This window comes from Tripterygium wilfordii, chromosome 2 (genome assembly GCF_013401445.1).
Source record: "Tripterygium wilfordii isolate XIE 37 chromosome 2, ASM1340144v1, whole genome shotgun sequence".
Taxonomy (NCBI): Eukaryota; Viridiplantae; Streptophyta; class Magnoliopsida; order Celastrales; family Celastraceae; genus Tripterygium; species Tripterygium wilfordii.
The window spans coordinates 6,101,912-6,174,000 of NC_052233.1; the positions used below are offsets into that span (position 1 = coordinate 6,101,912).

Genomic DNA, 72,089 nt, shown 5'->3' on the forward strand with positions numbered 1-72,089 from the left:
AGAAGGTGTATTTAAGGGTATTTTAGTAAGTTGATAAATTTTATCATTTTTTCTAATGTTTTTCCCGTTTTGTCCTTCTTGGAATATAAAAGTTTCATATTGTCATTTTAACTAATTTCATCTTATTTATATCGGTTGGTTCGGTTTTAACTGAATAATTTTATATAAAAATAAAAAATAACCATATTTTTTAGAAAAATTATGAGAACCAGTCAAACGGTCGGATCAGTTTTTTCGAATTTTCTTCACAGCCCCTACCATTTTTTTTGATAAATCAGTGCTTTTTATTAATTTTCAATACATGCGAAGCCAGCTAGCTAGCTTCTTATTCAAAGTAAACAAAGTGTATCCATATCATATGTTATGTGCTGAACCATGGGCGGCTAAAGAATTAAATATTGTGCTTGTAGAAGTAGAATCTTTATCCAATAACAATGACTTATTCCTAAGATGCTTTGTCCCGCGCGATCAATTGATTAGTGAAAAAAAAGAAAGAATAAAAGAAATCAACTGCATGTATGTTGAGTTCTTCCATATACACCGTTAGATTAATCTTATGGGCCAAATAAGGAGCTAGGTCACCAATTCTATCAACATGAAACACACAGAATCCCTCCTTCGGAGTTTGAATTCTCTTTGTTCTCCATAGACAAACCTAAACAACCCAGATTCAAAGAAATGGTTCTCCTCAAATTTGTTTTGATGGTCTGAATTATTTCATTGATGTTTGTAAAAATAGAGTACCCAAACTTAGCAGGAAAACCCTAAATCTAGGTAATCAACCCAGAGAACTTCAAAGACCAGCAACTTCACCGCAAAGACCAACCTAACATTGGTTATTATCTTAGCTTACCTAGCCAAAAGGGACAAAACTCTCTTTTATAAATCAATCACTATAAAACATCCATAGATCTAATAAAAAATAACAAAAATTGATAAATCCAATTTGTAAGAACATGAAAGTGACAGGATTTTGCAAGAACAAATTAGTGGCGGTCTGCAAACGAAGATATTCGGTCAAAAATTCAATGATTTCGAATTTTGGTGAGACTCAGTTGTTAAGTGGGAGAGATTTCGAGACCAAGTTTTTGAGAGAGTTGCAAGAGTTTTGGGATTTTGCTAGGTGGTAGAGATTTCGAATCCGATGAGACCCAGTCGCCATCGAAAGAAATCTGACCAGAGGTGTTCAATGACGAGATGTAAATTGCTGAGATATGGCTTGGAGAAATGATTCTCTATGGTGCAATGGCATAATCTAATTTCTATTTTTTTATAAGGTGTAAGAATATATGACATTTGGATTGGATCAATGGTCTATATTGAAGAATTTGTGACTCTAGAATTCCATACGAATTCTAGAGCCCCAAATCCATATATAATAGCTAGGTACCAATCCATATTTTCATTATTTTATTTTTAATAAAAAAATTTGAACAACAAAAAAAAACCTAGATGAAACAAAGGAAAGATAGTCAACACCCGAGTCATTAGGAGTAGTTCAAGTAGTAAACCGCCGTCAAATGTTTCATTCCAATCGAAGAGATTAGATTCAATTTCCTCAGCAGAAGGGGTCGGATCTAGCATTTCTTCGATCTTGATACATTTTTTACATAGGGGCTCTTTATATAGAGAGCAGAGAATGAACAGAGATGGTTATCACAGGGATTAACCATGAATGGTTACCACAGCGATTAACCATGGTTCACTACAATTATTGAGCACACAACAAGACACACAGTAATTTACATCATTGTACAAAAGCTTTGCAAAAGCTCTGTTAGTACTTTCAGAGACAGGAGGAATTTAGGGAGGCCAGTGCTGTTCCTGGATACGACGTGTAGCCCAATCAGAACCGCCGTCAAATGTTTCATTCCAATCGAAGAGATTAGATTCAATTTCCTCAGCAAAAGTACTAACATAAGGCTGTCGCCAGACAGCAATGGGAATCTGTGCAGGACAATACCCATTAAGATCACACATGTGGGGCCAAAAACGTTGCATGTAATTATGATCTCTACAGCATGGAACATCAACAGTAATATCTTCTGTTGTGCCGACATCAATAGGCCAAGTGTCATAATCCATGATGGTAAACTGTGGAGAATAGGTGGCTAGATAGCCAGAGGAGTGAGGATCTATAGTAAGAGAAAGAGGACGATAGAAAGTAAAATAGATAAACCCAACTCTGTAGGAGTCAAGAAGAGTCATCCATTGAGACAAAGGTTGGAACCATGAGAGGAAGACGGACAAATTGGTTCAAGCAGGAATAGGAGGAAAGAAGGGGTAATGTGTCTGACAGAGATTAATGTAACAACGAAGAAGTCCAACAGAGAATTGGAAACCAATATGATACAGTTGAAGAAGGTAATTAAGACAAAGTATCATAGGGGTGGGAACATAATAATAATCTTTAAACTGCCAAAGATTGAGGAAAGGGAAAGAGGGATCATGTAAACACCCAGAGAGGGTATAACCATGATTACGAGTGGAGATTTTGAGGAAAGCTTGATAGGAAAGGATGGCATGGGGTTTAGTAACAAGAGAGAATATATGCAGAGCAACCTCAAAAGATAACTCAGAGAGAATAGCTTGAGGAGAAATATCAAAACAGGGATTAGTAGAAGACGAGGAAGATGGAGAAAACATTCCCACAAAAGGAAGGAGAGAAACAATAGAACAGAGAGCAGAATTTCTGGAGAAGATATCTACAAGAACATTGGTTTTACCCTTGATATGAACAACATCAAAAGTGAATTGGGCAAACCAAGAATTCCATCGAAGTAACTGAGAATGAGGAAGTTGCTTCCCTTTGAATTTGAGAATGTTAGGGAAAGCAGACATATCCATCTCGACCAGAAAATGATGTCCAAGCAAGTGGAATTGAAATTTTTCAATGCCTCGTTTCACAGCCAAAACTTCTTTGAAAGTAGAATGGTAGTGGAGTTCAGATTCTTTGAAAGGACCAGACTTGTAACCACAAACATGTCGAACAGAATGAGCATCTTCTTCAAAGAGAATAGCAGCCCAATATTCATCACTAGCATCAGTCTGAAGAACAGGTTTACCATTACCAGGAATTTTGAGAGTTGGAAGAGTCTGTGCCTGAAGTTTTATGGCTTGAATGGCCACTGAATGCTGAGAATTCCATGGAGGAGCATGCTTTTTGAGAAGTGGATGAAGCAAGCGCAAATGCTGAGCAATGCGAGGTAGAAAATCAGACATGTAGTTCACCAAACCAAGAAATTGTTGAAGTTCAGTCTTTGTGAAAGGACCATCGGAAAATTTGAGAAGTTGAGTGGCCAAATGTGGTTGAAACACATAGGAACCCTTTGTGAAGGTGAGACCCAGAAAGTCACATGATTCTTGAGCTAAAACCATTTTTCGTTCTGAGAGCATAATACCATGGTTGTTGACAATATTAAAGAAGTGTTGTAATAGAGCCGCATGTTCATCCTATCCTGTAGAAAACAACAAAATATCATCAATATAAACAAGAGCAGAGTCAGCCAATGGAGCGAAGATTTTTGTGAGAGTTTTCTGGAAGACAGAGGAAGCATTTTTGAGACCAAAGGGAAGAACAGTCCACTAAAAATGTTTATCAGGAATGCAGAAAGCAGTCTTGGGACGTTCAGAGGGAACAAGACCAAGTTGCCAAAAGCTAGCTTTGAGATTAAATTTAGAAAATAAGGTGGCTTGAGCAATCCTAGAGAACCAAAGCTGTTTATTCGGAAGAGGGAACTTATCATCAGCAAGGAAATGATTAAGGGGTTGATAATTAATGACAAGACGCATTTTTCCACGGACTTGTTCAGAATGATTATTTACATAAAAAGCTTCACATGCCCAAGGAGAAACAGTGGGTTCAATAAGACCTTAAGAGAGCAACTGATCAAGTTCAGTGAGGGCTAAAGCATAGTGTTCAGGAGACATTCCCCGATGACTAGCTTTAGTGGGATTGACATCTTCATTCCTTTTGAAGGGCAAAGAAATAAAGAAATCAGGATTTTTCCAAATAAGAAAAGGATGTTTTCGAGAGAATTCAGAATGACTAGTAGCATAGAGTTTTTGAATCAATTGATCTCGAAGAGGATGAAAAAGCTGGGCCAAGTAGAGATTGGGAATAGAAGACCAAGAAAGGAAGAAAGATTTGTAAGACAATCCAGTAGATCGCCAACGAACCTTTTGAAGCAATTGATGTAAAAGGTCAATACCAAGAAGACAATCTTTACTAGGAAGATTAGAACTAAGAAATTGGTGACGACGGGTAAGAGTAGGAAAGATACGAAGGAGAACAGGTTTACTAAGAAGAGTAATAGTAAATTGTTCACCATTAGAAGCAGTGAATGTCCTTGAACAAGGAGTCCAAAAAGACGTTGGAAGAAGTGAGGGGTTGAGAATGGAAACAGCAGCACCAGTATCAAAGAAGGCAATGAGTTTCGTGACTTCATTACCAAGAGGTTCTGGTAGTGAGTTGAGAAAGGCTTGCTTGAGATTTGTATCATCTACACCATTGAGAATGTAATATCGTCGAGAAATACGGTCATAATGTTTTTCAAGATCACAACGTTGGAAAGAGCAACACTTGAGTTTAAAAAACTCTTCGCGAGCTTGCTCAACATGATGTTCAAACGTGCCTGTGAATTCATTATAGATAGCAGTCATGAAGTGATCCAAAGAAAGACCTCTGGCTTGAAGTTATCGATATGGACCAAGGGAATTCCACCACTCACGGAGTCTACCCGTAAAACGAGCTGTAGCACGATTAATAACCGTACTATTATCTTCATGAGGAAGCTAGAGTTGAGTGACACACCAAGCAAAAAGTTCATCAAGACGTTCCTTCCATTTACAAAAGCAGAGAATGAACAGAGATGGTTATCACAGGGATTAACCATGAATAGAGATGGCTATCACAGGGATTAACCATGGTTCATTACAATTATTGAGCACACAACAAGACACACAGTACACACAGTAATTTACATCATTATACAAAAGCTTTGCAAAAGCTCTGCTGGTACTTTTAGAGATAGCTGGAATTTAGGGAGGCCAGCGCTGTTCCTGGATACGAAGTGTAGCCCAATCAGAACCGCCGTCAAATGTTTCATTCCAATCGGAGAGCTTAGATTCAATTTCATCAGCAAAAGTACTAACATAAGGTTGTCGCTAGACAGCAATGGGAATCTGTGCAGGACGATACCCATTAAGATCACACATGTGGGGCCGAAAACGTTGCATGTAATTATGATCTCTACAGCATGGAACATCAACAGTAATATCTTCTGTTGTGCCGACATCAATAGGCCAAGTGTCATAATCCATGATGGTAAACTGTGGAGAATAGGTGGCTAGATAGCCAGAGGAGTGAGGATATATAGTAAGAGAAAGAGGACAATAGAAAGTAAAATAGATAAACCCAACTCTGTAGGAGTCAAGAAGAGTCATCCATTGAGACAAAGGTTGGAACCATGAGAGGAAGGCAGACATATTGGTTCGAGCAGGAATAGGAGGAAAGAAAGGGTAATGTGTCTGACAGAGATTAATATAACAACGAAGAAGTCCAACAGAGAATTGGAAACCAATATGATACAGTTGAAGAAGGTAATTAAGACAGAGTATCATAGGGGTAGGAACATAATAATAATCTTTAAACTGCCAAAGATTGAGGAAAGGGAAAGAGGGATCATGTAAACACCCAGAGAGGGTATAACCATGATTACGAGTGGAGATTTTGAGAAAAGCCCGATAGGAAAGGAAGGCATGGGGTTTAGTAACAAGAGAGAATATATGCAGAGCAACCTCAAAAGATAACTTAGAGAGAATAGCTTGAGGAGAAATATCAAAACAGGGATTAGTAGAAGACGAGGAAGATGGAGAAAACATTCCCACAAAAGGAAGGAGAGAAACAATAGAACAGAGAGCAGGATTTCTGGAGAAGATATATGCAAGAACATTGGTTTTACCCTTGATATGAAGAACATCAAAAGTGAATTGGGCAAACCAAGAATTCCATCGAAGTAACTGAGAATGAGGAAGTTGCTTCCCTTTGAATTTGAGAATGTTAGGGAAAGCAGACATATCCATCTCGACCAGAAAATGATGTCCAAGCAAGTGGAATTGAAATTTTTCAATGCCTCATTTCACAGCCAAAACTTCTTTGAAAGTAGAATGGTAATGGAGTTCAAATTCTTTGAAAGGACCAGACTTGTAACCACAAACATGTCGAACAGAATGAGCATCTTTTTCAAAGAGAATAGCAGCCCAATATTCATCACTAGCATCAGTCTGAAGAACACGTTTACCATGAGCAGTAATTTTGAGAGCAGGAAGAGTTTGTGCCTGAAGTTTTATGGCTTGAATGGCCGCTGAATGCTGAGAATTCCATGGAGGAGCATGCTTTTTGAGAAATGGATGAAGTAAGTGCAAATGCTGAGCAATGTGAGGTAGAAAATCAGACATGTAGTTGACCAAACCAAGAAATTGTTAAAGTTCAGTCTTTGTGAAAGGACCATCTGAAAATTTGAGAAGTTGAGTAGCCAAATGTTGTTGAAGCACATAGGAACCCTTTGTGAAGGTGAGACCCAAAAAGTCACATGATTCTTGAGCTAAAACCATTTTTCGTTCTGAGAGCATAATACCAGGGCTGTTGACAATGTTAAAGAAGTATTGTAACAGAGCCGTATGTTCATCCTGTCCTGTAGAAAACAATAAAATATCATCAATATAAACAAGAGCACAGTCAGCCAGTGGAGTGAAGATTTTTGTGAGAGTTTTCTGGAAGACAGAGGGAGCATTTTTGAGACCAAAGGGAAGAACAGTCCACTGAAAATGTTTATCAGGAATGCAGAAAGCAGTTTTGGGACGTTCAGAGGGAACAAGTTGCCAAAAGCCAGCTTTGAGATCAAATTTAGAAAATAAGGTGGCTTGAGCAATCCTAGAGAACCAAAGTTGTTTATTCAGAAGAGGGAACTTATCATCAGCAAGGAAATTATTAAGGGGTTGATAATTGATGACAAGACGCATTTTTCCATGGACTTGTTCAGAATGATTATTTACATAAAAAGCTTCACATGCCCAAGGAGAAACAGTGGGTTCAATAAGACCTTCAGAGAGCAACTGATCAAGTTCAGTGAGGGCTAAAGCATAGTGTTCAGGAGACATTCCCCGATGACTAGCTTTAGTGGGATTGACATCTTCATTCCTTTTGAAGGGCAAAGAAATAAAGAAATCATGATTTTTCCAAATAGGAAAAGGATGTTTTCGAGAGAATTCAGAATGACTAGTAGTACAGAGTTTTTGAATCAATTGATCTCGAAGAGGATGAAAAAGCTGGGCCAAGTAGAGATTGGGAATAGAAAGCCAAGAAAGGAAGAAAGATTTGTAAGACAATCCAATAGATCGCCAACGAACCTTTTGAAGCAATTGATGTAAAAGGTCAATACCAAGAAGACAATCTTTACCAGGAAGATTAGAACCAAGAAATTGGTGACGAAGGGTAAGAGTAGGAAGGATACGAAGGACAACAGGTTTACTAAGAAGAGTAATAGTAAATTGTTCACCATTAGCAGCAGTGAATGTCCTTGAACAAGGAGTCCAAAAACACGTTGGAAGAAGTGAGGGGTTGAGAATGGAAACAGCAGCACCAGTATCAAAGAAGGCAATGAGTGGAATTGGGGTGGCATAGTTTTCAGGAATGAGGTGAATTTAAGCATAAGGAGGAGCAGTTGTGGGGGAAGAGGAGGAAGAAGTCTTGAACATGAAGAGATCTGATGCAAGAGAATAAGAGTCAGAGAGATCATCATCGAGGAGATCTTCAACATCTTCTTCATACTGAAGAGCAAGTTGGGCATCAGTAGGATCATCAACCAAGGAGTAGAGAGATTCCACATCATCATCATCAAGATTGTAATCAGCATAATGATAAGCGATTTGCTGAATAAGTTGAGCACGACGTTCCTTCTGAGGACAATTTCGAGCAAAAAGGCCAGGTCTTTTACAGACAAAGCATTTAGTGCTTTTAGTATAGCTAGTTGACTTCTGTCTGCGATGCAAAAACTTCCAGTGTCGATTAAAAGGTCGGGCAAACTTGTTGGAAGATCATAATAAAGATTTCCCTCGTCTGCGAAAACCTTTTTTAGGAAGAGCACATTGACAGTTGGATTTGCCGCATTTGATTTTGAGATCAACACGATCACAAGAGGATCCGAGCAGCATTTTGGTTTGTTTCAACTTCTTCAAAAAATACTGCTGATTGCAAAGCCTATCTAGGGCCATGAGAGTATGGCGCCAAAGTTCACCAAGAGAGAGACTAGCCAAGGAAGTCCTCTTTGTATCAATGAGTTTCGTGACTTCATTACCAAGAGGTTCTGGTAGTGAGTTGAGAAAGGCTTGTTTGAGATTTGTATCATCTACACCATTGAGGATGTAATGTCGTCGAGAAATACGGTCATAATGTTTTTCAAGATCACGACGTTGGAAAGAGCAACACTTGAGTTTAAAAAACTCTTCGTGAGCTTGCTCAACAGATGTTCAAACATGCCTGTGAATTCATTATAGATAGCAGTCATGAAGTGATCCATAGAAAGACCTCTGGCTTGAAGTTGCCGATATGGACCAAGGGAATTCCACCACTCACGGAGTCTACCCGTAAAACGAGTTGTAGCACGATTAATAACTGTACTATTATCTTCATGAGGAAGCTGGAGTTGAGTGACGCACCAAGCAAAAAGTTCATCAAGACGTTCCTTCCATTTACTGGGAGGGATATCAACAATAGAGAAAGGATGAGCTGGAAGAGGAGTAGGGGTAGAACTAAGAGGAGTCTGGTGGTAGGAAGAAGCAGAACTTTCAGGGTCTGACATATAAAGGTCTGGAGGAGGGTCAGGATTTTCTTGACGAATAGGTGGAGGTTGAGGTGGATTAGATGAAGAAGGATCATCAAGTTTAACCATAGAAAAATCAGAGGAAGGAGAGTGAATTAAGTTATCTAGAAGAGTGAGAATTGGATTGGATGAATTTGAGGGTTTTGGATCAAAAGGTGGAGGAGGGACAGATTTAGAAATAGATCTGGTTGGTGGCTTGGGAGGATGATGAGGTTTAGGAGGATAAAGATAAGAAGAACTATTGAAAGGTAGGGAGCTGGAGGTTGGAATTTCTAAGGGTTGTGGATGATAGTTTGGGGGCTTGAAAGCATTGATCGGCATAGAATGATGAGAGTCATGGAGGAGTTTTGAGTGAGCGTGTCTTTCCTTATCATGTAACTATGCTTCAAGAAAGTGTTTAGCTTTTTCTTTTTCTGACAAAACCAAGGAAGATCCAAGAAATCCTTGTGAAGCCATTTGCAAGAGTTCATGGTGGAGAGACTCAATCTGCCGTTTGAGGTGCTGAATAACAGATGAATGATGTTGGACTTTAGTATGAAGTGTTTGCTGAGTATCAGCAATCTTCAAAAGCAATTTATTCTGAGCAACAACATTATCAGATTGCCAATTAAGTGTGGCTTCAGCAGCAGTCAGAGGTTGCTTAAGAGAACCATCAGGTTTGAGAGTGGTGTCTTCTGGAATTTTCCAAGAGTGCTTTGCTCGATTAGCGGAGTGGTATACGATTCTAGAGCAGGAAAAGTGGCATCATACTGAGTAGTGCAGGGTCAAACATGTAGCACTGTGATGGTATATCATCTTCCAAAGTTGGAGATTTTCGAGGATATGTGACATAATAGTCAAAACCACCTGAGGATTCACCAAGAAGATCTACTTCAGGATCCCCATCAAGATAGCGTTGCTGCAACCGAGATTGAGAAGAAACTTGCTTATTCCTTTTCTTCTTCATTTTGGATCGCCGAGTCTTTATGAAATCATCATCGTCAAAGAGACAACTATCACATGTACAGTCTAGATCCCAATAACAGTGTTGAGTAATTGGGTCTTTGTAGGCATAAACTTGACGACCATGTCCATCAAAAGCAGCAATAAGAAGAGCTGGTTCAATAACTGCAATTGTAGGAAAGATCGGGGCAGGTTCAACCGTAGGAGGTGGAAAGGTAATTTCAACAGTACCATCCTTCTTTCTAATAAACTTGGGATCAGTAGATTGCAAAGGAACATCCGTCTGAAAGGAAGTTTCATAGTTGGTAGTCCAAGAGGTAGGCAAAAGCTCTTTAAGCTTTTCTCTGGTTAATTGTTTCGGAATGACAGTATTATTAGGAGCTCCCGAAGAATCAACAGTGATCAAGAGAGCGTCTTCAGTGGCTGTAGGAGTTTGCAGATCAAATGCATGATTTTGCATTCTATAAACCATTTGATAGTGAAGAGTGGCCACATAAGTAGAAGAAAGCAGGGGAGCACCAGTGACTTGGACTTGGACTTTAAGAGCACGTAGCAGCTCTGGATCTCGTAAAGGGATGTTATAGTTTGGAAAGAGTGTGACAAAGATAGTACCAACATTAAGAGTAGTTTGAACAGTTACTATACAAGCATGCTGATATTCTTTGAAACGAGCATCCAAAAGAGCTAATCAAGAAGTAACTGGTAAACCTTTTCTTCCATGAAAAAAAAGAGCAAGACGAACAACTCCAAAATGGATATGGGTATATCCTTGAGCCATCCATTGCTTAGGAAAATCCTCTGGGAGAGAAAGGTTAAACAGTTGTTCAGCTCCTGTTGCAGGAATATGACACTGATCAAACCAAGAGGCTTGAACATATTCTTTAATATGAGCTGAAGATTTTGAACGAAATAGTTGCTTGACTGAACGAGACAGTGTCTGGGATGGTTTTGCAAAAACAGTGTATGGATTTACAACAGGGAATTGAGTATTAGGGATCTAAGTTTCATCAGGAGAGTAGGTAATCTCATAAAGAGAATCACCAGTAAAAGAGTGTCGATTAAGGGAAGCTGAGGACAAAGCAGGGGATGTAGGCAAAGTGAGTGACATATTATGAGAACAGAGTACTGCCTTCAAATCAACCATACTATCTGTGCAAGATCAAAGAGAGAGAGAAACAGTATTTCAAAGTTTGACAGGAAAGTCCGAGCCAACTAAAGCCTCCCAGGGCAAAAATACTCAAGGACACGTCGCCAAACCAAGAAATCACAGAAGTTATGATATGGAGGATCCATGAAAACATGGCAACCATAGAGCATACTATTCTACAATTTCATCTCTTAATGAAAACACAAAGATAGTAGGAAAACTGAAGAATAGTACAAAAAGGTTTAGTGTGTAAACATGGCTTAGGCTCCGATACCAAAAGGGGTTACAACTATGAAACTATGAAACTTCCTTTCAGACGGATGTTCCTTTGCATTCTAATGATCCCAAGTTTATTCGAAAGAAGGATGGTACTGTTGAAATTACCTTTCCACCTCCTACGGTTGAACCTGCCCCGATCTTTCCTACAATTGCAGTTATTGAACCAGCTCTTCCTATTGCTGCTTTTGATGGACATGGTCGTCAAGTTTATGCCTACAAAGACCCAATTACTCAACACTGTTATTGGGATCTAGAATGTACATGTGATAGTTGTCTTTTTGACGATGATGATTTCATAAAGGCTCGGCGATTCAAAATGAAGAAGAAAAGAAATAAGCAAGTTTCTTCTCAATCTCGGTTGCAGCAATGCTATCTTGATGGGGATCTTGAAGTAGATCTTCTTGGTGAATCCTCAGGCGGTTTTGACTATTATGTCACATATCCTCGAAAATCTCCATCTTTGGAAGATGATATACCATCACAGTGCTACATGTTTGACCCTGGCACTACTCAGTATGATGCCACTTTTCCTGCTCTAGAATCATATACCACACCTGCTAATCGAGCAAAGCACTCTTGGAAAATTCCAGAAGACACCACTCTTAAGCATGATGGTTCTCTAAAGCAACCTCTGACTGCTACTGAAGCCACACTTAATTGGCAATCTGATAATGATGTTGCTCAGAATAAATTGCTTTTGAAGATTGCTGACACTCAGCAAACACTTCATACTAAAGTCCAACATCATTCATCTGTTATTCAGCACCTCAAACAGCAGATTGAGTCTCTCCACCATGAACTCTTGCAAATGGCTTCACAAGGATTTCTTGGATCTTCCTTGGTTCTGTCAGAAAAACAAAAAGCTAAACACTTTCTTGAAGCACAGTTACATGATATGGAAAGACAGGCTCACTCAAGACTCCTCCATGACTCTCATCATTCTATGCCGATCAATGCTTTCAAGCCCCCAAACTATCATCCACAACCTTTAGAAATTCCAACCTCCAGCTCCCTACCTTTCAATAGTTCTTCTTATCTTTATCCTCCTAAACCTCATCGTCCTCCCAAGCCACCAACCAGATCTATTCCTAAATTTGTCCCTCCTCCACCTTCTGATCCAAAACCCTCAGATTCATCCGATCCAATTCTCACTCTTTTAGATAACTTAATTCACTCTCCTTCCTCTGATTTTTCTATGGTTAAACCTGATGATCCTTCTTCATCTAATCCACCTCAACCTCCACCTATTCCTCAAGAAAATCCTGACCCTCCTCCAGACCCTTATATGTCAGACCCTGAAAGTTCTGCTTCTTCCTACCACCAGACTCCTCTTAGTTCTACCCCTACTCCTCTTCCAGCTCATCCTTTCTCTATTGATGATATCCCTCCCAGTAAATGGAAGGAACGTCTTGATGAACTTTTTGCTTGGTGTGTCACTCAACTCCAGCTTCCTCATGAAGATAATAGTACGGTTATTAATCGTGCTACAACTCTTTTTACGGGTAGACTCCGTGAGTGGTGGATTTCCCTTGGTCCATATTGGCAACTTCAAGCCAGAGGTCTTTCTTTGGATCACTTCATGACTGCTATCTATAATGAATTCACAGGCACCTTTGAACATCATGTTGAGCAAGCTCGCGAAAAAGTTTTTTAAACTCAAGTGTTGCTCTTTCCAACATCGTGATCTTGAAAAAAATTATGATCGTATTTCTTGATGATATTACATCCTCAATGGTGTAGATGATACAAATCTCAAGCAAGTCTTTCTCAACTCACTACCAGAACCTCTTGGTAATGAAGCCACGAAACTCATTGATACAAAGGGGACTTCGTTGGCTAGTCTCTCTCTTGGTGAACTTTGGTGCCATACTCTCATGGCCCTAAATAGGCTTTGCAACCAGCAGTATTTTTTGAAGAAGTTGAAACAAACCAAAATGCTGCTCGGATCCTCTTGTGATTGTGCTGATCTCAAAATCAAATGCGACAAATCCAACTGTCAATTTACTCTTCCTAAAAAAGGTTTTCACAGACGAGGGAAATCTTTATTCAGATCTTCCAACAAGTTTGCCCGACTTTTCAATCAACGTTGGAAGTTTTTTGCGTCGCAGACAAAAGCCAACTGGCTATACTAAAAGTACTAAATGCTTTGTCTGTAAAAGACCTGGCCATTTTGCTCAAAATTGCCCTCAGAAGGAACGTCGTGCTCAACTTATTCAGCAAATCACTTATCATTGTGCTGATTACAATCCTGATGATAATGATGTGGAATCTCTCTACTCCTTGGTTGATGATCCTACTGATGCCCAACTTGCTCTTCAGTATGAAGAAGATGTTGAAGATCTCCTCGATGATGATCTCTCTGACTCTTATTCTCTTGCATCGGATCTCTTCATGTTCAAGACTTCTTCCTCCTCTTCCCCCACAACTCCTTTTCCTTATGCTCAAATTCACCTCATTCCTGAAAACTATGCCACCCCAATTCCACTCATTGCCTTCTTTGATACTAGTGCTGCTGTTTTCTATTCTCAACCCCTCATTTCTTCCAACGTCTTTTTGGACTCCTTGTTCAAGGACATTCACTGCTGCTAATGGTGAACAATTTACTATTACTCTTCTTAGTAAACTTGTTCTCCTTCGTATCTTTCCTACTCTTACCCTTCGTCACCAATTTCTTGGTTTTAATCTTCCTGATAAAGATTGTCTTCTTGGTCTTCCATTCCCAATCTCTACTTGGCCCAGCTTTTTCATCCTCTTCGAGATCAATTGATTCAAAAACTTTGTGCTACTAGTCATTCTGAATTCTCTCGAAAACGTCATTTTCCTATTTGGAAAAATCTTGATTTCTTTATTTCCTTGCCCTTCAAAAGGAATGAAGATGTCACTACCACTAAAGCTAGTCATCGGGGAATGTCTCATGAACACTATGCTTTAGCCCTCACTGAACTTGATCAGTTGCTCTCTGAAGGTCTTATTGAACCCACTGTTTCTCCTTGGGCATGTGAAGCTTTTTATGTAAGTAATCATTCTGAACAAGTCCGTGGAAAAATGCGTCTTGTCATCAATTATCAACCCCTTAATCATTTCCTTGCTGATGATAAGTTCCCTCTTCCGAATAAACAACTTTGGTTCTCTAGGATTGCTCAAGCCACCTTATTTTCTAAATTTGATCTCAGAGCTGGCTTTTGGAAAACTTGGTCTCGTTCTCTCTGAACGTCCCAAAACTGCTTTATGCATTCCTGATAAACATTTTCAGTGGACTGTTCTTCCCTTTGGTCTCAAAAATGCTCCCTCTGTCTTCCAGAAAACTCTCACAAAAATCTTCGCTCCACTGGCTGACTCTGCTCTTGTTTATATTGATGTTATTTTGTTGTTTTCTACAGGACAGGATGAACATAAGGCTCTGTTACAACACTTCTTTAACATTGTTAACAGCCATGGTATTATTCTCTCAGAATGAAAAATGGTTTTAGCTCAAGAATCATGTGACTTTCTAGGTCTCACCTTCACAAAAGGTTCCTATGTCTGATTTTCTACCTCGCATTGCTCAGCATTTGCGCTTGCTTCATCCACTTCTCAAAAAGCATGCTCCTCTATAGAATTCTCAGCATTCAGCTGCCATTCAAGCCATAAAACTTCAGGCACAGACTCTTCCAGCTCTCAAAATTCCTGCTCATGGTAAACGTGTTCTTCAGACTGATGCTAGTGATGAATATTGGGCTGCTATTCTCTTTGAAGAAGATGCTCATTCTGTTCGGCATGTTTGTGGTTACAAGTCTGGTCCTTTCAAAGAATCTGAACTCCACTACCATTCTACTTTCAAAGAAGTTTTGGCTGTGAAACGAGGCATTGAAAAATTTCAATTCCACTTGCTTGGACATCATTTTCTGGTCGAGATGGATATGTCTGCTTTCCCTAACATTCTCAAATTCAAAGGGAAGCAACTTCCTCATTCTCAGTTACTTCGATGGAATTCTTGGTTTGCCCAATTCACTTTTGATGTTGTTCATATCAAGGGTAAAACCAATGTTCTTGTTGATATCTTCTCCAGAAATCTTGCTCTCTGTTCTATTGTTTATCTCCTTCCTTTCGTGGGAATGTTTTCTCCATCTTCCTCGTCTTCTACTAATTCCTGTTTTGATATTTCTCCTCAAGCTATTCTCTCTAAGTTATCTTTTGAGGTTGCTGTGCATATATTCTCTCTTGTTACTAAACCCCATGCCTTCCTTTCCTATCAGGCTTTTCTCAAAATCTCCACTTGTAATCATGGTTATACCCTCTCTGGGTGTTTACATGATCCCTCTTTCCCTTTCCTCAATCTTTGGCAGTTTAAAGATTATTATTATGTTTCTACCCCTATGATACTCTGTCTTAATTACCTTCTTCAACTGTATCATATTGGTTTCCAATTCTCTGTTGGACTTCTTCGTTGTTATATTAATCTCTGTCAGAGACATTACCCTTTCTTTCCTCCTATTCCTGCTCGAATCAATTTGTCCCTCTTCCTCTCCTGGTTCCAACCTTTGTCTCAATGGATGACTCTTCTTGACTCCTACAGAGTTGAGTTTATCCGTTTTACTTTCTATCGTCCTCTTTCTCTTACTATAGATCCTCACTCCTCTGGCTATCTAGCCACCTATTCTCCACAATTTACCATCATAGACTATGACACTTGGCCTACTGATGTCAGCACAACAGAAGATATTACTGTTGATGTTTCATGCTGTAGAGATCATAATTACATGCAACGTTTTCGGCCCCACATGTGTGATCTTAATGGGTATCGTCCTGCACAGATTCCCATTGCTGTCTGGCGGTAGCCTTATGTTAGTACTTTTGCTGAGGAAATTGAATCTAATCTCTTCGATTGGAATGAAACATTTGACGACGGTTCTGATTGGACTACACATCGTATCCAGGAACAGCGCTGACCTCCCTAAATTCATCCTGTCTGTGAAAGTAACATCAGAGCTTTTGCAAAGCTTTTGTATAATGATGTAAATTACTGTGTGTCTTGTTGTGTGCTCAATAATTGTAATGAACCATGGTTAATACTTGTGATAACCATCTCTATTCATTCTCTGCTCTCTATATAAAGAGCCCATATGTAAAAAGAATGTATCAAGATCGAGATAATATAATATGTATTATTTTGATGATCAGCATTCGAATCTGTTTTGTATTTAAAAAAAAGAATAGTCAAAACGGGAAAAAAATAGTCAAAAGCGGAGATAGATAATTAGATAGTGAAAAGCGGAGATGACACCTGGAAGATGGAAAGTGGAAACCAAAGGCGCCACTGGTTTGCGCAAAACAACGCAGCAGTAGCGATCACGAATCACGGCAATGACGCGTAGTAATGTTGTTAGTTCCAGAAAAACCATAAGTGGTAATCCCGTACATAAAACATTGGGTCTCTAATCTAATCTTGGGCATTATTTTTTCTCTCACTATAAATACACTAATTCTCTCCATCTTCTACACAATCAAACTTAAAACAATACTATTTCTCTTAAATCATCCAACCAAGCATGTCTAGCACCGCTGGTCAAGTCATACGCTGCAAAGGTAATCAATCTCAATCTCATCCTTCTTATTTTTTTTCTTTTTTTGTTTGCTGATTTAGTCTTGGTTTTTGGGTTGTCTGACTTTTGGGTTGTCCTGATCGTTTTGATTTCCTACTAGTTTATGAGGAGCTGATAAGTAATTGGGTATCCATGTATTGCATTTGCAGCTGCGGTGGCATGGGAAGCAGGGAAGCCACTAGTAATTGAGCAAGTGGAGGTGGCACCACCACAGGTTAATGAAGTTCGGTTGAAGATTCTGTTCACAGCTCTCTGCCACACTGATGTCTACTTCTGGGAAGCCAAGGTAACAAACAAACCTCACAGTCACACCACATCATGCCTATTCTACTTAACTTGTCTTTAATTTGTTTAATGAGAGGGAAAATGCCATGCCCATCTGACTTGGTCACTGTAAAGGAAGAAAATTTGGACTCTCAAATTCTTGAGGCAATGGGCTTTTCAGGCTTAACTTTTACATTATTTCTGATATACTGACATTTGTATGCTTTCCATTTCAGTGTAAATATTGGATTTTTAAGTTTCTATAGCTTGTTCAAAAATATGAACTGAAATTCAACTCCCACATTCTCAAAGCAATGGCCTTTTTTCAAGGCTTTACTTCCATAATTTCTGATATCCTAACATTTGATGCCCTCCATTTTAGTTTTAATCTTGAATTTTTAAGTTTCTTTTGCAGCGTATGACTTGTTTGAAGTATCATCATTGACATTATGTTTTCCCATGTTTCTATGTTTGTTTGAATACTGTTTCTTGAATGCGACTTATATTGTTATTAGATCGAAATTGAATGGTTCCGTTTACGTTGCAGGGCCAGACACCAGTCTTTCCTCGCATATTAGGTCATGAAGCTGGAGGGTATGTCTATTTTTGATTTAAATACTATTCGTTGGAAGAGCTTGATGTAAAATTGGATCTAGGCTATGTTTTTATTGGATTATATTTGATGTTATTGATTCGCAGAATCGTGGAGAGCGTCGGTGAAGGTGTTACTGATCTCAAACCTGGTGACCATGTCCTCCCTGTGTTCACTGGGGAGTGCAAGGAGTGCCCACACTGTCTGTCAGAAGAAAGCAACATGTGTGATCTCCTTAGGATCAACACTGACAGGGGTGTTATGCTCAGTGATGGCAAGTCAAGATTCTCTATTAATGGAAAGCCCATATTTCACTTTGTTGGCACCTCCACCTTCAGTGAATACACTGTTGTCCATGTGGGCTGTGTTGCCAAAATCAATCCTGAAGCTCCCCTTGACAAAGTTTGCATTCTTAGTTGTGGCATATCCACAGGTTAGGGGAAAGAAGTGCTTTCTTTCACACATTGCTGTATGTATTTTCAATGTATGGGGATTAATGATTGGCATTTTGTGGTTGTAGGTCTTGGTGCTACTCTGAATGTTGCAAAACCTAAGAAGGGTCAATCTGTAGCTGTTTTTGGGTTGGGAGCCGTTGGCCTTGCGGTGAGTTGTGCTTGTTGCTTTGCTTCAGCCCTTCTGTAGATATGCTTGTAATAATCTACTCTCATACTCTTCTTCCATATGATATTTCAGGCTGCTGAAGGTGCAAGGATGGCTGGGGCTTCAAGGATCATTGGTATTGATCTGAACCCGAGCAGGTTCAATGAAGGTAGATTCAGACTGGCAATTTACCTACATACATATAGTAAAATCCAATTCAGTTCATTCTTTCTTCATGTTTAGGCTCCTAATTGCTAGTTGATGATTGCTGAAATTCCTATTCTTGATGACAGCTAAGAAATTCGGTGTTACCGAGTTTGTGAATCCAAAAGATTATGACAAGCCTGTACAAGAGGTTGGTTTCAAAAAAAATTCATTAAATATGATTATAATGATTTTAGAACAAGTGCATAGGTATATGATAATTAACAACATTTGCGCTGATGATGGTTTTGATAATCAGGTGATCGTTGAGATGACCAATGGAGGAGTCGACAGGAGTCTTGAATGCACCGGAAGCATTCAGGCCATGATCTCAGCGTTTGAATGTGTGCACGATGTAATTATCTTGTCGAGCCTTATTTGTTGTTTGATTGCTGTTCTAAAAGATTTAGTTAAATTTCTGATCACGTGTGTGCACTATTTTCAGGGTTGGGGTGTTGCTGTACTCGTTGGTGTACCAAACAAAGATGATGCATTCAAAACACATCCCATGAAATTCTTGGACGGAAGAACTCTCAAGGGTACCTTCTTTGGCAACTACAAGCCGCGCACTGATATTCCTGGCGTAGTCGAAAAATACATGAACAAGGTTAGCTTTTTTTGTGAAAGAACGCAGTTCTTTTGCAGGACTAAATTGTAGCAAAGTTATGTATCTACATAAACTTGTTTTGTGATTGAATAAATCATTGAACGGATTCCTGAAATTCACTGACATTCTGCTATTTTTATGGTCTGCAGGAGCTAGAGCTGGAGAAGTTCATCACTCACATGGTGTCGTTCTCGGAGATTAACAAAGCCTTTGATTACATGCTGAAAGGAGAGAGCCTTAGGTGCATCATTCGCATGGACGGTTAGATGATCATAACTGCAATGGTGAGCATCAGCAGATATGCAATCTCTACTATGTTAAAAGGAATGGTTTTTAGTATTGCTGTTTCTTGTGAACTTGTGAAATAAAACAGGTTACATGTACTGGGTTTACTGCATTGTGCACTGTAAATTTGTTTTTTTTTTTTGAAATCCTAAACACTCCTGGTGTTTTGTGCTTTTCCTTCTATTTTGAATAAGAGGCTCTTTGTCAATATCTTTAATTACTCCCCTGTTTTCTCTGTTTCTAAGAATTCTTCCATGTTTGCTCTTTCTGGCAATAAACAACTGCAAATGCGATGAAAACAAAACGTTCAAAATTGTAGAATGCATCTTTATTGATTTCCATCAGAAACAATACTCCTGCGGCCCAGCTAAATTAATTAATTATTAAGTAAACTGGAAACTAATATACACACTGGTCATCTTCTTATTGTTGATTACACTGAATTCGTAATTGCTTGGGAACAGTTTGATAAGCTTATTACACTAATTTCATTACTGAAAGTGTTGTCCTTGAGGGGCATCAACTACATCAGCTATGGTGAGCTTCTCTCTGTCAAAGGAGATCTTCTAAGTTGTACGGCCCAACAAATGATGAAGGTCCATTCCACAGAGCCTTCGCTATTTGTTCATGGAACCTATCGGTCGGGTGATATACGTCCCACCAAATATACTCGTCAGAGTTTTCACATAATTTATACTCTGTCACCTTCCTGTTGCCCCCACAACTGGAGATCCCACCGTACGGTCCTGTCCCGCAACAAGCATTCACTCCCTCCTTGAAACCTTAATTCACACAATTTGATTACAAGGTGTTTGATATATATAGTACACAAACGAAAATGATAAAAGATCTCAACAGTTAGTATTTCAGTTATCTCAGCTGTTGAGTTGGACGAACATAATACAAGTGAATTTGTGGGCTCCACATATCGTACATGACTATATGATGCGCATGAAATCTTGTACGTATAACTCAACAACTGGGATAGCTGATAACTAGGATATCAACCACTGAAATCCTTATCATAATTGACGAGCGAATCATTTATATTGTGCCCATGCTTCTAATTTTCGCTGTTTTGGGCATGGAAAAAGCGTACTTACCATACTTAGTATGACTGCTGATTCTGTCATCAAGCCAATCATAGAAATTGGAGTCAGAATATTTGAATCCTTTAAGGATTTGTTCAAGGGTTGCAAGGACAGGCTTGAGAGCCTTATTATGTGTTATTGCAAGAGCAGAAGCTGCCTCAAAGCAACCACCATCTTCACTGCCTTTGGGGTTCAGGGCTCTCAGAGCAGGTAAGCAACCAAGTGGAGACAAGCTTAGAAATCCAAATTTTCTTGCTCCTCTCTCATACAGGAACTGAATATATATAACAAAATTAAGACAAAAATATCTACAAATGTTAATAATTAATTGTAACCTTATATATGGGTTTTACCTGAACTGCCTGTGTCAAGTTCCCAATGACCATCCCAACATACGTTTCAGGGACATGTAGTTCCTGCATTTTTGGATTACCTAAATAACCAACTATGTAATCATTGCTTCCAATACTAATGAAATACACTGCTTCTGCTATGACTTCTTTTGCTTTCTCTTCTCCTAACTTCTTTGTCAATGATTTTTGCACCTCTTCGAAATTTCTCAACTGTGTTGGAAGATCAATTACCTAAAACATGAACTAAAAAAAAATCAGAATTATAACTTTTGAACAAAAAATTAGATTATTATTTTTAGAATAAAAAGAGTACTTACCAACCCAAAATTGGTCTCAGGAAGAACACCAGATCCACCAGAGGCAAAATTAACTCCATTTGAATAATCAGCAGATGGTTGCAGAAATGGAGGAATCAATGGCAATTCTGCATATTCAGCTGCATAGACGGTATAACTAATATTATATCAGATGAAGGTATATATATGAAGAGACTAAGATGATAAACTGAAGGATTAATAGTGACCAATATAATCAATTATGACGCGGCCATCGGAGAAGCGTCCGGTAGGCCCTTCAAAGAATCCGTTGTGGCCATAAGGCTTAAAATTTGCTTGGTTTTCAGGGATGGTTTTGATGTAATTGTTGTTGCCAGGATCGACGGTGGAGTCTCCGAAGATGAATAAGGCACTAGTCCTCCTCTCTAACGGACTACCCCCAGATGCCCTGATCAAACTAGTACTACACAATAATAAAACTGCATAGAGTCTTAAGTATTGCATATGAGCATTAACTTCTGCCATTATTGGACTCAGAACTCAGTAGTGCTGCAGATGAGTACTTTAGATTGTTAAGGCAATTATATATAGGCATAGCCTCTTTGGCATAGTTTATATAAGCTAGTTTATAAGTTCTAATAAGCTCCAAGAAATAAATTTTAAATTGAAGTTTATTTTAGAGGTTTTGTTTGTTTGTTTTCATTTCTTCTTTTTTTTAATTAAGATAATATTGTATATATAATATTATAAACATTTTAAATTTTAATTTATTTTATATAAAAATTATTTTGTAATATGTTAGCGTCAGTGATAAGTTTAACTTAAGAACTAACCCTTACTTCACAGTTTATAAATTAACTTATCTTTTACACCTCATAAACTAACTTAGTTTGACAACAAATAAGTTTTGTTGAACGGAGTCAAAGTATATACCACGGGACAGTTATTTTTAATGGTGATGAAAGCAAGAATGGCCAAAAAAAATATTTATTATTGTCACCATATGATGTATGGTAAGCTGAAATACTATATTAAGTTGTTTATAATTCAAACATACTAGGCAATATTATATGTCCAGTTCCAGACTTGGTCCAAACATTATATAAAAAACATTTCGGACTTCCAATCCAATGGCGCCAGATGATATGTGAAGCTAGAAGTCTCATCTGGAGTAATTAAAAATTTTATCTTAATTACCAAGAAATCAAACCCTTCCAAGTTGAACATCACATTGTATTTATCGCGTTTGACTTGGTGGTTGGGAGCTTGTAGGTTCGAGCAATTGAAGCTTATGGTGGGCTGACATAACAGATGAGTAGTGAGTTATTTTATTTTATTTTTTATTATGACAAGAGATGTGTAATTCATGTTAGAAAAATTTTAATTACACCACATAAACTATTAAGTTTACACCGTCTATTTTAACCTTATAAACTTACATCAAATATTTAATGGATAATCTAAACTTCCATTCACTTGCAAAATTGTGATTTATGACTTTATGCATCCAAATCATGCGACTCCTTTACAACAGCTCTCTCTACGGAAAACTCATATTCTTGGCCAGCCTCACTTTTCCCAAAAGTAAGAAGATAACCTTATTTTTTTCAAAAGCTAAAGTTGCACGAGAATATAAGATTAGATGATGGAATCTAGAAGGGATGAGTATATGGCTTTTAAGGAAAAATTACTTAATAATGTAAATTGGGGTTTAATTGGGGAAACAAACTCCATGTGGGAAAAAATCACAACTTATATCAAACAAGTAGCAAAAGAGGTACTTAATGAGTCGAACGGTCCTATACCTAAAGGCAAAGAAACATGGTGGTGGAATGAATATGTTAAAAATGCAATTAGGATGCTATAGAAAGTTACATATATAACGGTAGAGACGATAATAGTTATGAAACATACAAAGTTACTAAACAAGAAGCTAAGAAGATTTTAGGAGAAGCACGTCACAAATTATATACGGAGTTATATAACAAGTTAGATACAAGAGATTGAGAGAAAACTACTTATAAGCTAGTTAAAACACGTGAAAGGAAACTTAGGGACCTAGATCATTTAAAATGCATCAAGGATATAGATGATGAAGTTTTGGTGAAAGACGTAGAAATTAACGAGAGGTGGAGATATTACTTCAATGAGCTACTAAATGGCAGTCATGGAGGGAACATTGAATATCTCCATATCTCTCATGAAAATAGGAATCCATAGTATGTAAGACGTGTTAGAGTGACTGAAGTGAATGAAGCTTTAAGAAAAATGAAAGGGCGTAAAGCCAAGGGATAGGATGAAATTTCAATTGAAGTATGGAAGTGCGTAGGAGATGTAAGTATAGCATGGCTCACTAGGTTATTTAATCAAATTATTAAGACCCATAAGATACTTGATAAGTGGAGGAGAAGCAATATAGTACCTATATACAATAATAAATGTGATATCTAAAGTTTTAACAATTATAGGGCCATCAAACTTATGAGTCATACATTAAAACTTTGGGAGAGAGTTGTGAAGTAGAGATTGAGATCTGTATCCTTGATATCCGAAAATCAATTTGGCTTTATGCTGATGCAATATTTTTATTAAGAGGACTTGTAGAAAAATATAGATAAAAGGAAAAAATTACAGAACAATTGACATTCTTTCTCTCCCACATTTTCTCCACACACATGACATCATCAGCTTTGACTTTTTTTCTTTTATTAAACGAAACTTCAAAATGGTCTCTCTCTCAAAATATATGACAGAATTTCAAAGAAAATTATATATACGTAGAACTCTTTCAAATAAGATCCATTCTCGATATATTCTGAAATGAAAAAATTTCGCATATAAATTTAGTGCAGATAAATTTATCTGCAGTGGATATAATTTATGTACAGTGTAGATAAATTTTAATATATAATAACCATAGGAAAACCACAACAGATAATGTAGCTAAACTAATGCATATAAATTTAAATATATACAACCCATAATAAAACCACAATAAATAATGGAGATAAATTTAGTGCGAAATTGTGTATATACGATTTACAGCTCCGATGTCTAAATGTTTATTGGTATAGAGTATAACTACCTAAGCGATTGTTGGCTCTCGATCTAAGTCCCTGTCGTTTACCTTTTATTTCTTCTCTGTCTTATTCTCTTGGGACCTCCTTTATCTCTTCGCCCTCTCCTTTTTCAGGGTCCTCCTCCTCTTTCCCTTTGGACAGCTAACCCCATCTTCAGTGCCCTGCATACCTCCTTTATCTTTTTTCCCCTTTTCTCCTCGCTCTTTCCCGCCATTTTAAGGATCCTCGTCTGCCTTTCTCTCTCTATGCCTTTGTCAGATGATGCACCTGCCCGACCTGGCTGGCCAAGAGAGTGTGTACCTTCTCCATTTTGGTGGGAGACTTTTCTTTGCTCTCAAGGAAAGGATCCCTATTGGTCTCGTCCTTGTTAAGTCTCCATTGGGCTTAAAGGAAAATGGGCAGAATATGACCTTCGGATTCTAAACTAATCCAAGTAGGTCAGGGCCTAGCAAAGAGGAAAAATTCATTTAAAAGCTTTGTTCTTCTCAAGGTGTGAAGGGAGTGAGACATCATGTTAGACTACGCATTTCTGGTTCCAAGCGACTCAGAAATTGATGACGATGCTTCCTTTTCCGAGCGAATTGACTATCACTCTGCCTATAAATGAGGAAGGTTCGGGCTTTGGTTATTCAACGAGTTCTGTACACCCAGCAAGATGAAGAGATCTAGGAAGCGATTGAAGGCGGAGGAAGTGAGTCTCGGTTGCACAACATCATTGGAGCTCTCATAACCCTTTTTTGGCTACGATCCAGTTCTAATAGCGTCCCTTGGATGACGATCTAGTCCTGCTAACGAAGTGGCAGAGCCAGCGACCATGGCTAATCCTCTTCAGAGCTCAATCAGGGAATCAACTCTAGAGAGGAGGGTCGAAGGAATTTGTAACGGTGAAGTTGTGATAAGGGAACCAACCAACCCTTCCGCCTTGGAAGAGATGGTAACAGTCAGCCGAGTGTTTTTTGTAATTAGTTTCGCAAAAACCTTTGTAATTGCAACCTTATTTAATAAAATTACAATTTCTTGATTCGATTTGAGTATAAACTGTTGATTTTCTGGTCATTGGGGGTTACAGTTTCACTCGTACAAAGTTGCACTCGTAGAACCTTAGTAGGGTTCCCGCTCGAAGGATAATCATCTGGGCCGCCCAAAAATAGGGTACTACAGTTGCTCATTTTGATTGCCTTTCTTGAAAATGAGGCAATCGAAGGAATAGTCCCATTTGCTGGATGGTTTCTGAGCCATGCTCAATAGATTAGGCTCTATGAAAGGAATACAATCTTCCTGTCACAATTCTTCACCAACCAAATATCGGAATCCAAGGAATTCTCATTCTTGTTGAATCCAAGGAATTTCCATTCTTGTTCCCATTCTTGTAAATTATTGTCATTCCCATTCCCATTCTCATTCTCATTCTCACTCCCACTCCCACAACTAACCAAACATAACATTATTTTTTATAATTAATTTCAAAAAATAAAAACAAAAAATGATTGTCAATTTCAAATTTTGAAATACATCTAATTTACAAAAATATTTTTTTCGATCCTTCACGAGAAAATCTATTTGCTCACACAAAAACGGGACTGAGAAAAGATACAGACTAAGAAACGCCCGAACAGCCCGTACAATAAAACAATGACGGGACGCAATCACTTGCCATCCCGAACCCACCATCACTTGATCGACGAACCACGCCTCCTTAACCGCCATCACGCAACGGCGGCAATCTCGGCTAACCGGCCCCATCCATCCGTGCTCCTCGAGGATCGTATCGAAATCCAGCACCGGGAGATCCAAGCTCTCCTCCTAGACAATCAACGGCTAGCGGCTACACACGTGGCGCTCAAGCAAGAACTCGCTCTCGCTGATGAGGATATACGCCACATATCGGCTGCTGCGGCCAGCGTGAAAGCCGAGAGGGACGATGAAGTGCGAGAGGTGTATGAAAGGTCCCTGAAGATGGAAGCCGAGGCGCGGGCCGTCGACGCGATGAGTGTGAAGCTCAATGAGGTGCGAGCTGATATAGAAAAGCTCAACGCGTCCCGCATGGAATTGACGGCGCGGCTACAGGATATCAATGCCGAGCTTGCCAATGTGCAACCGGAGTCTGAACAGGTGCTGGCCATGAAGACGGAGATAGAGACCATCGGTAAAGAGGTTCAAAAAGGAAGGTGATTTTTCTCTCTGATCTAGTCTTTCGGTATATTGATGATGAATTTTGAGCATTACCGCCCTAAATTGACTCCTAGGAATGCGATTGAGAATTCCATTAATACGCATTTGTTTTCTGTTTCAGAAAAATTGTAGATTTGATTTATCGAATCCTACTAACTGTCTTTATCATATAATTGTCAATTTCTACTAGTTTATGACTATTATCAGAATGGTGTTATTGAAGGTAGAGGACTTTCTTCTAGTTGAGGAAAAAATTGATAAGATTGCAATAGAAAATAATGGAGAATTAATATGCATGAGTGTGATAGAATGAATACTAGACTGAAGTTTCATAGAAAACATAGATTGGGATTATGGGAATCTGCATTAAGAAGTATTTGGCGGATTATGTGATTTTAATTTCAAGATTTCTTAGTGTGCTCTTTTTGTTCTTCGATTTAAGCAGGGCTGCTATTGAAATGGAGAAAAAGACACATGCTGCAAACCTCGAACATAGGCAAGTGATGGAGAAAAGTATGGTTTCCATGACTCGTGAAATTGAGAAACTCCATGCTGAGCTGGCTAATGCAGAGAAGAGAGCAAGGGCGGCAGCTGCAGCAAACCCTGGTAAATTTGATTGTCTTGTTTGTTTGTTTGTTCTCCCAAGATATGATCAGTTTTTTTCTTAAAAAAGGAAAAGGATAATGATCATTTTCAAAATTTTGTATGTTCGTGTGTCTATATATGATAATTTGTTAAGTACGATCTGGACAGAAAATTTTTCTGTGAGGCTCTTAACATTTTGAGTGATTTATGTTCAGGTCCTGGATATGCTGCTCCGAGTTATGGCACTCCTGAAATGGGGGGATATGGAGGAAGTCCGTATCCTGATTCGTACGGTCTGCATCAGGTATGTTCTCAGTTCCCGCTTTAGTTATGTCTTCAGGACTCGCGAATGTCATTGCATCTCATTGCATGCTGATGAAAAGTGATGATATTACTAAACAGAATATAGAGACAAGAATAATAATTCTTCCAATTTTTCTCCTGTAAATATTACATGACAGAGTGACAAACTCTCATTATCTCTCTGTCTGAATATATCAAAATTCTGGAAATTGAATATAAAGCGAAAACAAGACATATAAACAAGAGTTGAGAACAACATGTGTAGCCTACAGTTACAGGATGTCTGCAAATGGACTAAGCTAACTTATGCTATGGTTTGGCTGAGGTCAGCTCAAATTTTCATTAGCTTGGACTTGATGCATGCTGAAAAGCTTATGTCAATTTCATTATGGATCTTGTCTCGAACCTACCTGTGCTACTTTCTGCCTATAATATGTGCCTTATGCTTTCCCCGAGCATACAAATTTTCTAGTTAAACACCATAATTTTGGAACTTGAAGATGCAAATACATAATAAAGCTCATTCTTCTTGCATTAAGTTACACCTTGTCTGCAAAAATGATTGGACCACATGTGAAGGAGAGAAGCACCCCTCTGATCCTCTTCCTTTATGATTGTGGAGATATAATATGTTTGATTTACTAAATAGCAGTATGTTTTACACCCTCCAACCCAGTGGGAATGCTCGGAGAAAACCACTAACATGTGCTCCGCTTTTAGGTTCAGGGCGATGCTGATGCTATCCCTGAGGTGTCTGGAGCAACGTCACATGGTTCTTATGATGCACATGGAGTTCATGTAACCAGATAAGTTTTTTTTCAAAGGTTTAAGAGACAAGTTTTATATGATGCTAGAATATTTTGGAGAAACACTGAAACAGTCTTTCAATCCGACCAATATCTCCATTTATTGACTAGTAAAGTGAAACAGAATTTTCAGACAAGGTATGCATATGTGCGATGTTTCGTCGTCATATAGTCGGTGGTCCTACCACCAAACTCTTGTGGGCAATCGCCCTTTGCGACTAGTGTAGCTGTTGGTGAAAATTTTCATGAATAGAGTGAAAACTAAGCACTGTCAGCACTTCTGTTGACGTTCTTGCTTTACTTTTGATATGCACCTCATCCTCGTCCTCGTCCTCAATTCATCATTGATTCATCTCCAAAATATTAATCTTCTCGATTTGCTACTTCTAGCAATGTAATCCATGACTAGTCTCTTTAGGAGAGCATTTTTGGACATGATCACATTGGTTTCTAAATCAAATTAAGCTCAATCATATTTCACTTGTTATGATACTTTCAGACCCCACCCTCCATAGACATTGATTAGAGGATAATAATAATAATGATAGGGACGTTACAGAAAGAAAAGTAATTAAGGGTGTTTTTGGTAGAGAGTGACAATTAAGAGTGTTTTTGGTAGAGATAGGGTCCTTTTGATAGACCGGTTGAATTGATTTTCAATGCTAGCGGAAAAGCTGTGAGAAAAAAACTGTGCTTAAAACTGTGAAATATACTCTGACTTGTTTGGTGAACTAATAGTGACGCTACCGGAAAAGCTGTTGACTAAAAGTGTTATCTAGAATTTAATATTAAATTTAATCTAATAAATTAATTATTATTAGATTAATTTTAAGCATAACTTATAAATATTAACTTTAAAATTATATTAAATTTTTATCATTACATTAAATATCTATATATGAGCTTTTATTATAATAATAATTATAACAACAAAGTGCTTGTTCGGCACAGCGGATCGCAAAACCAGTTTGCTAGAGGTCTCGCTTTGCGAAATCGTTGTGCCAAACAGCACAGCAGGAGCGACGGATCCACTGGCACGATGTCCCAGAAACTCTGATCTGGAGCTTCTGGGATGGCGTCTCACAGCAATTTATTTTTCATTTTTTTAATCGTGGGGCCCATGTATCATAATGACTTTTGTTTTTTTTGGGTTTTTACTCCTAAGGACAAAAAGTAAAAGTTGTATTCCAATAAGGACAATCTAAAAAAAAATTAGAAAAAAGTACAGAACGTACAACTTTTCAAAATATCCTTCTTTATTCTTTTTCCTCCTTCCTTGCTCCACCATATCGGAAGTTCACCGTCCGATCACCGTTTTTGACGAACCAACTATCGAAATGAAGCTCTAGGTCAGCCCAATCAAAGCCCAACCATTACCGACGATCGATTATCGCTTGGGTCGTTGGAAAAGCTTCATGAAATCACATTCACCATTTGAAAAAGAGCTAGATCCGTCCAATATGCCCAATGTCGACGACTATCAACGCCCCCAATCAACTCCATGTACCAAGGCGCATCACCTATGAGGTTTTATTGCTTTTTCGAACTCTTTTTTTCTTCTAAAATCATATCTGAATATGCAGATATTATATCTGTTTCAGATCTGTTTTGATATGTTATCTGTTTCGAAACTTCAAACAGATAACATTTCATTAAAAAATAGATAACATTTTAACAAGACAGATAACATTTAGCAAGACATAACATTATGACAGATATCAAATTAATCGAAACAGATAACATATCACCTGCAGTCTGTAGGTCCCAAAAAACCACGAAAATCACTACAGAAAATGCAGAAAATAATGATGTGATGATAAATCGAAGGAAAACAACAAGATCTATAGGTCCCGTGGTGAGTATGAGTATATCTAATTCGAATACAACAAAAATCGAGATGAAAAATCACTAAAAAATGTCATAGAACTCTCGAATAAACCATTAGGGACGGAGAAGAAGCTTCTAGCGGCGGAGACGAAACTTCCGACGGAGGTCAGAGATGAATCATGTGCGGGAGGTATGTGCCATGTTTGACGATGAAGATGAGGGTATTTTAGACAATAAAACCATATATTTTAACCTTTTGTCTTTTTTGGAATATTAGTTCAAACTACATGAACCTTGTGGAATAAGACTTTTAAGAGTGTCCTTCTTGGAACAAAACTTTTCGACAAGGGATTAATCTTTAATTTTTCCTTTTTTTTTGTAGAAATTAATGTGGGCCACATTTTTAATAATATATATTAAATATTGTTATTTAGTTTAAAATACTGTTATTTTAACTTATATTTTATAATATAATTTAATATATATGGTTAGTTTCACAATAAATATTTAATATACTATTAGTTTAACTTATATTTTGTTGTTATAATTAATATTATAATAAAAGCTCATATATAGATATTTAATGTAATGATAAAAAATTTAATATAATTTTTAAAGTTGATATTTATAATTTATGCTTAAAATTAATCTATTAATAAATTAATTATTAGATTAAATTTAATATTAAATTCTAGATAACACTTTTAGTCCTTTTCCGTTAGCGTCAACTATTAGTTCATCAAACATCTCAGAACATATTTCACAGCTTTAAACTCTTTTTTTTTTTTCACAGTTTTTCCGTTAGTATTGAAAATCAATCCAATCGCTCTACCAAACAAATCCAAAATATAAGTTAAACTAATAGTATATTAAATATTTATTATGAAACTAATAGTATATATTAAATATATATTATAAAATATAAATTAAAATAACAGTATTTTAAACTAAATAATTGTATTTAATATATATTATTAAAATTGGACCCACATTAATTTCTACCAAAAAAGTCACTATTATACGTGGGGCCCGCGATTAAAAAAATGAAAAAAAAAATTGTGAGACGCCATCCTAGAAGCTCTTATCCGGAGCTTCTGGGCTGTTTGGTACAACGGTTTTGTGCAAAGCGGGACTGCTAAGCTATCAGTTGTGCCAAACAAGCACTATGACTGATAGGGTATACTTTAGAGTATATATTATCGATATATGTTAAAACTATACGCCAATCAACAAGGTGTTTGTTGAAACTAAAAAATACTCTGACATGGAGTAATGTGAAATTACCTATATGGACATTAAGCATATATCTAACAAAAAAAATCATTTAAAATTGCTAAAGGAAAAGGATTCTATCATTATAATTAAACACACATAAATCCACTTCCTCAAGGGCCAAGGCAGTCATCTTCAAACAGAAGGGGCTTCCCATCATTCATATCAATAACTGAGCATATCTTTTCCTTGATCCAATTTTCTACAGTTACACCACCAATTTCTTGATATTGCGAAGCCAAGAATAGAGAGCGATTCTGCTTGGAAGTTTGGATCATTGGATGAGAAGATCAACCCAGAAATTGTTCTAGCAAGATCAGATCAGGAGCATAATTGCAAACCTGCGAAAAAATGGCAACTTTCAAAAGCTAACACAAAATACTAGGATATAAAACTACATTGCTACACTCACCAAAAGCTTCACAGCCTTACTGATGCTGTTCCATAAGTGCCATCACCACAAATCTAATAAATGCACCACAAAAATATCAGGATTTACACATAATATCATCCATATCTGTCAGCAAAACTATTGACATCAATCGTCAATTACTGGACACAAACAAAATATTGACATCAACATAATTTTGAGAGATTTCTCCATAAGAAAATGCCACTCTAGCATAGATCAATAACGCATTTACACAAACAAGTTAATTAAACAGAAAAGGCCATTCCGAGGATACAAGACTAACACACAATGCCAATGCCTAGTATCAGGAGAACTTTTAAGATTATCAGTTTAATTCATACCAAGGATTCAACTGTTCCTATGCAACAAGATTCAAATTAGGACAAAGCTCAATAGAATACATGCATTCAGATAGAAACAGAGATTTGCGATGGGGGATGATGATTCAACTCAAGTTAAAAGGGTTGATAGACTTCTCTTCAAATGATGATGCAATCACAAAAGGGAACAAGAAGACAAGCTGGATATAAGACTCTGCAGAGATGCCAAAGTTTCTAGTTTCTATGCACATAACCTGATATTACTGCAACCTATATCCACCACTAAGCTCCTAAAAACCAAATCCAACAAATTCAGATCCGGAAATAAAAGCACAGTTCTTGCCATCCCAAAATAAATTTGATGAAAAAGGGCCATAGATAATGCTCTACCCAATCAATCAAACAACGACAAAAACAATAATTTCATCATCGCAACCCCAACTTAACATCAACTCACAAAACCACATCCATTTAAATGTCATAGCTTGTACTCCAATTTACATCCTCCATAATTTAAGAAGTTACATAAAAGCAAAGACCCAGATCACAGTAACGCCCATAAACGGATAAAACGAAAATCGTTGAAAAAAAAACAATTTCGTACCTGATTAGGTGAAAGGAATGGATCGTCAACTCAGTTGAAGTAATAATGGAGCCAAATGGTGCTCTGGTCTGCAAGGAAGAAGGAGCAGCCATGATCGTAAACGGAGAGGGTCGGAGGGTAATGAAGGAATCTGACCTAGCGGAAGTAAAATACTCTCAATTGCAGAGCATGTTTTTCTTCTGCAGTGCGTTTGGTTGGTCGGCGAGGTTGAGCATGTGACACTAGGCACACACGCTCAACCAAACGCACCCTAAAAGATGGTATTTAAGCAGAGGGAGTCAACTGTAGCATGTGAAAGTGAAGCAAACTAGCTAGAATTTTCTTCTGAATACTAACTGAAGTTTATAATAATTTGTTTTAATTTGTGTTATTGAAGGGAAGGTTAGCATCTCTCTAACATAAATTCTTGAAATCTATTATTAATATGGTAGTACTAGTGATCTAGGGTTCTTGCCTTGGTCAAGGACTTCCATATACACACAATTTCATGACAAAACCAAACCAAGATGGTTACTGATATGAGAAAAAAGAAGCAGCTAGAACTACAGTTCCAATATTGGAATGAATGAATGCTTCAAAGTTGAATTTGTTCCACTGCAATAATCTAACAATATCAGAAACGTTGCGTCTTTTCGTGCACTTATCACTGAGGGCATATGTATTAGTACAAGAAAGTAGAAGTAAAACAATTAAGGTATGACCAGATCTACTCCTCATTGATGCTGTTGTCTCTAGATATCTTTGAAAGCACAATTATTCCAAGGAGAATTGCAGGAACATGAAACATACAGGCAATCCTTAAACACTTCGTAACAATGAGTGCTGATACATGTCAAAAAAATAAAATTTTGCAAGTCTAATGACAGATTCTTCTACTTTGTTCATGTGGGAGGCAGTGCAAAACAAGTACTCAGTTCATGGGAAGTATGCAAGAAGAAGATTGATTAGTTTTGCTTTAATTCCAATATTAATTATAATTAAATAATTTTGTAAGTCCATGTTCACAAATGTCTTTAGTGCCCATTTGGCATGATCCCTATAATGTCTAGTGAAACAAACACAAATGTAATATCCTAAACCCTAAACTGGCCAAAAAGCCAAATTTAACAGTGAGTGAGAGCTCATTGAACAACTTTTGTCATACTTTGTCGGTAATTAAATCTCCAAAACAAGCCCTCATTGCTGGACTTCTGCTAAAGAGAAGGTTCAGGATTCCTTTTCACAAAACCGAACTCCACGTCGGGGGCGAATAGGAGCCCAAAAGGCAATAGTCTGAATTCAAAAGACATCAACCTTTAAATCATGCACTTCAAAGTAAATCTCCAGTTTCAGTTAACTTTGCATATTCTGTTTCATCAATAGCCCCCCTTTTCAATTTTTTCAGAAGGCGATAGTCCCGAGTAAGCTCATCTGCATCTTCAATTGTCTGGGCAGCACGTCTCTGTTTGGCTGTTTTGTTTCTCATGGCAGAAGGTGCAACAGTTGCAGGCTTGCTGGGCTTCAGGAATTTTGCCACTTGCTGTTGAGCTTCCTTCTTGGCTTGTAAATTCTTTTTCCGTTGTTTCTCACGAGATTTATCCTAGCACCAACGTGATTTTGGCACTTGCTCACCCTCCTACGTACAAAACTTACGGCAAAGAATGAGAAATAAATTAATGATACAGTTCTGATAAAAAAAACTTTAGATGACATGGAGCACCAACGTGACAGATAATAAGTTAAAACACGATTGTTTTCTGAAATGTTACATGAAATAGACATGGCAGTCAGTCAATATATCTCAAGGTAAAGGCCTGAAGGTGTTTTGGAAGACGACAATTGTTGCGATGATGCTGAATCATTTATGAATTTTGTTTCTGCTTGAACCTCAATCCTCACAGGATTCCTTAATCCTGCTTTGGATAGCTCTGCAACAGCCTCAGTTTGAGTTGCTGAGAAAAGACCGGTTCTTCGAAGCTTTGGCAATCGAGAGAAAATATAATTTACCTGCTTCTGCAAATCCCATATCCAACAACCTATCAGCCTCATCTAAAATAAAAACCTGTTCCAACCAGTAAAAGTACCATGAAGATCATTATATCTTATATCAAAAGACAAAACAATAATGGTAAATTTCCCGATGGAGGAATCTTTAATCAATAATATGCAATATGAAATAAGTTACTGGTTTTTCATTCATTTGTTGCACCAGACAGTTAATTACACTCTCTTTGCCAAATCTCCCTAGGGCTTGCTTAGACAAGAAAATCAATGTTTGAATAAGCACCTCAAGGTTTTTAAAATCCGAAGAATCCACACGTTCCATTATATCATATATTCTCCCAGGGGTGCCAATCAACAAATTTACTCCGTCCTCTATTTTCTTCACATCTGCTTTTACATCTACACCACCAACGAGAAGGATAGATTTAACATTCGACAATGTCGATATTAAAGGTTGCACCACATGAAATATCTGCGATGACAGCTCCCTTGTAGGAGATATAATTACCCCCATCACCTGAAAAACTTAACAAATGAAAAACTGACTCAAAGAAGTAAAATACATAGTATGTCGGGGTCAAAAGTTTGATGGGGTTGACCCCTGAAAATTTTTTTTTGGACTACTTACTAAAAATGACCTAATTTCTCATTGATTATAGCACAAATCAAAATGAAAAATAAAAGTATCACTGAATACATAAATAACATGTACTTACAAGAAAAACATAACCACCATACTTTGAATTCATTGATCCAGATCATGCTCCTGAAAAAAATTCATAAAGTATTAAACATAAGCAGAAAAAGTAACACCAAATAGTGTAAAACATGACTTAATAAGAAAAGACATGAAAGTTCAACTTGCTTCACTATACTCCAACCAATATGAGTTTGGATCGGAGTACCAAGATTGATTGAACTTTCTTGGTTTAGAATTACATCCATAAAAAGTGTCTGGAAACGTCTCTAACTTTGGTTGAGTGGGACCTTTAAGCCAATATGACCGACGAACTTTATCTTGATCATTGGGATGATAACTTGAGATTTTTTTCCTAAGGCCTGGGTCGCTTGCTAACTCATTTAAATTAACTTCTATTTGAGCTTCCTTACGAGAACCATCTCCGCAAGTAGGTGATGATTCATAATTTGACCTTTTAATCAAATACTTCTCCATATCTGTTAAAAAAATAAAATTTACAATAACATTCTCAAATTAATCTTAGTTGGACAATTTTATTGGATTTCAAACAACCAATCATGACATTTATTTCAAAACCAAAGGAGAACTGGATAAGCACAAAAAACAAAGAAATAACAAAATTGAAACTCAAACTAACCTGGCAGATGCGATGCGAAATCGATTTGTGCAATATGGTATTGCACTTTGCACAGTCAAGTAATAACTGAGTTTTTTTTTTGAAAAATGACCCCCGATAATAAACATTTTTTAAATATAACCCTTCTTTTCAAAACACTTAAATCTGACCCTTTCAGTAAAGGAAAAGACATAGATGCCCTTTCATGCACTTCCCTCTCACTTGAAACCCTAAAACCATTTCCCTCCTAAAACCACTTCCCTCTCTCTACGAAACCACTATCTCTCTCCTTCAAACCCAGTAAAACCGTCTCATCTATACCTCTTTCCTTCAAACTTTGTCACAGATCTAGTGAAATCCATATGCCCAAGCTAATCTTCAAGGTTGAAGTGTCGCGATGTCTAAGCTTCGTAAGCTGCCATAGCGACGTCGCCCACGACACAAACAAGCCTAAAGTCGGCAACGCAAGCTCCGTCTTCGATCCCGTTGAACATAGAAGTGCTCACCGTCGTCGCTAAGTGTCCAGCCCTTTGTCTCCTACCTAATCGAAGCTGCTTTTTACCATACAACCTTTTGTGCTCATTTTTTGCTTGCCATTTTAGTCGAGAAGGAAGATAGAGCACTAAACTAAGGTTAGTGTAATGCATTTGGTGTTGGAAACTGTCATATCTATAAGTTAGTATACTAGTACAAATATTTCATTGATAAATGCATTTTTTTTTGCTGAGAACTATATTTTCTTTCATTGATGTGAGGCAAATTTTCCGTTAGAAACTTCGTTTGTTTTCGTTCAACTCAGACAATTTTTTCGTTGATAGAACATTTATAGCGTTGATAATATCACGATTTCAATGAAGGGGGTTTCTCAACCAAAGACTTTAACCACGGCTAGATGCATAGCGCAGAAGATGGTTCGACCAATAAAAAAATGTAAGGCTAAAGCCATAATGAATAGGATGGTTAGAGTAGTCGAAAACAGTAGAAAATTTACACTTATACTTCATCATTCTGGGATTCTTCAATTCTTTCCAGGAGTATCCCCTCGTGTGAAGTACGTTGGAGGATTCATAGACGAATTGAAGTGTGACCCTTATTCGATATCCATGTTTGACATTGAATTGTGTCTTGAGGGTTTAGGGTATGAAACATATGATGAGTGCTACTACTAGGTACCAGGTATCAAAGATCTAGAGGATGAACTTCGAATATTGAAGAACAACTGCGATATAAGATATATGATTGAAGCAGTTAATGAATACGAATGTATGAATGTCTTTGTTACTTACAAATATTCAAATGATGATGAGCCCAATGCAGATATGGCAGAGGATGTCATAGAAATTGATCAAAAGGCAACCAATCTCGATGAAGAATAGCAATTTTATGGTTATCATATTAGTTCGTTGTTTGGTTTATAGTTTGGGGATTAGGTTCCTTTAGTGTAGTACACTTGGTGTTGAGACAACTTGCATGTTTTCGGTTTGTAATTTTTCACATGTAAGTTTTGGTTGATAACTGTGTTACTTTTCGTTTAAAATTGTTTAATTTTTTCGTTGAATACTCACTAATTTTGTGATTCAGAAATGGAAGAGGTTAGCATATTGGTTCGTTATTGTGGGTCTTGGGAAAAGGTTGGTCTCAGTTATGCATATAAAGATGGAAAGAGTAAGGGCATGATCATTCCAAATGACATTTCGTATGACCAATTATTGGATATGGTATACGAATTGACCAATATCGATCGTCGGACACATAACATCCAATTGAATCATATTTTCAATGTCCATGGTCCAACTGAACCTGTTGAGATTGAAGGTGATAGGGACGTTTGTTTTTTGTACGATGCAACAGCGACAGGAGCATACCTGGGACATCTCTATGCATTTCAACCACTAATAAAGAGGTATATGATGATGATACTGAGGTAAATTTTGACTTAAATGATGACCGATTTGATATTGCGGATACATAATTGTTTGATGAACCCGACATAATTGGATTCAACAAAAACATTGATGATTGTAACAAACCTGAGATAAATATATCAGAAGTTAACGCCAATGATCATACAACTGCCCCAAAAAAATTTTCTTCTAACGGTAATGCTGGAATTGCCCCTTCTAATTCAATTGGTACGTCGCAAAGCTGTGGCAATATGATCTCACCTGTTGTACATGATGATGCATATGTTGTTTTGAAAGTCGGAGAAATATTTCCAGACAAAAGAGCTTGTTTAAAAAGCTATGCATACATGCGCTTCATTTGCACTTCGAATTCAAAGTGGCAAAATCGACAACAAAAACTCTTTTTGTTGTTAAATGCAAAGTAAGTGAATGCAAGTGGTGGCTTCGAGCAACAAGAGTTAAAGGACACTTATTTTTTCATGATAAATGTATATCGTGACAAACATTTGTCTTCTTCTTGTTTTGAATTTAATGAAGCTCGACAAGCAACAAGTTGGGTTGTGAGGGAATGTATTAAGTCTAAATACGAGGGGGTTAGTTGCATTTATAGACCAAATGACATTGTGAAGGATTTTGAGAGAGTGCATAGAGTTTCTATCACTTTTGAGAAAGCTTGGAGGGCTAGAGAGAGTGCCCTACATTCATTGCATGGTACGCCGGAACAATCTTTTGCTGAACTTCCCTTTTTTTTTTGCATAATTGGAATCAAAAAATCCAGGAATAATAACATATATTGAGTCGGATTCTATCAATCGATTCAAATACTGTTTCATGGCCCTTGGTCCATCATTAAGAGTTTTCGTACTTGTATAAGACCTGTAATTTGTATTGATGGAACTCATTTGAAAGGTAAATATCTTAGAACATTATTTGTTGCCACATGTTTGGATGGAAACAATCAGGTTTATCCGTTGGCATTTGGAGTAGGTGATTCAGAAAATGATGATGCGTGGACATGGTTCTTTGAAAAATTGAATGCATCTATTGGAAGCATGGAATCACTTGTTTTTATCTCGGATAGGAATGCAAGTATTGAAAAAGGTATCCGGAGAGTGTTTCTAGAGGCCATACATGGTGCTCGCATGTATCACCTTCGTCAGAATTTGAAGTTCAAAAATTTTAGTGATTTCGTCATCCCTGTATTCTAAAAGGCAGCAAAGGCATATGATAAGATGGAGTTTCACCATAATATGAATCAAACACGCAGTTTCAATGCAGGTAATGTTTTCAAGTATTTGAGTGAAGCTAGTTTTGAGAAATGGTCTAGAACGTATTTTCTTGGACATCGGTATAACATCATGACAACCAATATTGCTGAATGCTTAAATGGAATATTGAGGGATGCTCGAAACTTACCTATTACAAAGTTGATGGATCATCTGCAATCTTTATTACAACGATGGTTTCATGAGAGACGATCAATAGCTGTTGAAATGAAAGACGAACTGACTGACTATAATGATAAAGTTTCAGAAGAAAGAAGGGATAGGTATGTAACGTAATTTATTTTTCGTTGATAACGTTGAGAATTTTGGTTGATGATTTATTTATTTCATTTAGAATTTTGTTATTTTGGTTGACAAACTTTTTCGTTGATAATTATCATTTCCGTTTACTACTTAAGTTTTCTCATTTATAGTTTAATAGTTTTTTCATTTACAAATGATTTAGTTTATGTTATAATTTTGTTGACTGCTATAATTTTTATCGTTGATAATTAAAGTTTAAGTTAAATTGGCAGGGCTAGAGTCATGACTATAGAGCCTATTAATATAACTACTTTTTCTTGTTAAAGACGATGATGTTGGAGGACAAGTGGATTTGACCAGCAAGACTTGCTCCTGTAGAGTTTTTGATATTGACCAGATACCTTGCGTCCACGTTTTTACAGCATGTAGAGTTAGGAAATTACCAACAATTTCCTTGTTTTCGCCTTATTACCGTACTGATATGCTTCTATTGGCATACACAGAACCAGTCAACCCTGTTTTGAACATAGACACTAATGTGTTGATTGAGGAAGTGAGAGTTATGCTACCACCAGAAATCAGGAGAAAAAGTGGAAGACCAAGGAAACGTTGAATACCATCCTCCGGTGAGCAAATACAAAAAAGAAAATGCAATCATTACAAACAAGATGGTCACAACCGTCAAACTTGTAGTGAGCCCATTGCTTTACACCCTAGTACGTCAGCACTATGAGAATTATGGTTGAACTTTTTCGTTGATAGTTATTTGTTAGGGTCCCTAATTTTTCGTTGATAACTATTATTTGTAACGTTTATTACTGTAACTTTTTCATTGATGAATATAATATATCACACATAGAAATGATATAAGTAGAGTTGTATAAATTAAATATAGTTAATAAGTTCCTGAAATCGTAATTACATTCTCAACATCCCTATTTTCCATGTTTCGACTGTAAATTTTTTCCGAATATATGCCATGTCCTGATCTTTCAAAATTGTAACTTCTTTATCGACGCTAAGGAACTCTATGAATTTAATGCAGAACATGCCACAGTCGGATCTGACAAGAATAAGGCAGCAAAGTTAGATAAATTATCGGTTAGATTAATACTTAATGGATTAAAGGAAATGAAAACCTTACCCGTTTTCTTGTTGAGGAACATCAGGTACACGCTCTACAGGCCATGGAGAGTCCTCAACGATTACTTTGGCACACACGAGCATCTTAGGAATCAATATTGATATAGATTTCATTTCAGTATTGCACCTCTCTTGTCTTGTGTGTTTGACAAGTGAATCATAACAAAGGATCCTTTTCTTTTCAAGTTCTATGCATCCAGCCGCCCATTGATCAGAAGTTACGTTAATTGGGAAATACACCTTGTCCAAATTGGACCACGAGACAGTTCCTTCCCTTGATCCATCAACAAAATGAAGAAGAAGATTATCACCATCCCAATATGAATGATTAGTGTTCTCTTTGTGTAATTTGTAACGCATGTTGAGATATGTCTGAAAAAAATTTAAATTGAATTTGTCAATGAAAAAATATATATGTTACAAACGAAACTAATGTATCTTATAAACGAAAAGTTAAATGAAGATGTCAATCTAAACATTTATAAAATCAACGATAATATAATTACTTACATGAAAATACGTATCCATAATCACATATTTTTGTGTGAATATATCAGTATTTTCAACCATTCTTTTACGAATGAAATGCATTGCCATGTCAAGATGCTGTGAAAATTTGTATATCATTAACAGAATAACTAATGTAAAAATAATTATATCATAATACCATAACTAATGTCAAATGAAGTGTTATAAGTGCGTACCGTATTCAATAACAACATGCTTGGGTCGATTATTGTATCAAACCAATCTTTCTTTGCATCAATGACGTTTAAATCAATTATCTGCTCCTGATTGAGAGGATTCTTGTAGAATTCATTCATTTCAACTTCCCATGCTTTAGGATACTCTAAAATTGGGTTGAAATCTGGCTAGACCTTTCTCTTCTTCCTGGAAGGGTCCGTATATGGTAACCTTCGGTTGCTATGATATAGTTGACCTTCGGTTGTCAGCTTTGTCAACAAACGTAATTTATCATCATCAGTATCATCCTCCTCATCATCAATATAAGTAATCCCATCATTCATTTCTTCCTTCTCAGTTTCCTCAACCGAGACATTAGCCCTTTCAATATTATGATCGGTATTATCAACCTTATCCCAATTAAAATCAACATGTTTATCAGGTTGATCAACCTTAACATCAGTTATACCAACCATAATCTCATTGGCCTCAACTTTCTTACCAGCCTTAATCTCATCATTGTAAACCTTCTCATCAACTACAGAAGAATTATCAACCTTACTATCATCATTATCAACCTTCTCATCTGACTCCACCTTTTGTCGACCTTGCTCAACAACCATCTTATCTTCTTCAGGGTGATCATTCTTATCATCAACATGGGAAGCAATGTAAAATCGATTGGCATCATCATCATCATCGGTAGATTCATTTGGCAAGTGCTCTACCTTCTCAACAATATTGCTAATGACCTTATCCAAATCTTCATTGGATGTGTCATCTATCAATGTCTTTTCCCCCTTGATGATGGTTATATCTCCCTTTTCCTGGATGTCAATATCCCCTTGCTCAACTCCCTCTTTATCATCATCTATTTCTGGCTTCTTCTTCGGTGAAGCCCTCTTTCTCCTGGCAATAAGCATGTCCAACCCCAATTTTTTCTTCTTCTCTAACTCCTCTAACTCTGCTCTTTCTTTATCTGCCTTCGGCATTAAATGAGTGCTCCTTCTAAGAGTATCTTTCTTTATCTGCTTCCCCTTTTTTTGCGTCCTCATCGTCACAACCTTCCTCTTAATTTTCCCATTTTCTTCCTCTTTCTCAACTTCTTCCTCTACACTTCTCTTCTCTTCTTCTTTTTTCTCAACCTTCTGAGCCGATTTTAGGCCCACAATTTCCTGCTCAATAGAACTGAGTCTTACGAAAATATCATTTTTCTTCCCATCAATTTTATTTTCAAATTCAGAAAGAGTATCCTTGATCAATCCCCATATTAAGGTACTCACAATCAATCCCAACTCAGTTGTTTCATCCAACTTTTAGCTGAACTGAAATCAGATTCAACTTCGGGCTTATGCATGGATTGCTTATTTTTCTTTGCCTTCTTGACTACGATTCCAACATTTCCATCTATATTAGCTGTGCACTCCTAGTCACGATTTGAATGTGTGGAAACCATTTCACTGACTTGAACCTGAAGATGCTAAAAATCATATAAATTAAAAACAATATTTTAAAGCCTTATCAACCTAATAATACACTTATCAACAAAAATAAAATATATTATCAACGTAAACATGGTAATTATCAACGTAAAAATTTTCATTATCAATGTAAACATATACATTACTAACGTAAACATTATCATTAACAAAGTAAACATCTAAATTATAACTGTAAACATTCTCATTATCAACGAGAAAAAATATAATTATCTCCTCGTCTTTCAGTAGATCATTGATAGTCTTGGATTTTGGTGCCTTAGTTGATGACCATTTCAACATTCTGGGCAGCATTTTTACATCAACACAGTTTGTAAAATTTTATGCAATGTTGGGCACAACTTCATAAGCCCACAACTGAAAAGTCCAGGGAAAACCCAAGAGATTGTACCACTCATAGCCAGTTTTCTTCTCCTTAAATTTTTGGGATCTACCAACAAGACAATTTGTCAAGGACTGAATAGTTTTCTTGTAAGACAAAGTACCCCATGGATACTTGTTGAATAGATCCAAGTTATCAACCAATTTCAGCAAATCAACATCAATCAGTAATTTCAAATCCCTTCCCAAGAGCACAGCCTCCACAAAGTAGACAAGTGCAAGCTTTAAGACATCGTAAGTGTCTTGGCACTGCATGAATGTCTTTTGTAACTCTTGGCAAGTAATTGAATAACTACCTCTGAAATACTTATCTCGCAAACCCACCCTAGGTTTTTCATCTTGCTCCATCTCTTGCAACAATGAACCCATGTCAGGTATGGAATGACACCTCAGTCCTGTGATGAGGTTAAATTCTCTTATTGAAAAAATAGTTTTTTTTACCACCTATAAGAAACGGCAACCTCCCTTCTTTTTCACCTTCTTTAGATTGTATTTGTCTTATGAGGAGCTGATGTACAATCTGAGCAGCCCATTTCATGTTTTTTAGTTGGAGGAAGGATCCAAAACAAGATCCCCTAAACAAAGTAAGCTGATCTTCGTTCAGCTTACTTTTGATGTCGCTGATGGTTTCAAATACCTTAGAAAACGACAAAACCTTTGCAACAAATCTCTCATCGATGGGAATTTTATATGTCATTTTATGTGAATTTTGCATATAAACGAACACAAAACTAATACAGTTATCAACTAAAACTATAAGTTATCAATTTAAATATATGCATTTATCAACCTAGAAATAATACATTTATCAACCTAAAAATAATACATTTATCAACGAAAACCATGAGTTATCAATATAAATAGAAATAGTTATCAACATAAAAATAATACAATTATCAACGAAAAAGTTACAAACTTTTATGAACATGACTGCAATTTCTACCTAAAAATAATACATTTATCAACCTAAAAATAATACAGTTATCAACGAAAAATTTACAAACTTTCATCAACAGTACTGCACTTTCTACCACATGATCAACAAAAACTTAAGAAAAGTCGTTTACGTTTTAATCCAGCAGCCATAACCATACAGTACAAAAAACAACCAACATGCATGCCTTCTACAACATAACCAAAGAAACCCAAAACCCTAACATATATGTTACATGCAAGACTGTTTCACTAACATCTTCTAAAACTCTCAGATATATAAACGAAGTGGAACACGAAACCCATTATTCAAAAACTCACGGAGTACAAGGCAATATCAATGAAAATTCAAAAAAAAAACGTAAACCAGCGCTGTGAAGCCATGAAAAGAGACTAACCTTAGTCGCTTTCGTTGTTCGTTGTTCATGGGTAAAAAAACCAGTAGAAAATGGCAACGTAGTATGTCTTGACAGAAAGAAGAAGAATAAGATGACAGAAAAAATGGAAATTGTCTCGCGTGTGAAGAAGGAGAACATGAAAGGATAGGGAAACCGCATCTCGAGATGGTTACTATGCAATTTGCAGACTTTTTGTCGGTACAAGGGTAACATCGTCTATTCCTGCATTAAAAGGGTTAGATTTAAGTGTTTTTGAAAAGAGGAGTTATATTTAAAAAATGTTTATTATCGGGGGTTATTTTTCAAGAAAAAACCCTAATAACTGCACAAAAAGAACAAAACAATTGTAATTACCTTCATCTTATCCATGACTGTAATTCTGTAAAGAACTCATCAAAAATTACCTTTCTTTATTTTTATGCACTGATAACACCAAAGCAAGGGCACCGAGATCTCCTAAGGCGTTGAGCTTCAAAGAACGGTGAGGATTGCGATTTTCGAGTAAAGTAATAGGGTTTGTGTTTTTTTTTTTCCTTTTTAGAATTACTAAATGATAGGAACCTAAGTGTCATTGTATTGTTTTACATAGTTCCTATTAGTATCAGTTAGTGATTTAGTGGCTTGGTTCATGTTCTTTTAAGCTCAATAGAATTGTGATGATGTGGCTCACGTCTATTGGTGTATGTTAGCTTAAGTCAGTGATTAAGAAAGGATATATTAGGTAGTTTAGTAGTATTGTAAAGCAGTAGTTTATGAATGATATGAAATGAAGATGATTTCTTCTCTCTGTCCTCTTTGTCTTCTTCCTCTGTAAACCGTTCTTTTACCATTGCTAGGGTTAGGTTTGAAAGAGTTTAACACTAACTACTAACTCGAGTAATAAATATTATATTACCTACTGAGATTATACAGTCTAATAGTTTATGGAAATTGATAAACAAACCCCCCTATTTTAAACCCCCTCCCCCCTAGGTTGTCAGTATTTGTCTTGTCATATCATGTCTTTTCATCATGTCTCATCTCACATACACACATATATATAGATATATACATACATACACACATATATATAGATATATACTTATATATATATATATATATATATATATATAAGTATATATATAGATATATACTTATATATAAGTATATATAAGATTTTTTGTTTGGTTTTTTTAATTATTATTATTTTTTTAATTTTTGTGTAAAGAAAAGAGAAATTATATTTTTTTGATATTAATTTAATAATTTTGTAAGACATAGACAATAATTTATTCAAGTACATGAATAAAAGTTTCAGATGAAGATTTGATGAATCCATATGAGTGCATGTACGCATCTAATCGTTCCGCATACGGAGTCGCCCATGCAGCTGCACAAGTATGCCTACAGTGAACCCATTCGGGTGTGATGGGAGGCATTGGATAATTCCTTGTCAAACCAACTTTGACGTAGTGATTACCATTTACGTGCCCTATAGCAATGGCAACGCGTAGATAGGGTGATCGAGGAGCTGTACGTAGTGGTAGATATGTCCAACTCTTTGCATGATGAAGAACATGCAATATCACATTGTATGCAGAAGCAATCAATAGACCCATATCTGGCATTGTCATCCAATGCTCAAATGGTGCTGCAACATCATCTTGAAAAAAGTTCAGTGAGTGTTTAACACTGTATGCCCTCTCTTCACCGCCAAGTATTTCAACATATTGTTTCCAAAATGCTTCCAACTCTGCCATCAGGTTATACTGAACATTGGGCCATTCATCTTCCCCATGACCAAGACACACAGCTATCGATCGAAAGCCGCAATTTCCATCAGCTTTTACATCTTGCACGTCCCTGATGTAAGGATGCAGTATAGCTGAAAACTGATCAATATAGGATCGTAAAGAGTAGTTTTCCTTTCTTAATATCAAACTTTCCTGTGTAGAGAGAGACTGAGTATTGTAAATTGAGGAGCAACTGTGTCTCTCTGGTTCATAAGATTGGAAAAAATCGTATTCAAAAATCTTCGATTCGGGGCGTCCGGATGAAGAACTGTGTCTGTGAGGCTCCCGAGGCTGAACAAAATCACTCCCATCAATGACATATGCTGTTGGATTATTACGAGTGTTGGTGGCTACCTTTTTCTTTGTGGACGGACGCCCTCTAGTGTTGGTCTTCACAGCCGGTTCACGAAGAGAAGTTGATGAAGGTCTGAATATTTCCCTCAATTTCCTTAGCCAACTGACTTTTACATGTCTTGGCTGCTGCTTGAAATGTTCTGTGAACATTTGTACATCAGCGTTACAGTCAATGTCATCCTCTTCAATCGACTGACATTGCATTAGATCAAGCTTTCTCCAAAATTTATCAATGGCATCAAGCGGTACAGTATGACCTTCGCTCACGTACATGGCTTGTTCGTGAGCACACGATAGTCCATAGCTCCTACGAAGGTGACATCCGCATTTGTAAGCAATCTGTCCAACATCTTTTGATCGCTCAAACTCAATCAACATCAAATTCAACGCCTCGATTGAAACAAAACCACATAAATCCCGAAGGTGCGGTATATTGAATCGGTGTTGGATGATGGTTCGACTTCTCTCAATGCTAGCTTTGATAGCTATGTCCTGAGACAAGATAACCTAATGAATCCATGACATGGATCTCTCCAAGTATGACTGTGACGAGCACAAATATCTTTTCAGCTTGGCATGCTGACTCTCGACCCTATTAGTTGTGTGGTTCCCAAAATGCAGATATCTGTCTGTCCAGGCAGATACAAACATCTCTTTATATGGTGTCAGCCACCCATCTTTCAGCTATTTCATCACTGTCGGGAACTTCTGTAAGACTACTTCAAGGCGTGCCATATTACTCATGCACGCGTTTTCATTTTCAGACTCGATTACCGTAGTCCACATGCGGTAAAATGCATTCCAAACTCTATTGTCTTGCATTGATGGCTTGCATTTGGTTAAAATGCTTTGATAGATATGCCATCTACAGAGTAGTTTCGAAGCCTCTGGAAATACCCGAGCACAGGCTTTCATCAGCCCCAACTCTCTATCCGTAATGATAACTCGTGGGCTAGTGCATCCATGCATTGCGGATCGCAAACATTCCAAAGCCCAAGTATAACTGGGCTCTTTTTCTGAGTGTAAATATGCTAACGCTATGCAAAAAGTCTGACTAGTTGAGGTAACACCAACAATTTCAAGGAGAGGCAACCCATACCTGTTGGTCTGATATGTCGCATCCATCAACAATACGTGTGGGAATGCACGCAATCGATCTAGCGAGCCAGGATGTGCGAAGAACAAATCTTCGAGCTCATTGGTTGCATGGTTTGCTCGATAATCGAAAAAGTATTGTTTATCGTTGAGGAAAGAGAACACAACTTGCATTTGTGATTGACCCGATCTCTCAGAGGTTCTGTGCTTCTTGCGTGCATTATATATGGTTCTGATGGTGCTCACATTGTTCGGATCTCGCTTTTTCAACTCCGCCAATATGTCCCGTGACTTGGCATTTTGTGCGGACATGTCAACCATAATTTGAATTTCAGATTCAGAAAGTCGATCGGGGTATGGATGTCCCTCCATATATAATGCAGGATCATGATTATACTCCGCACACACCACCTCCAACATCCAATCATCGTCTAGCTTCATTTTCCTCCCTCTCAATTTGAACAGACATTCCATTTTTTTGGTGCCAATCTGTTTCGTTGATGGTTTCTTGCTCTAGTAATTGCCACCGCGATCACATTTGAATTGTAATCTGTGTTTTTTGCCGAACCCACCAATATCTGATCTATAAATGATGATGATATATCCCAAGTTGTGTCTAGTTTGTTGAACCCACTCGATCATCGATTGTCGCGATTTGAACACTTGATCAGTTTCAAATTCACATCTATTGTTAACTTTGATATTATCGACCATCTCGTCCGCATGTTTGTCTTCTTGCTTTATTTCGGCTGAGATAAAATCACCCTACAAACAATATAATTTACACTGAGTATTTACAAAAAAACAACAATATAATTTACATCAGTATATGTATTTACCTGTTTACTTGAACAACTTGACAAGTGGTAGTCGAAAATATCACTAAAGTAATCCATATCCACAAGAGGTTCAGTCTCCTTTTATCTCAAAAACAAACTACTTTAAGACTCTCTCGTTTTTTTCTCACACACTACTGCTATCTCTTGCAGCTTCTTTAAATACTCTGCGAACTCTTCTCAATTTATAGACATATATGTGTACACATGTACAGACAGAGAATATATTCTCTGTCCTATACAGAGAATATATTCTCTGTCCTATTCAGAGAATATATTAGGACATAGAATATACAATGGATACCCATATACAATTGATAGATAGATATAATTGAAAAGTTATATATATATGTTAGCATGACATGACAAAAAGGGGGTTTTAATAGTGTTTGGCATGTACATACAGACATATATGTGTACACATGTACAGACAGAGAATATATTCTCTGTCCTATACAGAGAATATATTAGGATAGAGAATATATAATGGATACCTATATACAATTGATAGATAGATATAATTGAAAAGTTATATATATATATATATAGCGGGGACGAAGACTGAAGACAACTAGACAAAAACGTGAATGTATCATTTATATATAAGAGAGTATGACAAATGACAATCATGGAGTGCATGGCATGACATGCTATTGATTTGACAAAATTGATTAAAGGTGTAGAGGTTGAAAGTAGGGAAGGTTTGAATAGTGCAACCCATAGTTTAATAGTATATATAAAAAAAAAATTAAGAACTCGGGGGGCCAGGGCCCCCGTGGTCCCCATGTCCCTCCCTGACCTCCACCACTCACTACGACCAGCGTCGCCTCCATATCCTCCTCCACTGTGATAGGAACTCAAATTGTCATTAATTCTGTTAGTTAAACTCTGTTTATTTACCGTTAACGAAGTATGTTATGTTTAACGGAAAATGTTGAGTTGGCTTAACAGAGTTAGACTCCTGTCAAGTAAGTCTGTGGAGTCCATAGCTATAAGGTGTAAACTCTACATTCTGATGAAGGCAGTTATTATAAGGTGTAAACTCTACACCGCCTCCGTAAGACGGAGGAGCAGATTCGCCGTTTTGACCGTACACCCCAGACATTATCTTCGCAAGAGATGAGTGATACTAAGGCACCCTCGTATACTATTTGGCTTCTGAAATTTCGTTCTTGCCGCTTTAACAAGGACGTGCGGGAATATATTCTTCTACGCCTGTGACCCATTACGTGCGTCTTGATCGAATGGCCCAATATTTGCTTGGGAGATGAGTGTATTACATTAGAGAATCTAATATGACAAATCGTTGCTGATGAATCTCGCGCGATGATCTGTAGGCTTCTGTCTCCGAAATTATAAATGTAACATTTCTCACAAATAAAAGAATGAAAACATAAATGTAAATTGTTTACAGAGACATAAAAATGAAAATAAATTTGGAAAACTATTTTTCAGCCAGGGCATAATGCAACCTACTGGCATTGTCATTGTACAAAAGCTATGCAGACATGCTTTCTCAAGTGAGAATACAAATTCCCAACTCATAATTTCTCTTTATCATAAATAACATGAGTAGAAAATAAATGAGAATATGATATCTCATATCCTCATTTTACTATATATTTGATTGAAGAAACAATGGGTAAACAAACAACAGTCTCAGCCAATTCCCATGTCTCTCTTCAAAACAAATAATAAGTACAAATTGTACAGCAACAGTCATGCACCATGCATATCTAAGAGCCGGCAAAAACGCCCTAGATGTAAATATACAATCTAGGATTCAAAGAACATGCAAATATGTGTATTAGCAGTAAGAACATCCACCTAAAATTCGAGGCTCCGAAGAGGGATGTTGACTGAGAGGTTTGAAGCTCAACAGAAAACCTACAACCATCGACTGATGGATCAACAGTTGTGATTAAACCCAACCCTCCAAAATCACAGCTATCTAACCTTTGATCATGCATCTGATAGTAGCTATTAAATGCAAACGATATGTTTGCAGGCCAAGTGATATTAAAACAGGATCCACCCGGAGATAGGGCAGAGCAATCAGCAGTTGAACATGCCCCTACAGCGCTTGCAGAAGCATTAGACAAGTCTTTATTGTTGTTCACGACACACCATTTGGAAGGAAGGTATTCAACATTCTGCACATTCACCAAGGTTCTTGGATCCTGGCCAAAATCCATACGATACTTTGCTTGGCCATCAAAAGTGAACACACCCCAATGTCTCTCAAAATTTCCGTTGGAGATGCTTCTTTGGTTTTCATCTAGAAGGCTAAGAATGTACGTTTCCAGTGGTGGATTTCGAGGTCTTAGAGGGGTTCCTGATTTGCTTTGGAGATGTTTTGTCAACCCTTTCATGAAAGTCTCTGCAATGGATGAGGAGGCATTGGGTGCTCCATCTGTAGGCCAACCAATTTGAGCAACAACAATATCCATATCCGGGAATCCAGCTGTTGATAATGCAGTAACCAGTGTATCATAGCTCAAGTCAAAGCTGTTCTTGTATGTTCTATGGCTGTCATTATGAGGACGAGCTGTTTCTTTGAAGAGTGCAAAGTCAAGGGAAATGTTCTTGTTTTGGCGGAAAAATAAGAATGGGGAGATGGTCACGAAAAAGGGCGAGTGATGCTTGCCTAGAAATGTGAGGAGTTCAATCATAGTTTTGTTGAGGTCAGTTCTGAAGTGTCCTTTAGAGGGCAAGATAGATTCAGATTGGAAAGCATCAAAACTACATGGAACAACAACCTTCACTTCACTTGCTAAGTTTGCTCTGGCTAGAGCGACTTGGATGTTGATAGCTGCTCCAATAATGAAGGGAAAATACTGTGTGCCATAACTTTGGAGAAATGGCTCATCTCCAACTGCAACATACCTGTAAATGTGTGGTTAGCAGCATTACCAGAACAAGCAACACACAGGGCAGAATCCAACTAAGTTCTGGTAAGTTCAGATAAAGAAAAAACACATTGATTCTGGTAGTCCAGCGAGGGTAATAACCTGCAGACTCTTCAAAAAAAATTAAAATCAAGCCTTTAATGGACAGATAGGGATATGGTTTGTGCTCATGTATGCGAACAATCAAGAGCAGCTAGCAAAGAACATAAACAAAATTAAGCACATTAAGAAAGCCTATCAAAGTAATAATGGAAGGATCAAACGGAGGATTGTTTTCTTTCTGGTGGCAGCAATTTTTGCTTTCTGGCTTATATTTTATAGGACAAAGATACAAGGTATGATTGCAATCTTGCATAATGGATAGCAACTCTTTCTTATCAGCACATTAGTTACATAATCATTCCCCCACCACTTCATTCTATGCTCATTCTTGGGGTCGCAGGGCAGACTTCAGTTACACTATAACCAGCTAAGGATATCTCCACAGAATAATTGGGATCTCCAATGGTATGCAACGATTTCTTTCTTATTAAATTGACAACAATTTCGTATCAATTAGCATGAAACAGCAAAATAGCCAGCGTTCTCAAACTCCTGAAAGTGAAACAGCAAAGAAAAGTATTCACTCCAACATGGGCTTCAAACAACTACATTCACAAGAAGCATAACCTCGATCGCACAATTGAATCAACCAAAACCCAAAAATGGTATCATGAAACACACATAAATACATTTAAAAGCAAACCCAAATCCACGACATAAAGAAAATAGCTAGATACCCAATTAATAAATGCATTGCAAGTCTATATATGAACAATAATATAAATGCGAACTAATGAACCAAAAACGAAAATAATTAAATCCCAAAAGCAGCACATACTCGATTCGAACTCCACTTCGACCAGTAGAGAAGTAGCGAGTAACATTGTCGTGGACCCAGCTCCCGGCAGCTTTCTTTGAACTGTTCAAATTTCTGAGCATTGAGTTGGGTATACCCACAGTTACTCCAATGTTGGACCCGGACAGTGCTTCAAGGACATTGGGGTTCGCATCGAAGAGCTTGACTTTGGAAATGTTGTTGGACTTCAAGAGCTCCACGACCTTGGGAGGGGGCAGCGGGTGCGAGGCCATGGTGCCCCAGTTCACGCCAATGGCTCCAGCCAGATAGCCCAAGGCCGAGACAACCAGGAGGAAGAGACAGAGAGTTCGAGGCATGAGAAAGAGAGAAGGAGGAGGACGAGGAGAGAGAAAAAAAGTTAACGGTAGCGGAAAGTTGGCTTTTCCGAGTTTCAGTGATGAGCGTGAGAGCATAAATGTCTTGTCTGTCCAATAAACCAGAACACTGCTTAACGGGCTGCATGATTAATAGTCTATTTAGCATATTTACTTAACACGGGTCATTACTTAACATGGGCCAATGGCCACTTGGGCCACTGAAGCCCACAGACCACTGAAAACCCAGTAATAACAAATGTAGCCACAACTCCATCGGGTAGGAGTGGCAAAACTCTATCCAGTCTGGATAGTCGAATTTATCTGAACCGGATTAAACCAAGTTTTGATATAAATCATATGTCTAAAATCTAGGTCCAAATACAAAACTTTTGTTCGATTTAAACTGGGTCCAAGTCCAAATACTAAAATCTTGTCCGAACCTTAACCCGGATTAGGTTATTGTCCGGATTTAAATCAATCCGGATTTGATCAATTAACTACGTCCGAAATTCAATCTAAATTAAGATCCGTAAATGTAAATATAATCCAAATTAAGATCTAGACCAATGTTATCAGACTCGACCCGCGCATCAACCCGTGGAAGAAATTTTGAAGGTTCAACCGATTAACCCGAAGGGTCAAGGGGTTGAACCGCACTTTTTCTAATTAATTAATTTTATTTATAAATATTAACTTAATTATGTGTCGTTTTATATCAATTACTAAATAGATCAACAATGATAATTAATTAATTTAAGATAGAAAGAAAAAAATATAGTAATATAATATCATACTTGACAGTAATAAACATGGTATTGAAATTAGTTTTAAGAATTTTCATAAAAAAACAGTTATAAACTTATAATAATATAAAAAAATTTATTATTAAAGTAGGGAGAAAATAAAAAACAAAATGCTTCAAGCCAAAACAAATATGGGACCCACGCCTGTCATGGGCCCATCAATCCATGAAGTGAATCATGATTGAACAATTTTCAATTAATTTATTGTTATATCTTTTCTGATTTTCTCTCTTTGGTGGGAAATCCCACATCGAAAGTCTTACAAAATTTATCACCACAAGCTTAACATAAAAGAATGACAGGTACAAGGATTTGTAGGTAAAATATTTTGACTTAAATGCTGAGTGCTTCGACAAAAAAGTTATAATTTTTAAAAAGGTTTTTAACCCGTAAGTCGTTAAACCGTGTGGTTCAAGAATCAACCGCGGGTTATACCGGTTTGGCACGGGTCAAAAGCTTGTTCGGTTCAACATGAGGATCGACCCGACATATATGAAAATTGTTGGTTGAACCGGTCTGACCGACGGGCCAGGCCGGGTCGGTTCTGATAACACTGATCTAGGCATACAAATGTCACTTGATATCATCAGATCCGATCCGGAACCGATTTTTTTTTCCACCCAACCGTCGAGCGTTGTTTTTACTTTTCTACTTTTATCACTGACAAATTAAACGGTGTATTCCCTACTTGCGAATACATGTATGAATTATGATATCTAACACGCTTCCAAGGATCCTGTAATTTCCAGCAAATATACATAAAACCAAGAACAGAATGACAAATCATTAAAGAGCCAAAATCATGAACCAGTAGACAAAGATAAACAAGTCCTTGCGGAGATTTAAGCCTGAAATAGTGTAATATTTCAAAGTTCATCACAAAACAAAATTAAGTCTACAAAACCACCTCAAAAATTACCAAGAAACATGTATGCAACAAGAAACCAAACTCTTGAGCATAAGCCAGCAACAAAGTCTTCACGGCTGAACCAAGTTCTCATGAGAGTACATCTTCCAGACCTATGGTGCCTAGCAAATCAAGCAGTTGTTGCCTGTTGGGCTGCAAGTCTCTTCCTTGCTTCCTCAATAATAGACAATTTAATACCCTTGCCCTTGGGAAGAGACACCCATGGCTTTGTACCCTTGCCAATTGTGAAGACATTACCAAGACGAGTAGCAAATTCATGGCCTTGAGCATCCTGGATGTGGATGGTCTCAAAGCTTCCCTTATGTTTCTCCCTGTTCTTAATGACTCCAACACGTCCTCTGTTCCTTCCACCAGTCACCATGACAACATTTCCAACATCGAATTTGATGAAATCAGCAATCTTATTTGTCTCAAAGTCCAGCTTGATGGTGTCATTGGCCTTGATAAGTGGATCTGGGTAGCGTATGGTGCGGCCATCGTAAGTGTTGAGATATGGAATTCCCTTTTGCCCAAATTGCACTGATCGAACCTTGCAGAGCTTGAACTGTAAAAGAAATTAAGAAAATAACTAAATTGGGCTAGTGCATTTTTCATGCCAATATTAACCAAATCCATCACTGCGACAACCGAAACAAGAAACCATAAGAATGATGATGTTTCAAAACTTCTTCCAACAGCTTAAACAGTACATGAGAAAGATGTGAACTCCACATTGGTTATTTCAATCTAAAGATGAAAGGGTTGGAACTTGGAAGGTTTACCCAAGCAATTATCAATCCAATCCTTCTATGAAAGAACTAGTCTTTAAAGTGTTTAGTAAATTGTAAGTTGTAACCGTCCAATTAATTTTCTATTCACAATTGACACATAACAAAGTATTTATAATGCTTCTAGTGTTTTGAGGGAAACTGATTTATTCCGAAAAGATGAGTCCTATGAAAGGATACTTCAGAATTTATTATCAATCAGAGGATACTCTAAATACAATATCAAGCAAAGGGAACTCCAAATATCACACACCAACAGTTCTCTTCACCAAACAAGAATTATCGCAATCTATACAGTTTGGCAAAATCCTTGTCTAACCAGGACAAAATACTTCTGGAACCTGTTCTAGATCTTTTTGTCCAATTTCAGCAGGGCGGAGCTATATGAACACTCAACAAACTACACCATCTATGGTAAATATCCAACATAAACAGTCATCTTTGCAGAATTAATAAGACTTTCGTACAATAGAAAATTTACAACAAAGATCACTATGGTCCCATAAAGCAAGCTTAGCTACCTCATCCATTAATGAACTAATCTAATTGCATAATAGCGCAATATGCAAATATAAATAAAAGCCAAGTGGAAACCAACCTTGGCTTCCTCATCTCTGATTGAGTGGAGGCGAAATCGACCCTTGGTATCATAAAGCAGACGGAAGTTCTCATTTGTTTTTGGAATTGATACAACATCTGGCCAAATTACAAGAAAAACATTTCAAGTATTTTCAATTAGATATAAATTAAAAATTCATTTCCAAATCCAAACAATATTCAACAAACGATTATTTGCATAAGGCGTAAAAAATGAGCCAAAGAACACTTACCCATGAAGCCAGCTGGATATGTCTTATCAGTTCTAACTTTAGCATCAACCAGCACATGCCTTTGCATCAAAATAGCAATGACCTCACGGTAGGTGAGTGCATACTTCAACCTATTCCTTAAGATAAGGATCAAAGGCAAGCATTCCCTGGATTTGTGGGGTCCGGATGAGGGCTTGGGAGCCTATGCAACCAATGGAAAACATAAAAACATAAAAAAAAAACTCATAAAGTGCTTCAGAAAACACTAAAATCTTCACTTACAAATGCCCCGCCAAGTTTGTCAAGCATCCAGTGCTTGGGGGCATTAAGCCTCTTCATATGTTTCTTCAGTCCTCTAGCCTGAAAAATCAAAAGAAGTAAAAGTTAACAACCACAACAATCCCAAGGGCCAAAAGTTCTTTCAATATTTGCAAAAACAAAGGATCAGCCAGAAACTAAATGACATGATATTATACAATTCCAAGCAACCGCATCACCAAGTAATTTTCTTTATAACACATCTCAAATCTCAATGCATGTCAAATAAGAAAATTCACCTAATTTGTACCCAGAATGCAACTTCTTAGCCTTTTAATCTACTCTACACGGTATATATGCATAACCAATTAACCATAACACTAGTGAAACTCTACAGACGTTAAAAAAACTCACGTATACATCCCCAGAGAATGTGCTTCACTCTTGGTTTTTCCTAACTCACGACTAAACAAAATAGAACAAAAAGATACGGGTCGACAACATTGGATGCATCAGAATGCATCTGACCCTCATACATCCAAAAAGCGAAATAGCTAAATTAGATCAAAACCCAGAAAAAATTATTGACTTAACATCTCTTACGCCTACACAACTGGAATTACGAAAATAAAAGCACGAAGGGAAACAAAAAGGGAATCTCTAATGGATCTAACAACAAGAAGAACGAAAACTAAACGGTGCGGGAGGTATCGAGACCAAACGAACCATTTTGGTCGTCTGTAGCTATCGGCGCCAAGCAGCAGGTCTCCTCCTCTCGTAACTGTGCAAAAAAAGGCAGAGGCTTGCTCAAAACCCTAGCTCGGCTATTTATTTGTTTTTTACGTGCTCAATTACGAAAATGCCACTTTAAGTTTTAGCTTTGCCAAGTGCTTATGGTTAACGCAACCGGTGATGGCTAAGTATTTAAATATTCTTTTTTTATTAAACTAGAATGACACTATTTTGCATCCCATTTTTTATTAAATACACTTCATTAACCCTTTAAAACTATACTAGAGTGGGTGTATTTAATAAAAACTAGGGTGCAAATAATGTTCATCTAAACTAGAGCAGCGAGAAAATCATACACAGTACGTGACATTTTGCTTTTCTTTGGGCCCATCTCTTGTTATGTGGTGTGGTAGTCGATTTGAGCTCTGCGGCGTGGTGGTCATAGAAGCCCAAAAGTGAGCTAAGCAAGAGGTCAATTTAAGCTCTGAGTTCTTATTCGTATGCGTCCATGGAATGTGATAAATGGCATCATTGGACAGTGATGAATGGGTATTTGATTTGCTTCCAATTGAAATCCTATATTCACTTTGGTTTTATGAACCAAGGGCAGAGTCACGTTTGGGCTTAGGTGGGCTGTAGCCCGGGTGAATTTTTTGGAAAGTAATTAGTACTTATATATTGTAGGGGTCAAAGTCAACCTCAACAAATTATATGGGTCATATTCAACCCAACAACAACATAAAAGCCCAACAGAGGCTAGGGCCCTGAAGCCCAACAATAATAAAAGCCCAACAGAGGCTAGGGCCCCGAAGCCCAACAACATAAAACAGACCAAAACTTACAGTCCAAAAAGGACTTGGTCTTATCAAGGCAGTACGAAGCCGATGCAAATAAGGCCGAACCAATAACTAAAGGACGAAGCCGAAGATAAGGCAGTTCCTCGTTAAATGGTAACAGCCGAAACTACTGTAAACTACTGCAAACTACTACAAACTCCTCCAAACTACCGTAAACTCCTCCAAACTGCTATGAACTTCTCTAACTGCCACAACTGCTGGTAACTGCTCAAGAAAAGCATAGAAGGAGTTCATTAGGAGGGTGGAAGGGGAGTCAGAGGGGGATTGGGATTTCTTACTCGCATTGTATTCACAAGTGATAAATAAAATACCATATCATTCTGCACCGTGGACCTAGGCTAAAAGCCGAACCACGTAAAATCTCTCTGTTTTGTCTTATATTTGCCTATTCATTCTCCACAATTCGATTGTCGATAATTTACATCAACATATATCTAACTTAGCCCAGCCCAATACCCAAAAGAGCTCATACCCATATAATTCACTTCCCGGTAACTCTTCGATGGCTGCTCCAGGTAAATGAAGTTCTCATAGATGGATTTTGACGTGATGATGTCCAAATGCTACTAGCCCAGCTCCAAGTCTCGGAAGCAAGGCTCGCAGTCGCCGAGAGTGGATCATTTTTTGTCAAAACTCCAGCCTCCTTCCTATTTCCTTCATCTTGTTGTTGGTAATTTCTTTTATTTCTAATTAATTTTATGCACATCACTTATTTACTTTACTTTTAGGTTTTGAGAATTTCAAGTTGAAGGTAATTTCTAAACTTTTAGGTTTTGGGGATTTCAATTCGAATAAGTCACAATGGAAAGTCAATGAAGCAAGAGAGACAAAACTTTGTTTTCATTCTTTAAACCAAGAGAAAGTGCATCAACTAGTGAAGGGCATTCTCCATCTAATGTTGATATCTCAAATCACCAACCCCTTTCCAAATCTCAAAGAGTTGAAATTGATCTTAGTACTCTTGAACGGGATCTTGGGATCCGGATCCCTATATGGCAACATCCCATTAATCAACGAGATGAAATTAGGAGAGCTTATATCAAAATGGATCCATATCAACCTAAGTTAGCAGAGTACTGAAGGACTAAATCAAGGTCACAATATCGTAAATTTCAATATTCATGGTTTGAGTACTTTCCTTGGTTAGAGTACTCTCCATCAAAGGATGCACCATTTTGTTTTCCATGCTTTGTTTTTCAAAATAAAGTGCCTCTCCATCCTGCATTCATTACTGAAGGGTTTAATAGTTGGAAGAGGGTTAACGATGGAGTTAGATGTGCACTTTTGATGCATGTGGGAGGTCCTACTTCACCACATAGTACTGCAATGAAATGTGTTGAAGATTTAATGAAAGTAACTGGACATATTGACAAAGTGCTAAATGCACCAACTATAGAAGAAGTTCAGAAGAATCTGTTGCGACTTACATCAACAATTGAGCGTATTTGGTGGCTTAGCTTGCAAGCTTGTGCATTTAGAGGTCATGATGAATCTTCAACTTCTAGCAATCGTGGTAATTTTATAGAGATGATAAGACTTATGAGCCGATTGAACGTTAAAATTGGTGATGTAGTCTTAGAGAAAGCTTTGAAAAATGGTAAATATACTTCACTGACCATTCAGAAAGAAATTTTGCATATTATTGCGAACAAAGTGAGAAGAAAAATTCGTGAAAAAGTTGGAGATGTAAAGTTCTATATTTTGGTTGATGAAGCCAAAGATGCATCAAATAAAGAGCAGATGACTATTGTTTTGAGATTTGTTGACAGTCGTGGTTTCTTACGAGAGCCTTTTTTTGTGATTGTGCATATTTTAGACACTACTGCTTCAACATTGAAGAAAGAAATATCTAATGACCTTGCTCAATATAATTTGCATATCCTTAATATGCGAGGTCAAGGGTATGATTGTGTTAGTAATATGTGCGGTGCTTGGAATGGACTTCAAGCTCTATTTCTTAAAGATTGTCCATACGCATATTATGTACATTGTTTTGCTCACAGACTACAACTAGCATTAGCTGCAACTTCTGCAAAAGAGATTTCTATTTGGCTATTTTTTCAAAACTAACAGTCATTATCAATCTTGTTGGCGCTTCTCCCAAATGGCATACTGAATTACATTCTGCTCAAGCTATTAAAATTGTACGTATGGTAGCTTCTAGTGAAAGTGATACTGGTAGAGGCATTAATTTGATTGTAATTTACATCGGAGTGGAGCTACTCGGTGGAGCTCTCATTTTGATTCTATTTGCAACTTAATTGATATGTATGGTGCAACTATTTCAGTGCTTGAAAGTATTTTGATTCTATGACCGGCTTCGATACCAATTGTTGGAAACATGCAACTCGCGGAAGCGTATAAGGACCTCATAGACATAAACGATAGCTAGACAAGTTTCAAAATTTTCTTATCAAATACTAATCACCATAGCATAAACCATATATCAATTAATTGCAAGTAGATTATATACCTTGAGATCTCTCTGATTTGATCTCTAATAATCAGGAACGAAGGATGGAGTCAGTGAGTTTGATACTAAGCTCAAACCTGCGGATCTTCCACCGTATGCACCAATTCTCAAACTTGGATTGAGAGGGTGGTCTCTTTTCTCCAAGAACCTGAAGAACACAAACCAAAACTAGTGGAAACGATTAGAGAGTAGAGAGGCCAACTGGTGTCTCAAAACTTGTGTTAACAAAACACACACTATGTGTGTATTTATAGGGTTCGGCCACACCTAGGGTTTTCCCCCTAGGTGAGCCGGCCCCTAAGCCTCTCCCTCTCCTTCTCCTTCTCCTAATTCCGGTCCGTTTTGGTTTTCCTGTATCTTCTAGTATTGGGCTTCTGGGCTACAGTGGAGACCAACAAGGAAAAATAAAACATGGGGCTTCCTATGAATTTAATTATCAGCCCAAACCCATGGACATAATTATAATTCATAAATTATAATATATTCCACTAAAATATTATAATTGCACTCCCCGTTTTATCTCAAATTAAATCTGAGCCTTTCGTTATACTTGTTCATAAATTCCTCACGTTAAGTTACAGATACCTGTTGGGTCTAAATTAACCTTACTAGCAAGTGTACTAGTCGGCGACTACAGCACAATGATAAGCAAGGGTCGAATCCACAGGGACGGTGTTATATCTAATCCAAATTTATACTTGTATTTACGTATGGACAATGCAAACAAAAGTAAAGTTCAACTCAAGATTGTTTGGTTGGGTAATTAAACTAAAACAAGCAAATAGTAAAGTATTTTTGGTATTTTCTTTGAATAAGGATGTAACTAATGCAAATGAGATAAACACCAAAGCTTTGGAATCCCCCTTGGGAAATAACTTGCGATGACACAAATTCACACACATATTTGCTAATTCGGGCATAACGAATCCGTACCTAAGTCGGTTTTAGCGCACTTAAGCCAAATCTCCCTAAAATCGATTACTAGCCATCTTATTGGTCTAGGTCGGATATTCCTAAATACATTCTAGCCATCTTATTGGTCTAAACATGCATAGAAATTCATGGAGTTCTATGGAGATTAGGATTCATACAAATTGTCACCTAATTAAAGGGAGACACATTCATAATCAAGTGTTTCAAGAAGCATAATCTACTTGACATATTATTGTCTAAGCAAATTCTCCAAACAATTTCATCCAAAAACCTAAAGTGTTGGCCAAACACCACAAGCATGAAGAAATTGCAATCAAACATAGAAACACAAGATTTATACCCAAATCAACTCATATATATGTAAATCAAGTCATAAACAAAGTCATCAAACCCAAGGCTTCAACCTAGCCTTGGCACAAGAGGTTTAGTTACACATAATGAGAGAAAAACACAAAAGGAGAGATGAGAAAATCATGAATAAACCCAATTAGTTGAGTAGATCCAAGTTGAGCTGAAGAATCTCTCCTCCTAGCTCCAAGAGTCGCCTCCCCCTCTGCTTTCGCTCCCCAGAAATTCTATTCTAGGTCTCCAAGTGTCCTGCGGCTCGGCAAGTTCGCGAATTAAAACATACCAAAAAACTGTCTTGTGCGCCTAGGCGCGTTGTATTCACGCCTAGGCGCACCACGCCTAGGCGCACGCCTAGGCGCACGCCTAGGCGCAATCCTAGGCGTGCACAACTTCAAATTCACGCCCCAACTCGCTGGACTGGGCGTGCACAAGTGATACTGGGCGTGCACAAATATTGCGCCTAGGCGTAGAATGATTCCAAAATCTCCATACGACGTCCGATTTGCACGATTTTAGCGTCTACGGAAAGCTTGAGATGTCTAGTTTCCAATGCCTTTTATTTCGCTTGATTCCGATAACGTGACAAAAAGTTATAAGTATTTGAACACACGAAGGTCGGTGGACATTTTCTTCAGTTCAGCCCTTTTTTCATCACTTTTCATCCAAACCGCAATCAACCTATCAGAAATACAAATCAAAACATAAATACACTCATTATTTATCAAAAGAAAGCTTAAGAGGGGGATATTTCTACCAAAAACAATAGGTATTATCATACCTATCAAACACCCCACACTTAAACCTTACTTGTCCTCAAGTAAAACTAAACAAAGTACATCTACCAACTAACATCCTAACTCACTAACGCAGGAATCGCGATTGCATTTAGCATATGCAACAAGCCGTTAAACCCCTAGGTGTCCCTAGTGGAGGAGTTTTGTCTCCTGAGGGCTTACAAGAACGACACCCACAAACGTTTCAAGATAACTCAAATCAAACATATGTGAGGGAAATTGCTAGAATCGAAACAATATACATCAATGCCATGCAATCAAAAAGATGTGGAGACCCCACACTTCATCCAAACATATACTCAGTGAAGATTATCCGTCTACTCAATCACTTCATCTAAATTAAGTGCATGCAAAGAAGAAATGTATAAATATTTGGCTTCCAAAAGTTCATAGGCGCCAAACATAGTCACATTCCAAGAATTCCAAGAACAGTCAAGTAGTAATACCAAGACACTTTTATTTATGTACATACTTCTCTTCTTCTTCTTCTTCTTCTTTTTTTTATTATTTTTTTTTATTTATTATTATTTTTTTTTATTTTCATCTTACTAGGCCCGTGCAATGCTCACTCCTTTAAGCTTTCTAGTCAACCCATGTAACAAGTTCTCAACCAATGACTCCCAACCAGTTGGTTTAGGGCATTATGTGATAAAGCACACCTCGGATCAATCACTCGAGTTGAAAAGGCTTCGAAGTTAAGCTAGCCTAGTATGTTCATCAAGATTGTCTTACCTTTTTACGCGAAACTCGAGTTGGTTAGACAAGAGCCCCGGTTACTCAGCAAGATCACAAGAGCGGAACATGCTTTTATTCATCATCAATTTTTTTTTAACATGCATGTAATTAACTAGTGCCAAGAATATCACTAACACGGTGTTCTAGATCATCTTAAAGAAAGTCCACATTCAACATCTATTCACCCAAGTCATACCCCACAAGCATACATTCTTGTGCAAGTGAATTCAAGTGATTATCCAATAGAGTAGACGTCAAGCATATAGAAGGATAAGATGGGTTCCACAAACCAAGATCAGCTGCATTTCAATATAGCACTCAATTCAACAGAAAATTCCCATAAATATGCAAGATTCAAGCACTGAATTTTTTTTTATTTTTTTTTTTTTAAAATTCAGCTACAACAAAAATCATGTGAAATTTGGCACAAGATAATCCATATGCAGTCCACCACCCCACACTTTAAAGAATGCATTGTCCTCAATGCAAAACATAACAATGTAATAATGCACTAAAAAGAGGACAAGTTGAAACAATACAACCTGGGGGTTGGAGTCATGCATCGAGTGGATTGGGGTACTGGCCTAGCCACAATTCTTTAATGTCTTCATGAACCCTTTCTTGCATATGACCCTTTTTTTTTTTTTTTTTTTTTTTTTTTTTTGTTTTTTTTGTAAACACACGCCTAGGCGTGCACAAGGTGCGCCTAGGCGTGCACAAGGTGCGCCTAGGCGTTCACAATACGCGCCTAGGCGTGGTCTGGCTGTAAACATAATGCCCAGAAATTTAAACTTTCCTGCAGCCAGATTCCAACAAATTCAAACTAACATCCACACAAGATTTTGTCAATAAAAATGGAATAATGAAGAACAAAAGGATACACAAAAGGATATACTTCATTGGGTTGCCTCCCAAGTAGCGCTAAGTTTAATGTCTTCAGCCAGACGTAGTTGTACCTACAAAATCAACCATGTATGCATCGACACTTAATAATTTAAGCAAACTCTCACCCCAAACTTTAAGAACATGCATGGTCATCAATGCAAATAAATAAAGGGAGGGAGAAAGCTTAAACACAACACTTGTTTTAGATAAGGAGAAAGACAACCTGATTTGGAGAAATCACCACAAGCCTCAACACCTTCACAACAATTCTTGGGAAACAAATCAAGGAGGATGGTGCACAGGATACTTTCCATTCAGAATCCCCGAAACATTTGGCCCACAGAATTGAAATTGACGAGCCACAAATTTCCACCCTTTTTCTATCTTAGAATTCGTTATCGTGAAAGTACCATGGATAGACAATTTCAATGTCTCAAAAGGAGCACACACTTTACCTCTCAACATTGTTTTGGACCGTGCCTTTTTCAACTTCCTTGCTCTTGTCCCCATGCCTTTCAAAGTTGGAGATAGCTTGCTAGTAACAAGGGAAGTAGCCATGAGCTCGTTGGATATTGGTGATGATGGGGTCTTTTTGCCTTCATTGCTATCACCATCCACATATTCAACAACCTCATCACTTGAAGCCGTTTGTGTCAATAAATTCACTCTCTCATGGCCTACCATATCAACATGAAGGCATTCTCTAATGACATCCGGACTCTTCATAGCCTTAAAAATTTTGAACTCAATGGTCTTGTCAAAGACTGTCATTGTGAGCATGCCCTTTTCCACATCTATAATGGTCTTTGTGGTAGCCATAAAACCACGGCCTAGAATGAGTGGTACATCTCTTGTCGGATTAGGTTCACCCTCCATATCAAGCACCAGAAAATCCACCGGAATAACAAAATCACCCACCTTTACTAAAACATCTTCAACTAACCCAAAAGGATGCACTAAAGAGCGATCAGCTAGTTGGAGAGTGACTGAAGTTGGTTTCAACTCACCTATCTTCAAAGTAGTGTAAACAGAATAAGGCATGATATTTACACTTGCACCAAGATCCATCAAGGCCTTTTCAATTTCTTTCTCTCCAATAATACAAGGAATGGTAAAGCTACCCGGATCTTTTAATTTGGGTGGGAGCTTCTTTTGTAAAATAGCACTTGTCTCTTCGGAGAGAAATACTTCTTCATGATCACCAATCTTTCTTTTGTTAGTGCACAACTCCTTCAAAAATTTTGCATATGCGGGAATAGACTTAATTGCCTCAATGAGTGGAATATTAATCTCCACCTTCTTCAAAACTTCAAAAATATCCCGATTATACTTGCTTTTCTTAGCCGGTGCAAGACGAGATGGAAAAGGCACTTTTGGAACATACTCTTCTACTTCCGACTTTTCCTTCTCAACATGAGGTATTTTGGAAACCCTTGGCTCCACCGCTATAGGTTCATCATGATTCTCACCTTCAAGCTTTTTATACTCAATCTTGTTATCCACTTTTTCCCACTTCGCAAAACAGTAATAGCATTAGCATCTTCATACTGCTTAGGATTTACCTCAGGTTGACTCGGCAGCTTTCCTGGCTGTCTTTCACTCAAGGCATGAGCAAGTTGTCCTACTTGCATTTCAAGCTTTGCGATAGATTGAGTATTACTGGAAACAGTTTGTTGCAACTGAGTCATTGACTTGCTCATCTCTGCTTGTGAATGTTGCATTGAGACTTGTGATTGAGCAAGTTGGGAAATAAGGTCCTCCATAGTAGACTTCCTTGCATCTTGAGAAGGTGGCTCGTGTCGTGGAGCTTGCCAAGGTCTAGGCCCTTGATTGAAATTCTGGGGTGAAGCATAGGAGAAATTGGGGTGATTCTTCCATCCTGGGTTATATGTGTGAGAAAACGGATCATTCTGCTGCCTATGAAAAGGTTGAATAGCATTAACTTCAGCTTCAGGAAATGTCCCACTTCTAGAACATACATGAGTAGGATGATCGGTGCCTCCACAAATGCCGCAAGGATCCAAATTTCTGCTCAGCAAAGTCACTACCGCATCCAATTTCCTAGCCACAGATGCCATCTCTGTATTTGAACCACTAGCCTCATAAACCATGTGTCTAGGAGCATCAAGATCACGATTATCCCATTGTGAGGAATTTGCCACCACAGTCTCAATAATTTCATTGGCTTCAGTTGGTTCCTTAGCCATAATATTTCCTCCAGCAGCTGCATCTAACCTATGGCGGCATTCATCAGCCAGATGTTGGTAAAAGTATGATATAATCTGCCATGGCAAGAATTGATGATGTGGGCAACCAATCAATAAAGTTTTATATCGCTCCCAAACCTTAAAAAGTGGTTCTTCCTTGTTCTGCCTGAAATGGAAAATCTGATCCCTAAGCCTCTGTGTCCTTGACTGAGTATAGAACTTCTGAATAAACTTAGCAGAAAGTTGATCCCAAGAAGTGATAGAATTTGGTGGCAGAGTCTTGAACCAGATCTTAGCACTTTCCTTAAGAAAAAAAGGAAATAGCTTCAACCGTATGAACTCTTCAGATATGCCTTGAATTTTTTGAGTGCCACAAATCTCCAGAAAATTATCAATGTGATCACTAGCATCTTGATTTTCCGCTCCTGAGAATGATGGGAGCATGTTAATCACATGACATTTAAGCTCATAAGATAGATTTGGCGGAATGGTTGGTAATATGATGCAAGATTGTCTAGTAGAGAATTGTGGCATAGAGTAGTCCATGATGGTAACAGGAGCATTTGCATTGTTGCCAACTTCTTCACGATTTTCAGCCATGCTTGCTTGTTCAGAATGTTCTCCCAAAATTTTGTCACTAGACGAACTAGAGCTGGATGTAGGAGAGATAGACCGAGTAGAAGATTGCTCCTCAAGAAGGTCCTTGTCTCTCTTGTTCCTTCGGGTACGTTCCAAGTCTAGATCAACAGGAAGAATTTCAGTATCTTGAGAACGCCTTCCTTGCATGAACTACAAACAAGAAAGAATAGTATAAGGATCATTAATTGTCAAGTAAGTAAAAACTAAACTAAGTATGTAAGTATCTATGTATATAAACAAGAGTGGATCAAATATAAGCAACCGTCCCCGGCAACGGCGCCATAAACTTGTTGGGTCTAAATTAACCTTACTAGCAAGTGTACTAGTCGGCGACTACAGCACAATGATAAGCAAGGGTCGAATCCACAGGGACGGTGTTATATCTAATCCAAATTTATACTTGTATTTACGTATGGACAATGCAAACAAAAGTAAAGTTCAACTCAAGATTGTTTGGTTGGGTAATTAAACTAAAACAAGCAAATAGTAAAGTATTTTTGGTATTTTCTTTGAATAAGGATGTAACTAATGCAAATGAGATAAACACCAAAGCTTTGGAATCCCCCTTGGGAAATAACTTGCGATGACACAAATTCACACACATATTTGCTAATTCGGGCATAACGAATCCGTACCTAAGTCGGTTTTAGCGCACTTAAGCCAAATCTCCCTAAAATCGATTACTAGCCATCTTATTGGTCTAGGTCGGATATTCCTAAATACATTCTAGCCATCTTAATGGTCTAAACATGCATAGAAATTCATGGAGTTCTATGGAGATTAGGATTCATACAAATTGTCACCTAATTAAAGGGAGACACATTCATAATCAAGTGTTTCAAGAAGCATAATCTACTTGACATATTATTGTCTAAGCAAATTCTCCAAACAATTTCATCCAAAAACCTAAAGTGTTGGCCAAACACCACAAGCATGAAGAAATTGCAATCAAACATAGAAACACAAGATTTATACCCAAATCAACTCATATATATGTAAATCAAGTCATAAACAAAGTCATCAAACCCAAGGCTTCAACCTAGCCTTGGCACAAGAGGTTTAGTTACACATAATGAGAGAAAAACACAAAAGGAGAGATGAGAAAATCATGAATAAACCCAATTAGTTGAGTAGATCCAAGTTGAGCTGAAGAATCTCTCCTCCTAGCTCCAAGAGTCGCCTCCCCCTCTGCTTTCGCTCCCCAGAAATTCTATTCTAGGTCTCCAAGTGTCCTGCGGCTCGGCAAGTTCGCGAATTAAAACATACCAAAAAACTGTCTTGTGCGCCTAGGCGCGTTGTATTCACGCCTAGGCGCACCACGCCTAGGCGCACGCCTAGGCGCACGCCTAGGCGCAATCCTAGGCGTGCACAACTTCAAATTCACGCCCCAACTCGCTGGACTGGGCGTGCACAAGTGATACTGGGCGTGCACAAATATTGCGCCTAGGCGTGGAATGATTCCAAAATCTCCATACGACGTCCGATTTGCACGATTTTAGCGTCTACGGAAAGCTTGAGATGTCTAGTTTCCAATGCCTTTTATTTCGCTTGATTCCGATAACGTGACAAAAAGTTATAAGTATTTGAACACACGAAGGTCGGTGGACATTTTCTTCAGTTCAGCCCTTTTTCATCACTTTTCATCCAAACCGCAATCAACCTATCAGAAATACAAATCAAAACATAAATACACTCATTATTTATCAAAAGAAAGCTTAAGAGGGGGATATTTCTACCAAAAACAATAGGTATTATCATACCTATCAATACCCTTCAATTAAATATGCCACCGACATATAATATTTAATTGACATCTTTAAATATTTCCTTGATCTTACCGCTTAACTTATTTGAATGTGTCGGATTAATTAAAATCCACCTGCATGGTTTTGACACAATCTCAAATCCTATAAGCATTCTCAAGAGGGTATCCTCAATCCATAATTGGACGTGAATTTTATTAACAGATTATTTTCCATCGTACAATTAATGCGGTGACCCAACTCACTTGGTGTTTGTTGGCCTGTACAAAAAGACCTCACCCTTTAGTAAATCAAAGTCTCGTACATTAAATGCACATGTACTAATAATCTTTAATAAATTAAGAATATGAACAATTCTATAACGTCTTGTGTGAGTGTACAATTTTCCATATAGTCAGACTGGGAAAATTGACTCACACGTAGTCCTGATCAATACACTCCAAGTGTACTGGTATAGTAAGTTCAAGCTTTGCCGCTCTCCGTAACCAAGATAGGTATACTGAAATACTATACCACAGTCAAGCCGACGGTTTGTCCAATTCCGTCTTAGCTGTGATCACTTACTTATATTCGATAGGAACTTATGAATTGATCTTTCGTGTGTAAGCTTAGACTCTACACACCAATTCATATACCATATAGAATAAAAGACACTGATGTCAATATGTCTTTTCTCATTTTGAATGCTAAATATATTTTATTCAAATAAATAAATCAAGTTTGAATATTACATAAAATAATGGCCTTCAGCATACTATTCCTATCAGTCTCAACTACTAAAGCACTGTTTCTCACTTTGAGAGAAGAGGGATTTGATCATCTCCTTATACATGTGCAATCAGTTCGTGCACAAAATGACATTGACATACGATATATGAATGCTTCATACAAAAGGGCTACAGGTCGTTCATGCCAACAAAAAGAATCGATGACAGTTTGCCAACACTATCATTTTGATGCGTATAATTCAACAATAGATTTTCAACAGGAAGAGTTGAATTCCAGATTTAGTGATGGAGCAGTGGAACTCCTTCTGATTAGCTCTGCTTTAGAGCCAAAGGACAATTTTAAATCATTCAAAGTTAATGATATTTGCAAGCTTGCTAAGAAATTTTATCCAGAAGATTTCAGTGAACAGGAAATGCATTATTTGAGATGTCAGCTAAATCATTATAAAATTGATGTGCTCCATCATAAGAGCTTTCAAAATATGTCTACCATCATTGAATTGTGTCGCGGATTAGTTGAAACAAATAAGTTGCAGCATTATAATTTGATTGACAGATTGATTCATCTTGTTTTGACTCTACCCGTTTCCACTACCACGACAGAACGAGCATTCTCAGCTATGAAACATGTTAAAATTGCTCTTCGCAATAAAATAGAAGAAGAGTTTTTAGCAGATTCTATGATGATTGACATTGAATAAGAGCTTGTTGAAGATATCGATTCAGATTCAATAATAGACGAATTTTATTCTACAAAGTATCATAGGCTGCAGCTTAAATAGTGTGTTTTGTTTTCTTTTTTTCTTATATGTTATGTACCTTTGAACCTTACTACTATGTATGAATTTGAATTGATGATTGATCTTGATGGGACAATTTTTTGTGTATATGGTTGGTAGCCCAGGACGAAAAAATTCCTGGCTCCGCCCTTGGTTTTATCATTCTTACAATCCACTTGGGTGGTTATTCTCATTCTCCATCTGATGTCTTCAATTTTAATTCCATTTTAACAGATTTTTTTTACTTTTTTGTAGAGATTTGTCTAGTACAGATAACTTCAATTGTAATCTTATGGATGGGAGGCCAAGAGTGGATAGGCTACAAGATTGTATACCCAAAATAAGTATGGAGTTTGACACGATGAATGATACTTTTGAATTTTGGAATGCTTATTTGAAAAAAAGTGATGTTTGATGTGAGAAAAGAGTATGACCAAAAAAATAAAGAGTGGAGTGTTTACAAACCAATTGTTTGTGTGTTATAAGGAGGGTTAGAAGAGAGAAAAATATTGATATGAATCGTCAACATAATGCTATAAGAACTGGTTGTGATGTGAGAACGAAGGTTTTTTTTGATAAAGCGAGTGAAAAATATGTAGTGAAGGATATTGTCACAGGCCAGTGACAGGAAAAGCCTCGATGTAAGGATCATGCATCTCTGAGAGTTCGTCCATAGTTCAAGTGGTGTCAAACGAACATTGGATATACACATTATTTCTAGTCATAGGGCTCGACTGTAAATAATAATGTTTTCAGGAGCCTAGACATGTATGTCCTATGGGGTCCCTCTAGTCACTTGTCCTATTTAACGAAGATTGATTAAATTTATTATATCACAACAGTTATTGTGATATTTACAAGAATAGAATTTGTATAATAAATAGATATAATTTTATTGGGTTTTGGTTTTCTAAAAATAACTCCAAGATAAAATTATTTTTATTAAAATATGTAAAATTCTTGTAAGTGTATTATGAAAGTAAATAATAAGTCTCGAAATTTTGATTTAGATTGTAAAATAAATATTTTACATAATCGAAATTAAAGTTAAGAATGGACGAAGGACCAAAATAATATTTGAGTCTTGAATTCTTGAAGGATTGGGTCAAAGGGAAAACTAGAGGTCCAATAAGGTTGGACAAATCATAAGGGTTCCATTTTGGGCCAATGTAGGTCCAAACCATTCCAACCCTTCAAGGAAGCACTCAATCGACACAATTTAGTAAGAGCAACTGTAATGGTGACAATATATTGGGGCATGAATGAGTTTTAATGTCTCTTTTGTTGGGTCATCCAAAATTTAGTGCTACAATAGAGCCACTTTATTAGCTTGTTTTTGCTAGGCCAAGCATAGGGACATGGACTTTAGTTTGTCTCATGTTGGCTTACTTTATGATCCATTGGGCCTCACTAAAACTATCAAGCCAAACGAAACGTAGGATTGCTTTATGATTTACTAGTCCCCACTACAATATATAGACAAAAACCAAGGCTGTAAATTCGACACTAATAAATAACTATGGCCTTTAGGTGTCCTCATCAAGTTCAACCATCATAGGTAAATTATAATTTTTGGAGTTGCTCTTTTATACGATGAGTTGATTGGATCTTTCTTGTGGCTTTTTGAGACTTTTGCATATGTACATAGTGATAAGAAGCCTCAATAGATATTCACTATGTCATGAGCATTGGAGATTGTGTGTTTTCAAGTATCTCATGGATTGTGCACATGGCACATTTGACAAAATGCGGTTAAGCATCTTAGTAGCATATGAAGAATAATTCTCCGTTTTTGAAAGATTTCAACAAGTGTATGTACAACTATGTGGATGAGGATGAATTTGAGAATATATGAAAGAAATTGCTTGAGGAGTACACTCTAAAGAAGAATGAATGGTTGACTCGCATATATGATCTAAAGAAGAAATTAGATAGGGTTTATATGAAAAAGGCTTTCACACTTGACATTAGAAGCACACAAATGAGCGAAAATTTTAATAGTGACATCAAAGATCACTTAAAAAGTGATTTGAATATTGGTGATTTCTTTAGGCACTTTGATTGGATGATGGAATACGAGCGAAATAAATAATTGGAGGTCGAGTTTCAAATGAGACATAATGTTCCTACCTTGAGTTTTTCAAAGTCTCCCTATTGAAGCAAGCATCTCAAAGGTAAACTTTACAATTTTTCAGTCTTTTCAAGATAGAATTTGA

The 72,089-nt window shown here is 37.4% G+C and overlaps 4 protein-coding genes, 1 long non-coding RNA gene, 1 other non-coding gene and 2 pseudogenes across 7 annotated transcripts; 3 read left to right on the plus strand and 5 right to left on the minus strand.

Moving 5' to 3' along the window:
* Positions 1–16,653: 16,653 nt before the first annotated feature.
* On the plus strand, positions 16,654–19,594 carry LOC120012434 (alcohol dehydrogenase). The gene is made up of 10 exons (XM_038863861.1): positions 16,654–16,815; positions 16,982–17,118; positions 17,644–17,690; positions 17,796–18,121; positions 18,209–18,291; positions 18,382–18,457; positions 18,582–18,643; positions 18,752–18,847; positions 18,938–19,099; positions 19,249–19,594. The coding sequence occupies exons 1-10, from the start codon at positions 16,779–16,781 to the stop codon at positions 19,363–19,365; spliced, it is 1,143 nt and encodes a 380-aa protein (XP_038719789.1). The 5' UTR covers positions 16,654–16,778; the 3' UTR covers positions 19,366–19,594.
* LOC120012425 lies at positions 19,511–21,685 on the minus strand (annotated as a pseudogene).
* Positions 21,686–25,760: 4,075 nt separating this feature from the next.
* On the plus strand, positions 25,761–28,326 carry LOC120012439 (protein FLC EXPRESSOR). Of its 2 annotated transcripts, none has more exons than XM_038863873.1 (4): positions 25,761–26,351; positions 26,801–26,961; positions 27,156–27,244; positions 27,970–28,326. In XM_038863873.1, the coding sequence occupies exons 1-4, from the start codon at positions 25,816–25,818 to the stop codon at positions 28,051–28,053; spliced, it is 870 nt and encodes a 289-aa protein (XP_038719801.1). In that variant the 5' UTR covers positions 25,761–25,815; the 3' UTR covers positions 28,054–28,326. The 2 variants fall into 2 exon arrangements, with proteins under 2 accessions (XP_038719801.1, XP_038719797.1); XM_038863869.1 differs by having other exon boundaries at positions 25,762–26,351; positions 27,964–28,326.
* A 2,871-nt stretch (positions 28,327–31,197) lies between these two features.
* LOC119981857 lies at positions 31,198–32,983 on the minus strand. The gene is made up of 3 exons (XR_005464251.1): positions 32,485–32,983; positions 31,561–31,613; positions 31,198–31,489 (listed from the first exon to the last, which is right to left on the minus strand). It is a non-coding gene; the product is annotated as an uncharacterized LOC119981857 (long non-coding RNA).
* A 53-nt stretch (positions 32,984–33,036) lies between these two features.
* On the minus strand, positions 33,037–35,641 carry LOC120010458 (annotated as a pseudogene).
* Positions 35,642–49,844: 14,203 nt separating this feature from the next.
* Positions 49,845–52,559, minus strand: LOC120008457 (glucan endo-1,3-beta-glucosidase 9). The gene is made up of 2 exons (XM_038858783.1): positions 52,101–52,559; positions 49,845–51,197 (listed from the first exon to the last, which is right to left on the minus strand). Exons 1-2 carry the CDS (start codon positions 52,529–52,531, stop codon positions 50,069–50,071), a joined length of 1,560 nt encoding a protein of 519 aa, XP_038714711.1. The 5' UTR covers positions 52,532–52,559; the 3' UTR covers positions 49,845–50,068.
* Positions 52,560–54,006: 1,447 nt separating this feature from the next.
* LOC119983343 (40S ribosomal protein S4) lies at positions 54,007–56,855 on the minus strand. The gene is made up of 5 exons (XM_038827021.1): positions 56,727–56,855; positions 56,025–56,102; positions 55,764–55,944; positions 55,532–55,629; positions 54,007–54,710 (listed from the first exon to the last, which is right to left on the minus strand). The coding sequence occupies exons 1-5, from the start codon at positions 56,727–56,729 to the stop codon at positions 54,276–54,278; spliced, it is 795 nt and encodes a 264-aa protein (XP_038682949.1). The 5' UTR covers positions 56,730–56,855; the 3' UTR covers positions 54,007–54,275.
* Positions 56,856–66,052: 9,197 nt separating this feature from the next.
* On the plus strand, positions 66,053–66,159 carry LOC119983972. The gene has a single exon (XR_005464815.1). It is a non-coding gene; the product is annotated as a small nucleolar RNA R71 (small nucleolar RNA).
* Positions 66,160–72,089: the final 5,930 nt, after the last annotated feature.

Excerpts from the sequence above, each read along its gene's own strand:
- LOC120012434 (XM_038863861.1), top strand. The coding sequence starts at position 16,779 with ATGTCTAGCACCGCTGGTCAAGTCATACGCTGCAAAG. Across the intron at positions 17,119-17,643 it reads TCTACTTCTGGGAAGCCAAG|GGCCAGACACCAGTCTTTCC; the intron begins GTAACAAACAAA and ends TTTACGTTGCAG. Across the intron at positions 18,644-18,751 it reads ATGACAAGCCTGTACAAGAG|GTGATCGTTGAGATGACCAA; the intron begins GTTGGTTTCAAA and ends TTTGATAATCAG.
- LOC120012439 (XM_038863869.1), top strand. The coding sequence starts at position 25,816 with ATGACGGGACGCAATCACTTGCCATCCCGAACCCACCATCACTTGATC. Across the intron at positions 26,962-27,155 it reads GGCAGCTGCAGCAAACCCTG|GTCCTGGATATGCTGCTCCG; the intron begins GTAAATTTGATT and ends ATTTATGTTCAG. Across the intron at positions 27,245-27,963 it reads ATTCGTACGGTCTGCATCAG|GTTCAGGGCGATGCTGATGC; the intron begins GTATGTTCTCAG and ends CTCCGCTTTTAG.
- LOC120008457 (XM_038858783.1), bottom strand. The coding sequence starts at position 52,531 with ATGCTCTCACGCTCATCACTGAAACTCGGAAAAGCCAACTTTCCGCTA. Across the intron at positions 51,198-52,100 it reads CGAAGTGGAGTTCGAATCGA|GTATGTTGCAGTTGGAGATG; the intron begins GTATGTGCTGCT and ends ACACATTTACAG.
- LOC119983343 (XM_038827021.1), bottom strand. Across the intron at positions 55,945-56,024 it reads ACAAACTTGGCGGGGCATTT|GCTCCCAAGCCCTCATCCGG; the intron begins GTAAGTGAAGAT and ends TTGGTTGCATAG. Across the intron at positions 55,630-55,763 it reads ATATCCAGCTGGCTTCATGG|ATGTTGTATCAATTCCAAAA; the intron begins GTAAGTGTTCTT and ends TAATTTGGCCAG.